The sequence below is a fragment of the Rhagoletis pomonella genome, unplaced genomic scaffold (assembly GCF_013731165.1).
Source record: "Rhagoletis pomonella isolate Grant_MI unplaced genomic scaffold, Rhpom_1.0 Rhpom_scaffold_00005, whole genome shotgun sequence".
Lineage (NCBI taxonomy): Eukaryota > Metazoa > Arthropoda > Insecta > Diptera > Tephritidae > Rhagoletis > Rhagoletis pomonella.
Window position 1 is genome coordinate 67,931,305 of NW_023458559.1, and position 62,269 is coordinate 67,993,573.

Below are 62,269 nucleotides of genomic sequence, written 5' to 3' on the forward strand. Positions count from 1 at the left end.
TGTGTATCTCGGTACATTTATCAACCTTGGCTCAAAAAAGCGATATGTGCAAAATTTTTGAAATCGTACTAAAACTCTCAAACTTATGCAGATCACACTCTAAAACTTTTAGGGTATTATAATTATACCTAAGGCTATATTTTGAAAAAAAAAAATTAAAAAAAGTTGGTCGAAATTTCTCAAATTTTGTTTTTAAAATTTCACTTCCGGTGTGGTATAACAAAACAAAAATTTTTTTGAAATTTGATTTCGCATTTCAAAAAGTGAGAAATTTTCTCACCAAATCGCGAAGTTTAAAAATTTTTAGAATTTTTCTTTTATACGAAAAATTAAAAAAACTAATTTTAATTTTTACTATTCTTTGGAAGCCCATAACTCGAAAAGTAACCATCATATAAAGAAAAAAAAATATCCACACAATTTTATATTTCACACAGGTACAATTACCCAAAATATGAAGGAATTCTAAAGCATCACCCTTATTTCCCTGTCCGCTTGACGCGAAAGTATTTAATAAATAAAACGAATACACAGATGTAGATTTCGTATATTTTAAAACCACACGTAAATATTACGAATGCCTTCGTACAATATACAAAATTATTGGTACAGAGATTTGTTCGGTAATTTACGCATGTGTTTTGTACTGTATGTTGTACTGAAAAAATTCCTTACGAAACTCTTTAGTTATATATACGAATGGTTCGTAAAATCTTCTTTAGTTGTGAAAAATGTGTTCGTATTATGAACGAAAGTTTCGTACGTTGTACAAAAACCCGAGACTACGAAAGTTTTCCGTAGCATTTTTACGAAATTTTATTTTCAGTGTAGTCAGCATACAAAAAATTCCATTGTCATTCGCATCAATCTAATGACCGGAATAAATTGCAATTCTATTAATATCGAATTGTATACAATTTCTCATTTATGACAGTGGGGACTTATGTATTACAGTTCGTGGGTTGTTTCTTTGACTAGATAAAAGTTAAACAACGGGGACGAACTGAAAAGTTATTAGCCCCGTTTTCATACGCAGTAAAGCTATTGAAAATCGGTTAGCCGAAATTAGTCCAGTGACAGGGTTTCACAATAAAATTATTGTTATTAGCGTGGTTGGGTTTTGTAAATAAGCATTAGTATTTAAAAAATATAAACAACCATGTTTACTGAAAGAAAACCTATAGTCAAAAATTAAAGGTTAGTCTACTAGTTGTTTCTGAGCGGTTAGTTGAAAAAGTCGAATAGAAACGATTGGTCGATTAAGTGAAGTCGAATTTTTTTTTTTAAATAACTTTGCTAAACCATTAGTCGACTAGTTTACTAACAAAATCTCTACCTCTGACCCTCATGTGAAATTCATAGAACGCTTGAAACAGCTAGGCACGAGTTTCTCTGAAGTGTAAGGCTACTTTGCTTTATAAAACATTCAATTCAGAGGTTTCCAGCTTTGTCGAGTTAGTCGTTTAAATCGTGGGATTTTAAAAGGCCTTCGGAATTCGTTGCCCAAGTATTCAATTGAGTAGTGTCCAGCACCATGTACGTTAGACCGTACCGGAAAAAAGTATTTTTGCAAGGCGACCCCTACGCTTTTTTACATTTTTCATCATATCTTCGGTATTTACAGTCGGATCTTAAAGTATAATATATCGATGTTCTTGCCTCGAGAAGACGAATTTTATATTTCAATTTTTCATTGACTTCAAATACCATTTTCTAGTACTTACTCACCATATCTCAGTTCTTATCACCCTGAGGTACCAATACCAGTTAAGGAAGTATTTTATCCCAGTAGAGCTATTTAAATTGTTTGTCACCGAAAAATGCCTCTAGGTTCGACAAGCAATTTTTTTTGTTTCCAAATTGCCTTACACAAATTTCTCAGACTCAACGCTGGTTGTTCAATGTCCGGTTAACACAAATCGGAAGTAGAAGCTCCGGTTAAACACAACGACTGTTTTATCGATCACATGTTGTATGCATGATCTCGAAGACGTCGATAATGAAGTTTAACTTGGAGGTAGTGATAACAAGCCATTGAACAACCGGCCCTCAGTGGTGTACGGCGAACGTTTTTTGTTTGCTTGTAAGGTGGGACGGTCTAGTGTACGTCAGTGGGAGCTTTTTTGAGATTTTTTATACCAATAGTTGGATGTTTTCTCCCGCAAAGATAAGCTTTGCTTGTTACTAATACTCGTATGTTAGCATTAGTTTTTTATCTAAGCAATTTTCTGGGAAAATATTGTTCTACAACTTTGGCTACCACTGATTAAAATGCACTGTGTTTGTCAGTAGCGCCCAGCTTGCTACTGCCAGAATGATTTATTTTAAGCGGTTTTTAGTGCATAATTAAAGATAGCGGCAGAGACAAGAATTGCTCTATAAATACATACATATTTATTATTATTATGATGGTGCTTGAGTTTGTTATTTTTATATTGTTGTTATGACGATTTGTTGTTGTTATGATGTTGTTTATTCTCTTTGTGTGGTAATTTCATTGCGCCTTATATTTATTTTTAAACACCCCCGACATTGACACTCATACACACTTGCCAACATATGTAGTATTACATACAAGTCACACATTAGCTGTTTTGTCTGTTCTCATTTATGTTTCTATGTTGTTTATTGACTTTCGCTTTCAGCCACATACTTTTGTCGCTCAACCCCTCATGCATTTTTTCGATGCCATTCATAAGCGACTACTTTTCAAGTGCATGCGTACTTGTATGCATATTCGCAATTATACTTATAAGCGCTCACGTGCTTTTGCACTTGATTTTGCATACGTTTTTGATTTTTCTATTTTTTCTTGTTAAATACTTAAGTATGGATTTTTCCTTTCACTTTTTACATATATATATATATAAATTTATTTTATTCGTTCTGCTAGAGAAATTAGTTAGATGGATAGATATTTATATGAGGTGTGCACTGCGACCTTTGGTTCTGTTCGGTCGAAGGCCATCAAGAAGATCGAAAGGGCTTTAGGGGCTAATGAATGAGTAAGCTCATTCTGAGATCACATCGGGAAATGGCATCACATTCGACTAGAAGGTGTCTCTATGGCCGACTTACAGAATCGGCATACAGTAGGCTGAAACGAGACCCTGTGGTAAAATTAAATATCTCCTCTTGGGATTAACCTTTTTGGGTGATTTGTTTTTTTTTTTACCCATCTTGTTTTCATACATACTTTTATACTGAATCTCTTTTCAAATAGTATTGTCCGTGGAATCTCGTCTCCGGGTAGAAGATCTAGCGGTATCTGACATCCTACTTGCCCCATTTTCCTAGAAGTTTTGCCCTTTCCACTGCTCAAACCCTCTCGAGCAAAATTAGATGAATTTCTTCACCGAACCAGCTCTAGTAAGTGCGTTAGCTTCGCTTTATTTGACATCGGTATACCCAGGCAGCAGTAGCCACATACATACATATATTGCGAACACTTCAGTCTGAAAGACGCATATATAGTAGTGTTACCACCAATTGGGATTGAAAGCTGATACGTTCCGTTCGCAAAGATACATCGTCCGCACCAAAACTAATGCCCCCTAACATTTGCTTCACAGCTTATGTATCAACACTAGCCTCTCTTTTCTCTTGCAGATTGATGATAAGAGCCTCGCCGCCATGTTGCTTATTTTTTAAAGTTTTTTTTTCAGCCAGTGTATGAAGAAGTTCAAAAACCTGCAACAACAAAAAAAATTGATAGAAATATTAAATTCATGTGTATCACAGAGTCGAATCAAAAGCGTTATGCTGGATTTCCACTTGGGATTAAATGGCAAAAATTGTAATGACAAAGTTGGGCATTTGAAAAAAATTCGTTTCATTACCTTAAAAAAAAAATAGTCATTAAATACATTTCCACATGGCATTTTTTAAATACCTCCAATTTTTTGTAATTTCAGTGCCGAATGGAAATTCGGAATTACTCTCTTAAAAGTGTTTAGTAGTAAGCAATCATCGGCCCGCATTAGCACTTCCATTTAACTTTTGATTCACATCGATTGAATTGGTGAATGTGACAATAGAATTTTGGGCAATCATTTTTATTACTTAGCGAGACTTATTTGATTTATGTATTTTAGAGTATGTAGCTTTTTTTTATTTTGCTTTATTTAGGTTATTTAAACGATTTCTAAAAGTACTCAAGCGAAGGCAAAGAAAATAAAACGAAAAAATGGTTTGAATAGTTGAATAGCAAAAATTATATTTACTTAGAAATTTGGTACCCTTTTCATTGTTGTCTCTGCAAGTGAACGACCAACCGGATCTATGGTATATTTCTTCTTATTCTGACTTTTCACAAAATACAAACTTTTCAACTTCTTTGTGGTGTTCATTATCGAGTTTCCTATATCGACTATGATTGTGACTGCGCTTCGATTACGAATACAGCCAAGTGCCGTTCAAATCATTGAAATTAATTAAAATAAACAAAAAATTGACTTGCTAATTTCATTAGTCAATCGCACAAGTTCATGCACATTAAAATTTAACGAACTTATTTATTAAAAGTATTTTCGACAAAAATGCAACCATGTGCTAGCAAAAATTTATCCAGCAAGAATTTGTTACTTCACCTCAAAATGAAATATAACTTTGCTTCCTCGATGTATCGTGCCTTGCGAATACTCTCATTGGGAGATTTCAGTCAAATTAAAAGTTTAGTAGACTTTCAACTGTGGTTTACATTTTTCCGTATTTCTTGTAGAAACGTTATCCATTATAATAAATTTCTGTTCTATTCTTAATTTTCATGTTGTCTAACGGCCCAATTCTGTGTTTTCTTGATAAATTTTTTGTAAAGAAATTTTATCAAGATTTTTATCAAGTAAAAGCTTCCCTCGTATTCTGTGTCAATATTTATAAAACAAAAAGCTCTACGATTTCCTCATAAGTGGAACTGATTTCCACATGTGTGGAACTGATTTCATTGTCACATATGAAAAATATGGATTTAAAAGCAACAAAGCTTTTGACTGTCGTAGCCGAGTAGCTAGAGATGTCGACTATAATTCCGTGTGTCGCAGGTTCAAATGCCGGCACATGGAGTATTTAATTGTTAGAAACAAATTTATTAATATACAAAATGTCTACATTTCACATGAAATTTCAATTTGTCAATAGCATTTTCAATCTTGATAATTTATCAAGAAAAAAGCTTTTGGTTTCTGTGCTAGAATACCAATTCTTGATAAATAATAAAAAAATGACAAATTATAAAGATTTTCAATTTATCAAGTGCACAGAATCGGGCTGTAAATCCGCATAATTTTCCCTCCAAAAAGCTATAAAATAAAATAGTAAAATTGTGCTTTTATCTGTTTGCATCATTAAAGTGAATAAACAACAAACTCAACGAGCCCCATAATTGTAAAAAAAAATGAACCAAATTGAGTTCAACTACGGAAAAATTGTTATTCTCTGACTATAATATAAAATACCGCAGCGAGACACGCGCATTAATTAATGACCAGCACATCAAAATTAAATTGATTCAGAAAAAAAAGACAAGTGTAACACGACTAGTGCTTAAACAAGTTTGTGACTAACATACAAAAGCACCTAATTGCATTCATATTTACTTACATAAATATGTGTGCTTATATGAATATCATGCATACCCTGCACGAAAAGCCAGTTGCAAAGAACAGCTAATCAAAAGCGAGCTCCACCAAAATTCCCATGGAATTTAAATAAGTACATTAAGTTTCGGCTGTCCAAATATAAGCATCATCCATTAAAAAGAATTTTTAAGTGACAGCCTCTAAGTAACGTTAAGTTGCCGTAATCGGACCTTAAGTCTTTAATGAAGACAAGCGTTTGGAAGAAAAACAAAACCAATAGAAATTATTAAGCTAACCGAAACTGCCCCTGTAAGAGCAGTATTAGGTCTGATACCGTTAGCTAATCCACGATAGCAGAATACATTGAGGATACCTCCCTCCCACAGGGACTCAAACGGTGTTTAGCAAATTATCTGAGTGGTTGACATTCGTCAGTAGTTTTCTGTAATAAAATGCCCAAACCAAGAAATATTAAACAGAGGGTTCCAGAGCCTCTATATTTCGACGCTGCCTCAACCCGAAGTATAAAGGTTCCCTTTGCAGCCGCAAGATGAATGAAAAACATAGTCATTCTACCTAAAAGGCACCCATGTCGCTAAACATTCGGTAAAAATTGGAGTTCTCTTGCAAATACTCCGAACAAATGGCGTTGCCTGCGTCGGTTGACGGTTCTGGGCCAATTGGACTTTGAAGCAACAAATAAAAAGGGGCCCATTCAGATGAGGCTACTACTTCTCGATTTCGGGAACACTTTAGAGACAAATTTCGCTGTTCAGCAGGATTTTAGCGAAATGCCCTAGATGAAATGTAGTTGCAATTGCTACCTAAGGCCGCTGTGTTCACGGGATAATATTAATCGAACAAGCAATGTATTTCATTTTATTTATTTAAGATTTCCCTGCAGGGTGCTAGATCTTTCACAAATATGTACTTAGTAAATGTATATACATTTATATGTATATTTACATGCGTGTATAACTACATACGTAGTGACACGCGAATTTGAAGCGTAAAAATAAAGCATAGGAAATTTCGTAATCAAACCGCATGTTAAGCTCACGACTCTACATATGTATGTATGTATAGGGGTATTCTCTGAGTCTTGCAAAGGCCTTGCATGGTGCACATATTGCACGGATTGCACGGTAAAAACCGGTTTTCGTATGGGACAGCTTTGCAAACCGTGCAATCCGTGCACCGCGCAAGGGCTTTGCAAGACTCAGAGAATACCCCTTATGTATATTTTTATTGCATTTGACTATTTGTTTCATCGTTACAATGTTGTGCAGATATTTTGACAAGTTCAAGGTTGTGAAAAGACTAATGAAACTAAGTTCCATATTGGGCAGCATGGCGAAATACATATATGTACATTCATACATATATACTACAATATAATTAATCTAAAAGATTTGCATTTTATATAAAAAGGTGGCTCTCTCGAATTCAAGTGCATTATTACTCAGCTAATTTCACTAAGTACCTAAGTACTTAACTAAACCTACATACGTATTTAGCAGAATATTGTCAGCAGCACAAACTTACTTTAAGTACATATGTATATACATATATATATTAATTGCGTTTGTGTTCTTGGAACAAAAATTATTGTTGCGCTTTATGGGGAAACTGTCGAACTAAAGTCACATGTTTTTTGATCATGACATCACTAGTATTTTCCAAACAGCTCACCTTTACACGTTCGCGTAATTAACGAATGCTGCATATAATATGTATGTACATAAATATAATACATACGTATGTATTTATGTACTTATGTACTTAGGTAATTAAGCATTTAAGCGCCGTGTGCATTCAGTTCAATTAGTCTCGTAAATCACAGCAACTTGATGGAGGCGAAACTATTTGTAGATATGTGCATACATATGGATCGGTATTTTTTTTCCAATGGAATTATCTATATACATATATAATACGCGAAGGGATTTTTTGTGCAGGATAAAAGATCTGCACCGTTCGTTCAATTTTGAAAAATGGAGTGTCAAATTAAAGCGCTTGGCCAGTAGATGTGCAAACTGGTTTTATTTTTTCGAACAGAGTTGCCACCTGTAGAACAATTGTATTCAAATTATTTAATAAGCAATGCCATAATAACCGCGCCGTTCATTCGATTTTCCTAAATGAGGTGTCAAATTAAAAGGCTTGGACCGCTGATATGCAGTAGGGTTTTACTTTTTTGAAAAAAACTTGCCACCTTTTAAAAAAATATATTCAAATTATATAAAAAAAGTAAATATTACAAAATGGGTATCAATGGAAATTGTTTTGAAAATCTTTCTTTCTTAACTTAACATTAGGAAGGTTGACACCTGTTTAAAAAATCGAATTGAATTTGAATTAAGGAAATTAAATAGGAAAGAAATGTCCCAAACAAAAATGGGCTCAGAAAGTAGCAGTTTGAAAATATTTTGAAGTGGGTTGCCACCTGCTTGAAATGTCGAATTTAACTTATCCAAAAGTTATATGAAATGTCAAAATTTGGTTGTCAAACAAAAGAGTGTTAAGAAGTCTTTAGTTTAAACATTAAGAATATTTTTGAGGTGTTGGAAGAGGGCTGCTACCTGTCTGAAAAATTATTTACAATTACCAAATGAATTATTAAAATATGGGTATCAATCGAATGGGTTTGAAAAATCTTTATTTCTGAACTATATTTAGCGGCGTTACCACATGTTCAAAAAATAAAATTCAACTTAATTCATCAGTTAATTAAAATATGTATCGCAACGTTAGAGGAAGAACATTTAAGAATATCTTAGCGCGAAACTACTTTGAAGAGGGGTGCCACCTGTTTAAAAAGTCAAATTTAATTAACTTTTACGAAAGTTATTTGAAATATGAAGCGAAAGGGCGTTGAAAAAGCTTGAGTTTGAACATTTATAGAATGTTTGAAGAGGGTTGCCACGTGTTTATAAAGTGACATTCAAATTGTTTAAGAAGTTGGATGAATTATTAAAAGATGGATATCATCGAAAAGATTTTGATAAGGTTTTATTTCTGAAATATATTTAGGAGAGCTGCCACCTGTTTAAAAAATTCAACTCACTTAAATTAGGGCATTTACCAAATTCAAATATGTATGTGTTTTAAAATTTGTTAAGAAATCTCTAGTTTGAACACTAGAAATATTTTTTGGGTGTTTGAAGAAGGTTGCCACCTGCTCAAATATTCAAATTATTTAACAAGTGAAATGAATTATTAAAATATGGGTGTCAATCGTAATGGGGTTGAAAAGGCTTTATTTCCGAAATATATTTAGGAGGGTTGCCACGTATTCTATAAGCTGCATTCAAAATATTTAATTGTAGATAATTGAATTTTAAGTTAATTGAATTTTTAAAGGATGGATATCAATCGAAAAGGGTTTGAAAAGGCTTTCAAGTAGGTTTTGCAACTCACTTCCGAGTGAATTTAAACCAAATTCACTTCGAACTCAAATTAAACATTCTAGAAGTTTACTCAAAAATAAACTGTATGACCTGAAAAATTGAGATCTTGCCTTTTTTTTTTTGAAATTATAAACTTTTTATCGGTAAAGGGTCATTTAAAATTTGGTAATATTAAAATCCTACTATTCAAAACGGCTGCACGGATTTAGAAGAAATATGACACTCAAATCGCTTATACCTTACTAATATTTGGAATAGTTTGTAGGTTTTTGAAATTCGATCTTGGGCGTCTTAACGCCGTGCGGGTTTACTAGTAAAATCTATTATATTTTTAAGACGTCCACCAAAATATTTCGGAAAAATATTAAGATTTAAGCGAGCTGCACCGATTTGAAAATACCTCCAAAAATGGAGTTTTTTATGAATAAAAATAGTTTCTTAAAGAGGTTTTTTAAAAAAATCCCCTCAAATGACAAAACGGTTTAACCTTAAAAAATTTACATAAAAAATTATTAAAAAAAAAAACATTTTGATTCGAATCGTAATAATTGTGATTTTTGATGCTGTTTTTTAACATTTTTTTCAAAGATTGGTATAAAAGTAACTTGAATAACTGAACCTAAACCCTTCCGATTTAGACTTGTGAGGTATCATTGGAAAGGTATTTTCTCAACCTTTCTATTTCTTTGCTAATAAGCTTATTCAAAGGATGAAAAGGAAAGGTAGGATGAACGAACATCATTTAAAGTTGAATTAAGATGTGTTGGTATTTAAAAAAAAAATATTTGGGACACGAATGACTTTTTTGCACATAAATAAAAGTAGTGGCAAAATACCTTTCTACCGAGATCCCATAAGTCTAAATCAGAATAGTTTTCGCCCAGTTATATATGTTTTTCGTAAATCAATCTTTGAAAAAAAGTAAAAAACAGCATCAAAAATCTCATTATTACGATTCAGTTGAAAAGATTTTTAATTAAGCCTAATCTGTTTTGTCATCTGAGGGGACTTTTTTCAAAAAGTTCTTTAAGAAACTATTTTTTATTCATAAAAAACTCCATTTTTGGAGGTACATATTTTCAAATCGGTCCAGCTCGCTTAAATCTTAATATTTTTCCGAAATATTGTGGTGGACGTCTTAAAATATAATACATTTTGTAATCCCGGCGGAAAAACCGCAACTTTTTACATATGCTTAGGATTAGGTTCTTTCGCACTCGTAATCAAGTTTGAGACCCTAAGCTTTGGGGATGTGTCCAGTTTGAGAAGAAGTTCCACATCCTATGAAATTTTACAACCGTTTACTGAACAGTTTACTGAAGCGACTATAAACAATGAAAACAATGCGAAAGTCACAAAAAGCGCCTTAAAAGAAAGAAAATATTAAAAATAGAGTGTGAAACGTAAGTGGAATGTATGTGGAACATAACAAAATATTCGTACATTTGTTGTTTTTTTTTGTCTGCAACTACAACAAGCTCTTGGTGGAATTCAATATTCTATAAAAATGCAGCACCTTCGATACCATAACCCATGAGAACGAATGAACAATTTCCAAAAAGCTATAAAATAAATAAAATATTAAAAATAAAGTGTGGATAATATGTGGATCGCATGCGTTGAAGATAGCAAATTAATTTACCTTTTCTCCTTCTTTCGTTTGCAGCTCGCTTTTCAAGGCTTTCGGCTTCATATTTATTTATTTATTTATTTGTTCTACAGAAAAGTGTTTTCTTACAGACATATGAGAATAGAACATTTAGATATTTAAATATGTGTGATATATTACAGAATAGACTAATTATACATATTAATTTGTAATAATAATAATAATAATAATAATAATAACATAAAACAGCAGGTTTGGTAGCTGGCGAGGCCTAGCCTTCAGTCTACTTTTGTGTGCGGGTTTCCGATCCATGTTCCCGAAGTCATTACTTTGAGTGTGTGGCAGGCGGAAAGCTCTAGTTTCGGCTCCGCGCTGTGGACATGCTGTTGATCATGGTCGGAAAGGCCGAGTTTCCGATCCATGCTCGTATTGTCTTACGCGACCGCGAAAATATACGAAGCCGATTACAATTGTACTAAGCAGTCATAGATATTGTGTAATTTATCGTTCCCGGTTAAAGATATTAATTTATTTAGTTACAAAAAAGCGATTCACGTTTACGTTTACCTCATAAACTGAACAGAAATACAGTTCACCAGCTGAACGATAAGGTGCAATGTAAGGGTTTACATGTCATTTATTCCAAATCTCAAGTAAGGTTTTCTTAATGGTAAAATGTGAGTCGGAGGTGTCAAAATAGTCGTAATGCTTATTAAAGTCCTGGCATAGGCAACGAAAAGCATCATGCATTTCAAAATTTGTTCTACAAATAGTTAGCTTAATGGGCTTGTAATGTCTAGAAGGCCTAGAAGGAATACAAAACGTGATCTGGTTCAGTAGAATGGGACTATTGACCATTCCGTTCAAGAACTTATCTCCTAGCACTACAGCAGAGCAAGGATTGAATTGAAGGGGGTAGAAAAGACGTGCGGCCGAACTTCTTGTATAGGATGTAGTTATTTATTCAAATCATCAGAACATTTTGTCTAAAATAATGATGGGCTTTTTGCGAGCTATAGTACTTAAGTACTACGCTGAGAGTTTCGTTCTTCTGTATCTGTGGTGAGATATTTAGATATAGGATCCCACTTTCCAATTAAAAGCACATACATACATACCTATGTGTGCATTTAGCGCGAACAATATATCAAAGTCCTGGCGCAAAGCTGTGAAGGTATGGACATGTGTACATACATATGTATGCGTGTACTAATGCCCCATGCTTAAAACAAAAACAAACGCCAAATATAGCTGAGCAAATAAAGAAAAGGTGATTTATGTCATTTCTACACTTGAAAAAAGATAACTATTCTTGAAATTTTCAATGCCGCATGTACACGTTGGAGCCACAAATCACAGTTATAATCCAAATTATCTGCTATGAAACTTATTATTGTAGATACACATGTTTGCTTAAGTATTACTTATAAAACATACAGTAGCTTTTATTTTGGGATGCTGTGAACGAATCTAAGACTTTCATATGAAGTTAGTTTTCTCGGTTGGAATCGGTCGGACGGAGCATCAACTTTTTCATTTAATACAAGTGGCGAAAATATTGAGTTTGATGAATTTCTGTAGTTTCTTAAAAAAAACAACAAATAAAAACTTGTTTTTAATCTCAACTTATTGCTGCAAATGTAAATGTGTTTAGAAGTTTTGAAAACAAATCAAAAATATTAAAAACCCAAAACATATTAAATACCTAAATAAATTGTTTTGGAATTTGCAAATCAGCCAGCCAAAATGTTGGATGTACGTAAAATATTGCCAATTATTAGACACAAAATTATAAAATTATGTTTAGCTTGCTCTGATGTGTCGGATTTGGCATATCGAATGGCGTGACTTAACTTAGTAAACTTTAAAAATTATACTAAGTCAAACGCGTAAGGTCATTAATATCAGCCAAGAATTACAAATTACGTATGGAACTTATGTGGATCGTATGCCGAACTTGTGATAATTTGTACTTAAAGGCATTTAAGTGGCTTAAAAATAAATTTTTCACGTAAAAAAATAAATAACAATAAAAAATATATACATATGTATGTAAAATAAGAAAATAGCTCTTACAAACACGTAATACCATATACATAAGCCAAATATTTAAAATTTGGTGTGGAACTTGTGTGGAACTTATGTGGAATGTATGTAAATTTTGTGACAATTTATCCATTCAAGCACTAAAGCGCCCTTAAACAGAGTGTTAACGTTATAAAATACATTTGTCGAATATAGAGGCCCTGAAAATTATGCCACATATAAAAAAATTAGTAACAGAGCGTAAAGTGCATTCAAATATGATGTCATTCATTGAAATAAATGCGTGGAATTTTGTGGATTTTATGTGGAACATGTTTTTTTCTTCAGTTTGCGTGCATTTCTATATCAATTTTATTACTATAATTAATTATTATTTTTTTACATTATGAAAAATGAATATGTTTTAGAATTTAATTCAACGAAAAATTGAGTTATTATAAACCAGTTATGTATAATCATTTGCCTTGCAATTCCTCTCTACAATTTGCGTCAAATGATAACTTTTTCGAAGATTTCTATGACGCACTTCCATTTCATTTATGGGTACTTTAATAAAAATATTTTTATACTCTTGTTTTGTTATCACTACAAGCCGCTGTAAGATTTATCGATCCCATAGTGTGCTTGTTTCAATTAGTTATGTTCTTGCATGTGAATGACTATACAAATGAATCTGTTGATAAATGAATTTTTCTAAATGAATTCTCCTACATATGTGTATATTAGGGTGGTCCAAAATGCATGTGAAAAAGTAAAGTCGGAATTTTTATGCTCTCACCCCCTAGGATTGTTCTATACCGAAAAAAATAAACCCCTATTTTTTTTTTATTTTGAAATTAAAAAATATTTAGAGATCGCTCAAAGCGCCCAAAGTTTTCCATGTACTATTTTATATGGGGGAAAAACAAATTTTCGTAGAAATGGTATAGAATTCTTAAAAATCAACATTTTTCTATCGGAAATGTCTGTTTATCTGCAGGAGATTCCCAGTAGTAATTCCCAATTGTTTATTCAACCATTTTTTCATCGCAACCATAAAAAATAAGGGCATACTTTTTTCGATATAACGGGTGATTTTTTAAGAGCTTGATAACTTTTTTTTTAAAAAAAAACGCATAAAATTTGCAAAATCTCATCGGTTCTTTATTTGAAACGTTAGATTGGTCCATGACATTTACTTTTTGAAGATAATTTCATTTAAATGTTGACCGCGGCTGCGTCTTAGGTGGTCCATTCGGAAAGTCCAATTTTGGGCAACTTTTTCGAGCATTTCGGCCGGAATAGCCCGAATTTCTTCGGAAATGTTGTCTTCCAAAGCTGGAATAGTTGCTGGCTTATTTCTGTAGACTTTAGACTTGACGTAGCCCCACAAAAAATAGTCTAAAGGCGTCAAATCGCATGATCTTGGTGGCCAACTTACCGGTCCATTTCTTGAGATGAATTGTTCTCCGAAGTTTTCCCTCAAAATGGCCATAGAATCGCGAGCTGTGTGGCATGTAGCGCCATCTTGTTGAAACCACATGTCAACCAAGTTCAGTTCTTCCATTTTTGGCAACAAAAAGTTTGTTAGCATCGAACGATAGCGATCGCCATTCACCGTAACGTTGCGTCCAACAGCATCTTTGAAAAAAATACGGTCCAATGATTCCACCAGCGTACAAACCACACCAAACAGTGCATTTTTCGGGATGCATGGGCAGTTCTTGAACGGCTTCTGGTTGCTCTTCACTCCAAATGCGGCAATTTTGCTTATTTACGAAGCCATTCAACCAGAAATGAGCCTCATCGCTGAACAAAATTTGTCGATAAAAAAGCGGATTTTCTGCCAACTTTTCTAGGGCCCATTCACTGAAAATTCGACGTTGTGGCAGATCGTTCGGCTTCAGTTCTTGCACGAGCTGTATTTTATACGGTTTTACACCAAGATCTTTGCGTAAAATCTTCCATGTGGTCGAATAACACAAACCCAATTGCTGCGAACGGCGACGAATCGACATTTCACGGTCTTCAGCAACACTCTCAGAAACAGACGCAATATTCTCTTCTGTACGCACTGTACGCATTCGTGTGGTTGGTTTAATGTCCAATAAAGTAAACTGAGTGCGAAACTTGGTCACAATCGCATTAATTGTTTGCTCACTTGGTCGATTATGTAGACCATAAATCGGACGTAAAGCGCGAAACACATTTCGAACCGAACACTGATTTTGGTAATAAAATTCAATGATTTGCAAGCGTTGCTCGTTAGTAAGTCTATTCATGATGAAATGTCAAAGCATACTGAGCATCTTTCTCTTTGACACCATGTCTGAAATCCCACGTGATCTGTCAAATACTAATGCATGAAAATCCTAACCTCAAAAAAATCACCCGTTAGAACAATCCTAGGGGGTGAGAGCATTACAATTCCGACTTTACTATTTTTGGACCACCCTAGTGTATATTCATACCTAGTATGTATGTATTGGATCATGTAACATTTTGATTACATTGCCGATTAACATACTTTTTATCAATTACTAAGACCCAGACAGTGTATGTGTAAAAAATGTTTGCTTACATTTTATTCTCGCAAAATACTTATCAGTAGCTTTGAAGTGTTGTCTAAAGTTCATTTTACTTATGTAGGTACTGTGGCAATGTGTCTGACGCGTGTTCACAGCGGCACTTGGGTTAATATACTGTAGAAACTTGCATAATTATACACTTGTTAATGCATGCCCGATAATGCATACATATGTACATACACACATACCGTCTTACAGTGGGCTAATTGATGTCGATATTGCGTATTAATTAAAAAAATGAATTTCAAAATACAAAGAAGGGTTTGGTACCAAATGAAAGTAGATAAAATTCTACATCACTATGTAATCAAATATTAGCCCAAAAATTTACCGTTTTCTTGCAAAATACTCTTAAAGTCGTCACTTTTTCCTTTGAGTGTGCGCAAAATGAAAAACGTGATTTAATATTTCAAATTTCCAAGCTATATCTGAGATTTCTTTAAAGATATATCAAAAACGGCAATGGAACCTTCTTGTTCAGGTATTTAGGCAATACAAGGTGATTTTAGTTTTCTTTTTTTACTATGGTTGTAAGTATTTTATTTTATTTTTTATCGTAAGCATAAAAATAAGGGGTTTTTGGCTATATACGTAGACATATAGTTGAGAAGTAGGTGCGATCAAGCAGCCTTATAGCGATGATGAAGATGTTGATAGTGATTACAATGACGCAAGCGAATATCATAATTATTTTTATTAAGGGTTATACCTAAATTACTTTCTAGGCTTAACAAAAACTTGTAGATAATTGTTGAAGAGAAAAATTGTACAATTCGTATTCATTGTCATATAAAAAATTACCTAAAAAAGTGATGATGTGGGTGATGTTGATGATGAAAATAGTAATGAAGATAATGATGAGGATAATTCTAACAATGATAGAAGATGTGTTTAGCTTGTAATTAATGATGATTAGGATTTTAACAAATTATTCACTTCATTTGGTGCTAGTTATACAAATACATCAAAATATTTTAAATTAAATGTACATACGTATGAATTGATCTCCAATTTCAAAGTCGATTACCCCCAGCGCAATTTGGACGATTTTTAGTTCTAGATGCAGTTACATAGTTAAAAAAAAGGTCTTTCGATTGGTGTTATCAGTTTTAAGATATCTCCTTTAGTTTCCGATACGTTGACTACAATTTTTTCGATAATTTAGTAAAAATTTAATTGGTGATGCCGTCATATTAATCTAATCTTAACTAATCAATATCTTAACAATGGCGATCTCCGTTTTTGGATATCTCCTTAAGTTTCCGAGATATTGAGTAAAAAGTGTCGTTAATTTAGTTGAAATTGTGATCACATTTTGTCGTATTTCATACAAAGTGGCTGCCAAATTGTGGACAAATGACGCTTACGACAAAATTTTACTAAAGAAAATCCTTCATAAACTCAAAACTAATTAAGAATAAACATTAAAAATTAAATAATTTAAGAACCTTGTGAACTAGTAACGTTTTCAGAGACTTTGGAGAAAATCTATCTTCGCGTTTTTGAGAAATTGCATTCCAAACTTCAATCGCGATTTCCCACAACCTGCCGAAATTAACATACGACAGTCTTTTATCCAGGCGACGATACATACATACATATATGATATACGTTAGTAAATATGTATGTACATTAGAAAGTCCAAAAAAATTGTTCCCCTTGCCGAAGAGGATGCTCATGATGCTCAGATTTTACTCTGGAAGTATTGTGTACATATATTAACCAAACAATTGGTTAAGCAACCGAAGAACATTTCAAATTTAAATTATCTAAAAAATATCACAAGCTCTGTTATCATGGCAACAGTAGTTTTTTATAAAAATCCACAATAGTTCTGCCAGTTTTACAGCAATGCAGTAGCGCATTTCAAGATCATTGAGCATCCTGTATTGGTTACAGTAGAAAATTGAAAGTTGGATATTACAAATATCAAAAGGAAAATACGGGGGTGCCCCGTTTTCTAGGATGATATTTTTTTCAATACAAAAATTGGACCACTCTAATGTACATATGTATATGTATGCATATTGCAATAGTTGTGTTCGATAACAAAATTACACAATACCAGCCAACAATCAAAATCAAGAGCGTAAGCGAAAATTCTCTCCCAAAGAAAAGAAAAAGCAAAAACAGGAAGAAGAAGACACCCACCAGCTGACTTTGTTTATGTTTTATTTGTAAACAAACTGAAATTCATGTTGCCTCCATGGAAGGAAAAAGGAAAGTGAACGGACCAGGAACATTTCTGGAAGTAAAAACTAGTTAGCACAATCATAAAGTCACATAGCATGTAGCCAAAAAGCATATACATAAACCAAAACTCGCCAAATTCAATTTTGTTTGTTTATAAAAATTGCTACGTTTGCTGTCTCAATTTTTAAGTGATGGATAATTTTTTGTCGTTATCGAACGCCAACTTGTAAAAATTAGGAAAAGCTATTACAACTTTTTGTGTTGTCGAACGCAACTAATATGTACATAGATACAAATTCCGTGTTGCTTCTCCCTTACTAAATATTTATTTCTACTTAGCGGTTAATCTTATCAACAGCGTATTTTACTGTCATCTTTCATTCATACATACATACATATATACACCCCGCTTCAGTTGAATAGGCACATTTTCTTATCTTTGAGATTTTTTTTTAAATATTCGTAATGTTGTTCGAGCAAACTTTTTTTGTTATTTTTCTATAAAAAAAAAAACATCCAAGCATATCTAGAACTTTGCAAATATTTTATTCAAAACGTAAAAGTTAGGCGGAAATGACAGAAAGTCCGTTGTTATTGTCGAAATAGCGGATCAAAAATTAAAGAAAAAAACGTTGGTGTTAATGACACCACTAGGTAGATTACGAAATTACTCTCTACACTTGAGTTCAGAAAATGTCAAAAAGGGGCATCAATTTTAATAAACAACCCTGCAACAGGAACTTTAAAAACGCAGATAAAGAAGTGAAGTCGTAATTTTTTCAACGTTTCCCCCTATTTACTAGCCTTACTATCCAATACTAAGAGTGTTAAATAGTAAAAGCTTCTTCGATGTCTACAAATCCAGAAATAAGCTCGGATCTTGAAGAAGAAAATGTGCCTATTCAAATGAATAGGTTTGTATGTTTACATATCTAGGTGGTGTACTTATAATTAGTCTAGCCGTTGCCATATTTCCTTCTTTGTTATGATTTTTCTCGACTGCTTAATTGTTTCCAGTTTTAATATCAGTGAAAATTACAGCACGAGCGTGAAAGTTCGTGCTTGAGTAATTTATTGAAATCGCATTAACATGTAATTGTGTGTATTTTTAGTATTTTTGAGGATCTTCCCGGGTAATAACCTACTTTTTACAAGCTTTTTTACTTCTTTGAAGTCTGATGTGTACATAAGCTCTCGATAACGCCTTTGAGACTTGCGCAATCTATTTAGATTAAAACATTTATTACTTAGTTCACTAGCGTTTTTTTGTTTAGGCAATTTTTTTTTTTATCAATTTTATAGTTGTGACACTTCGTAATAGATATAGAAATGTGGTTGGTGTTCAAGAGATTCTGAAGACTTAATGAATATAACTAATACGTAGGTCCGACTCGGAATGAAGTCAGACGAGGCATTTGCCTAAAATTTGGTGTAAAAAAGCTTTGCTTATTACTGCATCCGCAGAATATTGATAAGAACAAGTAATTTTTAAGCAAAAAATAAAACCGACTTCAATTCTCACATACAAATTTTAGATTATCGTTTATTTCTTCATGATCCAATGATCGGAATAAATAAAATAAATTAGTATGGGACCACCTGTGAGGTAACACCTTTCCTTTTAAAAAAATAATTATAGAAATCGGTTAACGTGGTCCAAAGTTATGCGGTAACTTACATTATAAGAAAGAAAAAATATTCCGACGAACTAATAACCTTCTCCTTTTTGTGAAGTCGGTTAAAAATAAGCGTTCAAAGTTCAAAAAACTGGCATATTAAAATTTTATTTACTTACTGATTCAATATTTCGCGCCGGCTATGATTAATAATAATCTCTTGCATAAATAAATCGTGCGGTCAGCATAAATTCTTCCATGCATGGTATTCAATAATAATAAAAAATTTTGTTTTTTTTTGCGATACGCATTACTCATTTTTCTATACTTTACTTTTCAGCTACTGATTTTTTAATGACCATGTCAATTTCAGTTTTGCGTTTTATAAATTTATTACATTTCATTCAAAGAAATCTGAATCGTTTATTTTAATTTGTATCGCCTTTATACGTATGATTTTATGTATGTATGTATGTGCATTAGGGTGTCTCACCGTTTTTCCAGCAAAATCATAAAAATTGTTATTCTTCATTCAGAAAAATATTAACCAATTCGAATACTTCCGAAATCTAGTTTTTTTTTTAATATTTGGTCAAAAATATCAGTTGATATGATAGAAGGCCTTAAGTTTTAAAGGTCTGAATGAAAATGTTTTAAAAAAATTGAGATTTTTGGTTCAGCTCCCGTAAATCTCAATATTTTTCGTAAATTTTTTAAATTTTTTAAATTTTATTAATCCGTTGGGAAAATTGTACCGATTTTTTTTTTGTATGAAAAGCGGTACACCTTAATGTACATATGTATGTATGTTTATACATCTACGTTCATATATATAATTGCCTTTGCGTGGATATTTTCTTGCCCACAGCTGACAATGTTTAAACAAAAGTGGCATATTAGATTTTTGGTACTACTTTATGGAAAAGAGTAAATAAATGAACTGAATGATTGATAGCTGCATTTATGTATAACCGTATCACCTGAACACACATTAGGCATAGTCATAGCTGGTAACACAAATAATGAATTTACATTAGACCGTACCAGAAAAAAAGTTCGCCGTGCACCCCTAAGTCTAAAGTATTTTAGCTGGGCAATTTCGAATTTTTTTAATATTTTTTTGCCAAACGAAAGGGTCGCTATTTTAAATTGTTGTCATATATTCGGCACTTATAGTTGGATCTTAAAGTATGGCATATGGATGTTCTTTTTTTTTGTTTTGTATGACCTCAATGTACATATGTGTGTATGTTAATACATAACGTCGATGTTTTGGAAAAACCGCCCATCGACCAGTTGCAAAACCGCCTGAACTCCGGGCATCCAGATTTATGCATAAGAATCGTAAACTCGTTATTAAAACAACAGATTTGTAAAATAATAGCTAGAGAAAATAGCGCCTCTCAAGGCAATGCCTTCAAAGAAAAGCCGTTTTTTGCTCTCCTGTAAAATTTGAGTGCCGTAAGATAGGCGGTTTTGCAATTGGTCGATGGGCGGTTTTGCAAAAACATCGACCATATGTATGTATAAATTGACCAGTAACTAATAGAATTTTTTAAATTTGTCAAGGAAGAGTTTACAAATAAAATTTGATGCTTTGTTTGTGGTGGAAGTTATGTGGAACGTATGTGAAGTTGCGGAACACATATGGAACATGTTGAAAATAAATCAAATACATACCAAAATTACATATTGGCAAATTTATGCTGAGTAGTAAAACTTTGAATATCGTTAAAAATTAAGTTTGATAAGCTAATTATTTCACTTATAGTTATTAGCAAAAGTTGCTGACCGCGATACTCAGACAATAAAAGTTGAACATAAGTTTTTTTTGTAGCGTTTTTTTTATACTTCGTTTTGTTCTCTGTGTTACCCATTCGCCTACTTTTTCAATAAACGAACGTCAGCAAGTTAAATTTGAGTTATTTCACTGTTAAATGATAAAATGTGAGCGAAGGTTAATAACTATACATAAAAAAAAAATATTCCGATAAAAAATTCTTTTTTTTTTTGTGAAAAGAGTTTCTAAAGAATATCGGACAACACTTTGTCAGAAAGTACTGTCAAGTCATTTATATCTTTTCAATATGCATATGGCCTTATTCATAAAAAATAAAGTACCTTTAAAAAAGATTTATAAACTGAAAAATGTATGAAAATGCCATTTTATAAAGCTCTTTAAATCTACTTTATTTTTTATGAATAATAGCCAATAGAATTCGGTTCAGATATGTACATATGCTCCAAGACTTTTAGTTTTTTGTCTCGGGAAGAGCTATTCTGGAACTAAAGTAGTGTGACCATTGAATTTTAATTAGTTATTTCTATACTGTAAAGCGCCGTTAGTTATTGCACGTGTATTAGTTATACTTACAAATTTTCACAAAAATTAGCTTCAATGCCTGAAAACTACATTTGTGGCACATATTTACATATGCGGGAGGTATTATTATACTGAATCTAATTAATGACTACTTTTAAAAGCATAGTTGTTTGATAAAATTCAGAATTAGAACACGTTCCACATGTGTACCACAAATGTTTCCACTCGAAAAATAATTTTTTAGATTAAACCTAATTTTAATAATGATCAACAAATGTTTCGTCATGAAAAACCGTTTTCTAAATTAGACTTATGTAGTTCAGAATACGTTCCACAATTCTTTACTCCAATTTTTTTCTAGATTAGACTTAATTCAAAATATGTTCCACGCACGTTCCAAATGCTTTTTTGTAACGAAAAGACTTTCGGACTTACAGGTCTATTCTGCACGTTAGCGAAGATTTTGTAACCGGAAAATTGTATTACCATTGTGTTTTTATTGCCTTAATTCGTGTAACCGAATGATGAAGTAAAAAATTATGTTCCACATGGGTTCCACGTTACACTTTTATCTTGAATTAAAAATTCTTTAATTACACGTTTTCAGTACTAGGTGCTAGAAAGCTTTCAACGCTACTTAGAGGTCTATAAGAGCGTTACAATAACCTATGTTCCTATTCTTAACAATTCGAAAGTCATTTGTGATGCAAGCTACACTTGACATCTCTAGCGAACAGCATAACTTTTTGCATATACTACTAATTGCTTGCTCAGTTTTATTTTTGCATTTTCTTCGTATATTTTGCTTCTTGTACACCTTCGGCTTAAATCTCAAGTTCATTGTTCACGTGCAAGGTGGGCAGCACGAAAAAAGCGATTAAAAATAGCTTCGCTTAGGTCCATTTCAAGAGAGTGTATTTGTGTGGGAAAAGCCATGTGCCAGAAAAGAAAATGAGAAAAGTACAATTTGTGCAAATAATAAATAATAAAACGATAATAATAAACTGCATAAATAGGCGTGGTATTTGTTGGCAAATAAATATCGCTTAACTAAATGCTAAGCCGATGTTTACACTCTATTCTACTTAGATTTATAGCAAGTCGAAAATTATTACATACATGTTTGGATAGTAAAATGTATATGGCATTTTCGTTACACGATTTATTTATAGTAAAAATCTAAAAATATTCTGGGCATCATCCATTCGTTTTCAGAATTGGCTTTGCGTCAGAATTGGCTGTGTCTACTTTGATTTCAGATGAATTTTTTCGCTAACCAATTTTGTGTAATCATTTGCACTTCTTTTGTCCACACCAATAAGTTCGTCTTAAATGCCACAAAACATTAATTAGAGCCTCGCTGTGCATGAACTAAATACTTAAATAAGTATTTACTTATATATATATATATATATGTATGTGGTGTATGTACTATGTATATTGTCGCTAAAATTTGGCAAACATACAATCACCTTTATTGACTCAGTTGCTATTAAACATCAGTTGTCCGCCTTGTTTAACTTGTTTTGCTCAAGTTTTGCGTTGTATCGGGATTTTTACAGATTTTTATACATACATATGTACATACATATATACGCAAAATGATCGATTACAGTGAAATTTAATTTGCTCTTCATTCATGAAATTTCCAATTTAAAATGCACGCATCAATATTATATTTTGATGTGAGCAAATATTTAAATTTTTTATTAACATAGAGAAGTAATTTAAAATTTTCGGTTTTTGGAGATTTCACCATCCAATTAATAAGCTTGGTATGGAGAATATGTTCAGTCTAACAGATGACTAAACTTCCCCAAAATTGCCAAGATATGTGTCTTTCCACCTGTCCTTCTGTATAGGGGCATTCCAAAGTGATGGATGGAACATTTTAACTCGTTTTTGCTAAAACTTTAAGTAATTTCTCTTTGACCATTAATTTGAAAAGTTTCAAAATGTTAAAACTTGAAGTCAGATATGAGTTTAATATGACCTAATAATGTATAAAACTTAATTATATAATTTATACAGAAAATTGATATTTTCTAAGAGTAACGATAACGTTGACACCCGCCTCCCTGAGTTGATGGATTCGTTAATAGCGCCTTACTCATATATAGGCAATATAATGTTAAGGTCGCTTTTATGTTTTGGTGGCATTATTATATTAGAAAATTAAAAAAAAAAACTCTTTTAGCTTGTGAGTATTTTTTGTGACGGGTGGGACGAGTTACTATTGAGGACACATAATTCGTGAGTAAATTGAGTACTACTGGTTTGAAAAGAATATCGTTACCTTAATTCACAAACAATTGGAAGCTTACATATTTGTAAATTTAGTAAAAAAAAAAACATACTCGTGGTACAAAGCTCAATAACAATATTAAAAAAATAATAATTTTTCTGTGACCGGTGAGACAGCCAATAAGCATAATAAACTTTAAATGCATCGTGTGGTTCAATGTTACTACAACTATAGAGATTAAAGTTTTGTAAGTTAAGGAAAAATAGTCAAAGATTCAAAGCACAAATTTTTCATATAATGAAACTAGTTCATAGTTTTTCTCTTTTTATTAGTAAAATAAGCACTACTAAAATATGTAAATATATTTTTTGATTATATTTCGGTTTTTGTTTTTTTAGTACCTTTTTTTGCCTTTTTTGCGATTTCTAGTGCCTTTTTCTGCCTATTTCGATATTTCATTGTGCCTTTTTATAGCTTTTTAGGTCCTACAAATCCGTTCCCTGCATATGAGTAACACAAACAAAAAAATTGACGCAAAATCTGTTATTTTTTTTTTAGTTTTTCCCTGCTAAAGTTTGAATTTTTTAATTTTAAAAATCAAAAGTCTGGAATGATTAACTAATTTCTCAGAAACTTGCAGGCCTATCGAAAAGTTATGTACATATATACGGTAATGGGAGATTTATTGGAAGTGGAGGGTAAAGCACGCGTATCAAGTATGAGAGTAAGAATACATATATTGTACATCAACGGCTGAGTGGCAGATCGACCTATCTCGGTCGAAAACGCCCTGTCTCAAGAAATGGCTATAAAACGCCTTATTTCAAAATTTGGTTGAAGAACGCCCTATCTCAGCAGCCAATATATTGAATTTACATTGCGATAGGGCGTTCTTCAACCATTTCCTGAGCTGGGACGATGTTCAACAAAATTCTTCTGAAATAGGGCGTCCTTGAAAAATTTGCTGAGATAGGGCCTTCCCAAACCGGCTGCCGTCATATATAGTAAAAATGTATACTTTATTTTTACTTACAAAATATGGTCACCGTATGCATGGTGAATACCTGGTCTATATTTGATATGTCAGGTATAAGAAATCAATCAAATTACTTTTTGGAACTTTTTAGTGAATTGAATTCATTTTCACTTATCCTTAAGTATTTAATATGTACACCATAACCAAAATATTCAAAATACATTCTTTATCTTATGTGCTTATGTATTCGTATCAGCAATATCGACTAAATATATGAATAATTCAACAAATCCCAACATTTTCTATACAAAAGCCAGCAATTGTTTTTAAGCATGGAGAAAACTTTGGACAATCCTGAGCTGTGGGTATGAAAATTATTACACACATTGGATTTGCACATACATGGCTTGTTGCGAAGAACATACAAAAAGGCCATAGTACTTGTAGAATCAGCTAATAAAATTGTTAAAATTTTTTTTTTTTCAGTACTAAGTATCAGAAAATAGAGGAAATTGCTTGAAACGTAAAGCTAAAAAAAAATCACCGAATTTCTTCATTTGCAAGCACATTTCACTTCTACTATCCATATCTACATAACTAAATATAACCGATAATGTCGTAATAGCGAAAGCGACAAAAATAATAAAAGAAATGCAACTTTATCCAAAAAAAAAACACTTGAAAATTTGCAAAAAAAAAAAAAAAAAAAACAACAAGTTATCAGCGGCGAGTTAAGCACCAATGAACTGAGTAATATGTATTGTAGTTCTTACTCAATTCTAGTGCTTACTCAATATACGAGTATGTATGTATGCAGTACGCCACACAATCTTTCCGACTTTTATTCAGCGTTGCCAGAGAAAATTTTCGTTTGAAGCTAAAACGGCCGAAAAAAGAGCTAAAAGGAGCCAAATAAAACTAATAGTAGCTAAAATGAAGAGCTACATATTTTTTTTTTAAGGTTGAGCATTTATTGACGTAATGTTGTTTTTACGTTTTCGGCAATTCTAATAAAACAACAAATTTTATAAGTTTAAGTGCTGAAAAAATAAGGTGCATATATTTCGAATTCGATGCTATGACACTTATAACAGTGAACTAAAATAATTTACAAACTGTAAAAGTCTGTAATTTCAGATATTTGAATTTAATAATTTTTTCGCAAAATTTTTCTGGAATGTAAGGTAAAACAAAATCCGCGCTATCAGAAAAAGGATTTTCTTCGTATTAATTTTTGAATTTTTTAACCTAGATCCAAGAGTTTATGGTGGATACACTGCATGTCGAAATTTTCCATTTTATCAACGCTTTAGTTTCGGCTTATATTTACCAAATACAACTAAAACTTTCTGGAGCTAAAAAAGTGCTAGATAAATTTGAAAATAGCTAAAAAAAGAGCTAGGAGCTAAAACCCAATTTTCGGAGCTAAATAGAAAAATAAAGAGCTAAATCTAGCTCCAAAAGCACCAAAATGGCAATACTGCTTTTATTGGTTGCATTTTGCTCACTTTAAACTCACTTAAACTCATTCTGTTGATAAGCTTCGAGTTTTTTAGTAAATTTTACACTTAAAACCGTGGTGTTGTCTCACCAATTTCACATTCAATATCGTCGGCTACTTCGGTGCTGACCCATGATGATTCGTTAGCGGCGTTGGTGCGGCAAAGTACAACACGGCGTATGCGTTATGTGCCCGTTTGAAGATTTTTTTAGCAGTGATAACGACGAAATAGGCGCACACACACACACACACACACACATATGCACATACATACAAACATAAATATGTAGTAACAATGCAGATGTTGTTATGAAAGTTTAAAATATATTCTAGTTGATTGGTAAAGTTAACAAAAAATCGAAAGCAAAGCATTTTTGCGTAGTAGGAGGAGTCGCTGGTTTGCTTTGTACAGCTTTAAAAGGCCATGCTAAGGTATCTTCAACAAGCAGTCGATAATTTCTGAAGCTTGTGCGTACATAAGAAAAGTTGGCAATAAGTGTGATACTTAATATTCGTAACTAACTACATAGAACGATTTGTTTTTTTTTTACTGTTGAAAGTATTAAAATAATTTTGATAAGCAATAAATATTATTCGTATCATTTAAAAGGAATAAAATATTTACAATAGTTAAATAAATGGTATTTTTAGACCACAAATTATAGTTATTTATTAATGGCAGCACGTTCTTGTAATTTGCATTTATTGCGGTTGTAGGTAGTTGTGAATTGTAAAATAAGATTCTAGTGGAATACAACTGATTTGGCGACTCTCCATGAACTAACGAGGACACGTTATTCGACTTAATTTTGTACTTATCTCATTTGCACATACATACATATATACATATATATATAGTAAGTAAAAGTGTTCTCAATCGTATTTCTAATGTCGTGGAATACATCGTATCTGTGTTACTGCAATAGTGTCATAATCAAAAAAAAAAAAAAATCAAAAACTCGAGAATAACGAGAATGATACTGTAGAAATTTGTGAGTTTTATTGCACATCATAATTTAGCAAAACAAATAAAAATGTAGAGACCTGCAACTGTTATCGGTTCTGGCGCTGCATGCATTTTATAAAATCAATAAAAATAGAATTCCTAGTAATTAGGACCAAATAATTTTGCCTTATTTTTAATTTTAACGCCTATTGCTAGAATTCCTAGTAATTAGGACCAAATAATTTTGCCTTATTTTTAATTTTAACGCCTACCGCTGATAATTTGATGATTTAACGCATTAAAAATTTGAAAAAGTACTTCGGAATTAGTGTCTGAACATAGACTGACGAAATTAATTTTGTTGCTCGAATTACAAATTTGTGGATTCTAATACATTAGTGTGGCTCACAAAAAAAAGTTGCAGGTTTTCCACCGAAACCGTAAAATTTATTATATTTTACATCTCACGACTATTTAAAAGCATCTCCAAAATAAAATTAGTTTTTTTTTGTTATTTATTGCCTTATAACAATTATGTTAAACAATTTTATTGCGCTTGAGGTCGTTTTTTTTAATGAAAAATATTACTTGGCGAACTTAGTTCAGTGGATAAGACCACTGGCTTTGAACGCCGAAGTTGCGAATTCAAATCTCAGTGAACTCGATGCAGAAGTTTGATGAGGAGATGTGGTGATATCCGAAAATAGAATCCAATTTTAACAGTTAAATAATTATAAAAATCATAAACTTTACGGTCCCTGGACTTTTTTTGAAAAAATATTTTTTATTTCCAAAAACTCGATTTTTGTAAGTAGATACATATTTTCAAATCGGTCCAGCTCGCATAAATTTTAATATTTTTCCGAAAGGTCTTAAAATATAATAAATGATTCCGATGAAAAAAAGGTACAAATATTTTATGGAGAGTGACAACGTATGTAGCTTAAAATAAAGTTGTTTGTGTGAGGCTATAAATGGGGAAGAAAATGTGTGGAGCGTATGTGGAAGATATTTGTAAATGGTAATTTTCGAGTAGAATTTGGTTTTAAAGATGTCTTACATTTTATGGTAAGCTTTTTATGCCAAACATTTGTGGATTGCAATGCAAATTTGCAAAAAATGGCCAGTATTTGTGGGAAAAGTCACTTAGATCAATAACCGAAAGAAGATATGTATATTCGTACGTAGGTTAATTTGTAGAAAAAATTTATGTGTAACGTATTTTTTAGTATTTTGAGCTGAAAGCGTTTTTACAGTTGCGAAAGGTGTCTGTGTGTATTGTATCATCATTGTGAAGTTTCGTCTTGCATTCGAGCAGCTCCATATGTATATGTTTTGTAGTATGCAGTACAATTATAGTTTTATGTTCCACAGATAATACCTGATTTATTTTTTATTTTTTTATTTAGACTATGCTTTTATCTCAGCTATAGCCCAAAAATCATAACTGCCTTCCCTCCAACACATTTTATAGGGTTTTATTATTTAGTTCCAACAATAGTTTCAGGGACTTGGAAAAAAATACTTATATTTAACAGCCTCCACAAAGTTGAATATCTTATCTCTGTCCTTGTCACTCTAATCCCTGTCGAACTAAACGTATAGACATATGTATGTACATTATAAAGATAGCAAGTGACCATAAATTTTTACGATCCCTTCACCTGCCAATTAATCTAAATATTTGAACTCACGTCTTGTAGACATTATTATCAGCTGTAAACACATACGTACATACATACATATGTACGTACACCATCTGATTAGTTTGCTATGTGCCGACATACTTATTTTAATATATACTCGTATACATACATACATACATACATACGTACATAATAAACCGCTTTAATCTTACTCCCACAAAGACAACACACAATCACAACTCCAGCTTAATCTGAATTAATGTTCCTTGTTTCTTCTTATTCCATCTTATCATCCACTAGAAACCGATTAATTTTAAAAACGTTCGCAAATTTGCACTCGAACGCTTCAAACGCAGACGTGATCCACACGGCAACGCAACCAGACCACATACATTGCAATTTGAAAGGGAAAGAGTTGTAGCTGGTAGCATTTATGGTGGCATCGGCGGCGGAGCAGGTACTTCGTCAGTTACGTCATTGAGCTCTGGCAGCTATAACGTTAAGCGTTCAGTGTCTGTGGAAACACTCGAATTACCAACGGTAGTAAAAGTTTCAAAGTCAACTGGCACAAAGCCAAAGCGTCCAAAGCGTTTGCGTACGCCACCACTATCATCGATCACACCACGCACGAGCTTACGTCACAATCAGTATAAACAACGACTGCAACATCATCAATACACCGATGTGGTTGTGGATGCGAGCGTATTAAACAGTATGATGGCACAACAGAATGGTGATAATGAGTAAGTTATAGAGCAAAAAAAAAAAGAAGAAAATAATAAAAAATACATTCACCTTACCAAAACCCACTCACCCTATTCCTCTCTCTCTCTCTCTCACCTCATCGATATCTTCTTTAGAACTAAACCTCTCACACAGGCCTACCTCACGGAAAAGCCAAAAGTACAACCAAAATATGATGTTCATCGCGATGTATTATCCCACGAGGTGGTCATCAAACAGACCGGTTATGGCGCACGCGACAAAAGTATCCCATCGGGTATGCGCCGTTCATGGGACAATTGGTCCTTTCTCTCGCTGTTCGCTGGCATAGTGCCTATCGTGCAATGGTTGCCGCGTTACTCATTGCGTCGTGACATGATGGGCGATCTTGTAGCTGGCGTCACAGTGGCCATTATGAATATACCACATGGCATGGCCTATGGTATACTTGCTGGTGTGACACCTGGTTGCGGGTTGGCGTTAGCCATATTCCCGGTATTAGTGTACATGATATTGGGTACCTCGAGACACATATCGATTGGAACTTTTGCTGTGATATCTATGATGACTTTGAAAGTGGTGCAAACATACGCAACGGAGGACCATATGATATTGGCACCAGAAATGGTGCGGAATGGCACAGCGGCGGAGGCGACGGAAGTTGTAAAGGTAGCGGAGATAATAACACCAATAGAGGTGGCAACAGCGCTGGCCTTTTGTACAGGACTTTTGCATGTAAGTGAATAGTGGATAGTATGTATTTAAGGGAACTTTCGATACTCTTAAGAATATTAGATCTGCTTAAAAAGTTGGAGGAAAAAGTAGGAGGGAATTTGTGCTTTTAAGCTGCCAGTTGAAATATTTTTTGCGCTCAGTAACTTACGTTCCACACAATAGTTTCTATCTACATATGTGAATAGGATACATAAGGAGGTAACTTAAGTGGTTAAGTTAAATAGATAAAAGCGTGGAGTGTATTTATAAGTTTACTGTTGCTTTAGCAAATAACTCACACGGGCACAAATGTGCGAAAAGTTAAATTGCCATAACAGCTGTTGTGGAAATGGAAAATACCACAGAAGTTTCAAAAAATGTAGTTATTTACTAAATAATTTTATTCGCCATATAAAATAAATACACATAAAATCATTGTTTAGAGTTGATTTGCTGATTCCGGGCACGAAATGTGGTTTTTCGCATTCCTCACGCTCTGGCACGTGTTGACACATTTTTGACAATTTTGAGAGCGTAACTTATTTTTACGCTCTAATTACCGAGACAGCCCGAAAAGCGCGTGGAACAAAGCTAATACATATGCAAAGGTTATTTTTTAGTTTTTTTTTGAAATTTCAAAATTTGTTTCATTTAATGACTTACGTTCCACAAAATATTTTCTTCTACATATGAAGTGGAAAGACAAAACCGCCGAAAGTGTTTCTAGTTAAATGGGTGAATAGTGTGTATCGTATGTGGAATGTATTTAAAATTAATTAAACTTAAGAAATTGTTAATGCAAAAGCTTTGTACGAAATGGCTACTCAAAACTTACGTTCCGTAAAACACTTTTCAAAGTAAACACACAGAACATATGAAAAAATCATAAACATGAAAAGTAGTTGAGTTAGTGAAATGCGAGGTAGTCTGAAACGTTTGTATGTATGTATATATATATTTAAAATCTGCTGTTTTGGGACAAAATGCATACGCGATAATTTTTCCAATCTCAAAAACTTCAGAGAACTTAAACTTCAAAAAATTCATCACCAAAAACTTTTTTTTAAATACAAGCACAATGTGAAGCAAAACACACATATACCTACATACATACAGCAGCGGTCAAAATAATAATAGTAGCGGTTTTGCAGCCCATTTTATTTTAATGTAAAAAAATGCCAGTTTTAAGTCATTAAGAATTACCGTTGATTTTTTAGAAATTTTTTTGCAGATTGCGTTGCGCATTTCCTTCCATATAAAAATAAATTCTGTTCAAACGTTACATGGAAGAAAATGCTGAACACCCTCAACAAAAAAAAATCTTAAAATTCAACGCTAATTTTTACTGACTTGCACTTCATTATTCTAAAATTGAATGGACTACAAAACTACATACTCGAGAATTTTCTAAAAATTCTGAAAAAAAAGTTTGAAATTTTGATGAAAATTTTTTGAAGTTTTATTAATTTTTGTTAACTTTGTGCAATTTTTGAAATATTTATTTCTGTAGTTTCTGTTATAGATCGAACTATATTTTAAATGAAAATTATTAAAAATCAATAAATAAACAGGAGTTGCAATTAATAGCATTTTCAATTTTGCTACTATTATTTTGACCGCTGCTGTATATGTACATACCGTTACACACAAAACCGTTAGATTACTCACTAAAGGCCAAATATAATTAAAAAAACGACCATATCAATAACTAAATTAGTAGCAGTGTTTATTAAAACTCAGTATTTTCACTCCACTATAAAATCTTAAAAAACCAATTCTCCAGTGTTGTAAACTAATAGTTTCCACCAGTTCCATTTTTACACAAAATCTGCCCATCTTATCTCATTTCAACTATAGTTAACTTCAATTTATCCCTCTCTTTCACACAGCTTGGCATGGGCTTCTTTCGCCTCGGCACATTGGCTGCGCTGCTTAGTGATCCACTGGTTAATGGCTTCACCACCGGCGCTGCTGTGCATGTCATTGTCAGTCAACTGAAGGATGTGCTCGGCGTGCACATACAACGCTACAAGGGTGCCTTCAAAATTGTCTACACCGTTTTCGATCTCTTCAAATCCATACCAAAAACGAATATTATAGCGCTTTCTATTTGCATATGCATTATAATCTTTATGACGATCTGCAATGAGTTCCTCAAACCTTGTCTACGCAAGCGTTGTCGCTTCCCCTTCCCCGGCGAACTGATTTCAGTCATTGGTGGCACTTTGGTGTCACGCCTACTCGATGTGCATGGCAATTATGGTGTGACATTAGTCGGTGATATCCCAAAGGGTTTACCAATGCCCGAACTGCCGCGCTTGGATTTAATACCCATGGTAGCGGTGGATTCAATAGCGATTGCAATTGTTAGTTTCTCGGTGGTTATGTCCATGGGATTGACATTCGCTAAGAAACATTCATATGAGGTGCGTGCCAATCAGGAGCTCTTCGCTTTGGGCATGGCCAATTGTATATCAAGTTGTTTCTCCTGCTATCCATTGGCATGTTCGCTGTCGCGTTCTGTTATACAAGAACAGACAGGTGGTGTGACGCAGCTGGCGTCACTCGTATCTGCGATATTGATTATAATGACATTGCTGTGGATGGGTCCATTCTTTAGCACACTGCCGCGGGTAAGTTATTAGTAAAATATGTAGGAAAATAATTTTTGTTGCATTGTCTGTTTTAGTGCGTGCTCGCTGGCGTGATTATTGTTGCCCTAAAACCGATGTTTATGCAAGCAAAAGAGCTGAAAAACTACTCCAAACAGGGTAAATTGGAGCTTCTTACATGGATTGCGACCTTTGTGTCGGTGGTGTTGATTGACATTGACTATGGGTGAGTATCGGAGAGTTCAATGTTAAAAAATGTCGTGAGATTTGAGAAACTCGATACTAAGTGCAATATTTAAAAGCAATTCAACAAACTTTCCTAAAAATTTTGAGCTTTTTCATTAAATTTATTAGAGATTTTGAGCATGCAGTTATGTAGCCCATAAAATGGAAGTTAAAACATTTTTTTTAAGAAAATTAAAAATTTTGAGTATAAAATTTAGACATTGAAGTAAAACGTAAAATTTTGTATCTATAAGTTCTAATTTATGGAAAAATCTTGAGATACTTTTTTAAATCTTTCAATTCCCTTCAAAAAATATATATCGCTCATTCCGATACGTTGACTGAAACCCAGTTAAAAATTTCAAAATCATATTTTTTTTGTGCTATTTATATAAAAAATAGAAACTCGCGATGAGCGACCTCTAAATCTTAATATAAAAGGCTGCGCTCTTTTCTGGTGCCCCCAATGGCTCCCCAGTACTTCCTGCATTCAGTAAGTATGGCTCTCGAATAAGACCAACTGAGACCATAAAATGATTCCGCTCCTATGAACACAGTTGAAAATCCTTTTCTTTCCTTATTGACTGCGATCCCACAATGATCTGGTACCCACAAAGCTCGGTGCTAGATTTATCATTTTGTAGATGTGTTATAATTTTTTGAGCTTTTCAAGCTTTTTTTGTGTTTTATATCAGTCGCGACCAAAACATATCCCCAGTGACGATCAGAGAGCGTTTTAACCTGTGCGCTATAAAGTCTATGGAAAGCGTTTTGGTATGAATTTATGTCATACCTTATGAATGGAAAGTTTTAAAAAGCTTCCCAGCAGGGTGTGTTTTATACAGATGGACACAGAGTAGAAGCGCCTGCTGGCCGACACTGATTTAAGGCGCTCTCAAAATTATCTCGTTTTAGACCAGAGGTAGCTTCTAAATTGCATACGTATAGATGGACAGTGTACAAAAGATCTCTTGGCAATTTTATTGCTCACATCAGTCGAAACTAAAATCTATTCCGCAACAAGAACCCTTCGAAGCTTTCAGAAAAAGCTCTCTGTGATCTTCACTTTTAGATATCTTAATAAATTATGACTATATCCACCACGTTCATATGCACACATACATACATAAACATAAATTCACTAATTTCTTTCATTATCTTAACAGCCTCCTTATCGGCGTTGTCATCTCACTGTTGGCGCTTTACATCAAAGGACTCAAACCCTACTGTTGCCTGTTGGGTGTAATACCCGAAGCAGCAGCCGTCTATGTCGATCTCAATCATCATCGCAATGCAGTCGAGGTGCCTGAAACGAAAATCTTCCGTTATGTTGGTTCACTAAATTTTGCCAGCAATATGTACTTCCGGCATTCGCTTTACAATGCCATTGGCATGGATACGAAGAAGCTGCAACGTAATAAAAAGGCTGTGAAAGCGAATGGCACAACCACCAACAACACCACCACTGAGAATAGTGAAGCGGGACAATTGAATAGCTTTCGATTTATTGTGCTGGATTTCTCTATGTTGGGGCATGTGGATGTGGCTGGTTGTAAGGCGATAACAGATATAATGAAAGAGCTGAAAGTGTTGGGTGTACGCATGTACATAGCCAGTCCGGCAGATCGTGTCTACGATACGCTAGTACATAGTATGGCGTTAGGTGAAGGGCCATTCGAAATCTTTCCAACACTACACGATGCAGTGGAATATGCCAACGCTTGTCGGGTGGCGTGAGGTAGGTTTAAGGGGGGCAGGGGGTGGTTATTTGAAAACAAAAAGCTTTTAAGCTGCGGCGATTAGTGAACGCACTGTGAAGAAAACTCCAACAAGCTATGTATATACATATTTTGTTGTTAGGTAAAGTTGCATAAAGAAAACTAAAAATTTAGTTATAGTTTATTTAGGAAGCTTTAACAATGAGGGAGTGTTCGAGTTACAAAAAAAAAAATTAAATAAGAACTATAAAACTAACGAGCTAAAGCGCGTGCTTATATTTAGTAAAAGTTTAAAAAATAATAATTTCATATTTTTGTTGGTTCTAACCGAAATCGGTACCACCTAATATATACATACATACATATGTATGTATGTACAACGACGTTAACTAAATATTAAAAAATAATTTGATATGTATGTATACGCAATGATATGAAAATTAGGTGCATATCAAGGGCTTATATTCAATGCCCTCTATCTGCATTTTTAACAAAAACTACTTTGTGATGTTAGAACTCATCTGATACTGATCTGTTATCACTGATGTTAGTTCTGACTTTGCAATTTAATAGTAAATTATTCTGTCAAGCGTTATACAATGTCAGTATTAATATCACCGATGACAGTTAAGTCTTGGGTGGATTTTTACATCAGAATCTAATTTTTGTAAACTTTGCAGATAGAGGGTATTGAATATAAATCCTCGATATATATGTATTTGCTAGTAACATAAGCCAAAGCGAAAGATAAAATAATTATGTACATATCGTCGCCTGAGTAAAAGATTGTCGTATGTTAATTTCGGGAGGTTGTGGGAAATCGCGATTGAAGTTTGGAATACAATTTCTCATAAACGCGAAGATAGATTTTCTCCGAAGTCTCTGAAAATGTTACTAGTTCACAAGATTCTTAAATTATTAATGTTTAAATTTCTAATGTTTACTGTTAATTAGTTTTGAGTTTATGGAAGGATTTTCTTTAGTAAAATTTTGTCGTAAGCGTCATTTGTCCACAATTTAACAGCCACTTTGTATGAAATACGACAAAATGTGATCAAAATTTCTACTAAATTAACGACACTTTTTACTCAATATCTCGGAAACTAAAGGAGATATCCAAAAATGGAGAACGCCATTTTACCGATATTTATTAGTTTAATATGACTGCACCACTAACTCAATTTTTACTAAATTATCGAAAAAATTTTAGTAAATATCTCGGAAACTAAAGGAGACATCTAAAAACTGATAACACCAATCGAAAGACCTTATTTCCAAATATATAACTGCATCTAGAACTAAAAATCGTCAAAATTGCGCGTACGACAATCTTTTACCCAGGCGACGAAATGCTTGTACAATAATATATACATATATGTACATACATATATAAATATTAATAATATTGTTGTATTGTAAATAATATAAAATTACTTGTATAGTAAGTACTTAACATAGCTTAGAATGGAACATATTTGTTAGATTTTTAGAAAACAATGGAGAAGTTGTTACCGAACATCAAGCAAAGTTTTACTGAAAATTAATTTTTTTTTGTTAAAATCCAAAAGTCATGATTAAATTAATTTTAGATACACACAAGTTGCTTATTACTGCATAAGGTACATACAGCACATTCACCCAAAGACTGTATCAACTACTTTGTGTATTTTCGCGTAAGAGAGTACATGTTCTGAAAATTCGCGTTTTTGACTTGTAAATAAGCGATATGTACATACATTAGGGCGGAGTAATTTAGTTTCGAAATATATGGCACATTCGAATTCTACGATCGATTCTAAGCATATGTGACCTGGTCTACGGAAAGGGGGCTTAGGTGTCAAAAAATCAATTTTCACTTTTTGGTTGATTCGGATGGAAGATGAGATGCTTTTTCACGTGGTGAAAAGCAGAAAATCCTAACTTGCTTAGAAGTGTACTAAAAATGTAGAGAAAGAAGAGTAAAAATACGACAAAATATAATTTATTGGTAATGAACAAAATACATTGAATTATAAGCTATAAAGACATGATTATACACTAGAAAAACGTATTATGGGCCAAAAATAATAATGCTGAGTAGTTTATGTATTTTTCTTTGTTGTCGTTTTCCTTGAGATCTTTTTACGTGTTGATCCTGAGGAAGATGGACCTGGTTCCTCGTCTGGTTTGAGAACATCTTCACTAGTTTTTGCCTTCCGTTTCTTCGATCGCAAATCTTTCGGCAATGGAGCCACAATATCTACTTTAGATATATCCGAAACTAAGCTGCGAAGATTGTGATAGATGTACCACTTACGTTCCAAAGATAAACCGGCTGGTTGTATAACTTTCGGCATTTCAGGATCGATAGGTTTTAACAGAAGCTTAAAGACTGCACTTCTTCACTGTCTGCGAATTTCTTTGTTTTTACACAATCTGTAGAGATTATGAAATGATGGAATTGCGTTATTCCAACAACTGACTTGTACAGTGGTTTAAAATAGCTGTCCCATTCATACCAGACGACTTTTTCAGCCGATACAGCTTTATTATAACCCCCAGGTGATGATGCCTCGACACACTGCAGTAAATCTGCATACGTGTCGATGTTACTGACGGCATACTTACTTTTGAAAATACCGAAGTAACGATCAGGCGCGAACTTAGTGTGCCCGGTAAGTAGAAAATTGAATAAAATAGTTTTGTTAAGACCCCGAGCCAAACACCATTGCAGATATGATAGTACAGTGATATTCTTATTCTGCCCAACACAATTGTCACAGAAAAGAACGAGTGTTTCAATGTCTTTATAGTAGGTTTGCAGGTGATAATGCAGGATGCTCACAACACAGTTAGGTCCTTTACCAACGTCATCTTTTTCGTCTATCATGTAATTGTACTGTAAAAAAAAAAATATAAGTAAGATACTGTAAAGGCGAGCAATTTGAGTTCCTATGATTCAGTTTGAAATTCTAACCTGAACTTTTTGTTTTTCGTCTGTAATTCCGAAGACTCCGCACTTCTTGGTTGCTTTGAAGTATGCTGTACCAGGTTGTTGTGGACTGACAGGGTAGTGAACGGTTTGGGTAAAATCAAATGACAGAACGACTGCTGTAGGGTCAGTATTTCTACACCAACTTTGATAATATTCTCGTTGATTTCGGGCTCAGTGGAGGTGATCAAGAAATTGATTAAGCTTCTGTGCGCGTTCAATGTCAGTAACACCTTTGGCTTGCGCAATCGATATTGTGTTTCCTATTAAAAGAAAAAATACTGAATTTAATCTCAACGTTTGATACAACTATAAAATGAGAAAATAATGAGCTACTTACCACGGCAGACATCGCAGAGATCATCCGCTGGTTTCATAACTGTAACATGGGGTATGTATTCGGAACATATCCGTCGAAAACTGCAATTACTCATCTTCAATTCGTCATCACTGAGTGAAGAAATGTATTTTCGATAAATTGAGGACTTCGTCTCGCTGGATGGCAGTTTCATTATCCGAAAATCCTTAAATTTTGGGAGTCGTCCGGGCAGTGGAAGAGCCATTAAATCGGCTATAGACTCGATGAATTTAACAGCTTTTTCGATGTCAGCCGGTTTAAATGACTTTGGATGTGTACTCGGTTTATTTGCCAGTCCGTGTTGGCGCACTGTTACACCCTGTGCGTGAAAATGACGTACTAAATTTTCGTATCGCTTCGTCGTACAGGCATGTACAAAAAGGAAAAACGAACGACAAACAGGTACTCTGTAGAAGGTAAATTGAATTCTATGCCTCATAACTTCTGTATCCTGTCTCTGTCCATATTTCTTCCGCCCAGCAAGCTTTGCGTATACACTTTCTAGCTTTTCGTTACTCATAATTCCAGCTTCGATGTGACTTAGTATCACTAAATCAAGTTCATTTTTCGACATCTCTAAACAATTGTTCCGCGTACTCTCGATCATTTCCCGTGGTATCAGTGTATGGCATTCATTATTACAACAATCTTTTGACAGAAATTTTGTTACCAGCTCCTCCTCCTTTACACCAACAACATACAGGTCCATCTTAACAAAAGTTTGTTCGGTATCATCTTCTGCCTGAGATACACATACTTCGTCTTCATCATCATCGCTCTCTTCATAGTTTTCATCATCGTTTTCATCATCCTTTTCATGGAAATATTGTCCGTATACGGCACTGAACTCCTCATCAACACTCATGTTTCATTTCATGCGAAATGCGAAGACGATAATCAACAGAAACAGTAAACGTCACTTCTTCAGTGTTACTTTTTTAAATGTTCCACACTAGCAACTTACACGATGAACTATAATAATATTCCGACCAACAACAACACTTACTGGACCAACAACAACACTTACTGGACCAGCAACAACACTTACTGGACGTCCGGCGCGGAGAACAATTAACGAGATAATGAGAAACTGACGAAACGAGTTGCTTACTTTTAACAGCTTTTTCACAGAAAACTAGTTTTCGCACGTAAGCTCCCTTTTCGTAGACCAGCTCACATATATGTATGGTGAACAAACTATATTCCAAAAATGACGTTTGACCTTCCCAATTTTTAAAAGAAAAATCAGTGTATTATAATTTTTTCTGAACGAAATTAATCTTTCATTTACTAAATTGTGTTTTCTTCATTCGATATACTGATTTCTCTTTTGAAAATTGGTAGGGTCAAAAGTCATTTTTGGTAACTAGCTTGTTCACCAGTTTTGCTTAGAATTAATCGTAAAATTGTAATTTGCTATACACTTTCGTCGAAAATTTTGCTCCGAACAAATTACTCCGCCATAATTTACATTAGACCGTACCAGAAAAAAAGTTCGCCGTATACCTTCGAATCTAAAATATTTTTGCAAGACAGTTTCGAAAAACAATTTATATATGCATGTATATCTTTTTTGCCGGACCTTTTCTACATATTTCGTCGTAAATTTGGCTTTTGCAGCCGGATCTTAAAATATGATATATCGATGTTTTTGTCTCGAGGAAATATTTTTTTCCGTACCAAAGTTCATTGAGCTCAAGGACCCCATTCTAGTACTTAGCTGCCAGATCTAAGTTCTTATCACTCTAACGTACCACCCTAATATCAGTATATTAAAGACCGGCAAACAAATTTAACTTTTGCTAAGAAAGTAAATCGATTATTCCAGTAGAACTATTTAAAAACAAAAATATGATTGCCGAATCTAGAAATAGCTTTTTCTTTGATTTCAGACCTTGTACTCAGTTTATTCAAATAAAGAAAGATAAAAGGTCTGGAATTCTAAGAAAAAGCAATTGCTTAGTTTTTTATTGATACTTTTGTTTGCACAAATCGAGTAAAATGTCTGAAATTTTAAGAAAAAGTAATTACTTATTTTTATTCATACAGCCCATTGCCTTGCAAAAATGCTTTAAGGCTCGAAAGTAAAGAAATTTTCAAAATGCTTATGAAATTTTTCGGGTTTTCGTAATTTTCAGAATTGAAGGCATCGCCATTTATTTTTCTTTTTTGCAGCAATTTTCATTCTTCTTAGTTTTATTTCCTAAAAAAGACATCATCAAAACAAGGGAATTTCTTTAAATTTGTAAAAGCCCTGAAAACCCAGAAATTGGAGAAACTTTCAAAATTCTTTTGAAATTTTTTCGAGTTTTGGGTTTTTACAATTTTTAGAATTGAAGGCATCGCCAAATCAGTTTTTGTTTTTGTTTTTTTATTATTTAGTAGCAATTTTTATTATTCTATGGTTTTTTCTACAAAAAGACATCTTTAAAAAAATATATATATATATAATAAATAAAACAGCGGAGCTGCTGCATAAACTGCTTCCATATGAAAACCCCCAAGTTTCAGCATCGCTAATTGTTTTACAAAAGAGCTAAATACACGTAAATACATACGATAAATATGTATATTTTGTACAAAGTACATGAACAAACAATGTTGTGCAATAAAACAAAAAAAAATATTAAGCAAATATTTATATACAACTTACATAAGTAGTTAGCCAGTTCAATGCGACTATACAAAATTCAAGTGCCTCTACGAAAGCCATCCATTTGATAAACTGAGGTTATGGAACAGAGGGCACAGAATCACAGAAAAAAAAGATATAAAACCAGATTGCGTAGCCAAAAGGTATCAGTAATAAAATAGTAATATAAGAACATTTTCACAATGAACTTACATAAAATAAAGACTAATAAATTGCAGGAATTGTAAAATTTTTATATAACGAAGATTTGCTAGGTTGGATGTGTTTTTTTTGTCAAAAGTCGCAAAAACTTATTTTAAGAAAAATTTTACAAATACCTAAAAAAATTCTAAATGCAATTAGCATTTTTTTTAATCTAAAGTTATGAAACATTTTTGATAATAGACAACATGATTTTTTTTGTAACTAAAATGGCGACATCTTAAAAAAGCTAAATTTTTTAGCAAAATGAGCAAAACAATTTGAAGATTTTCTTAAAAAGAAGAGTAAAAAAATAACTTGTATGGCATAAAATTACGCATGGCAAATCAAATAAATGTTAAAAATTTTCAATCACCAAATTACAAAAAAAAAAAATTTGTTTAAAAGTGTTTGATAATAAAAAGTGCATTGAAAACCCAGGAAATAAATTTGTACTCTTCATACCCGTACTTAATTTACATTTGTTTATCTTTTTATTAAACGATTTTGCCAACTTTAATACACCTATAACCTCAAAAACCAACACCGAAGGTTAACCCAAAAGCATACACTGTAAGCAGCCAGTGTTCAAAAAGAAGTTTATATAATTTATGTCACTGCATGTCAAGAGTTAAAAGTTAGTATACACCTTGTTATAATATTCCCAATTATTTTCATGAAAGTTGTTTTCCATTAATTTGTCATAAAAATATAGTTCTTTCTATAACATAAACAATATAAATCCTATTTTCACACTTTGTAGTATATAAAATTCACAAGAGTTAAACAACTTTTCAGAATTGTTAACGTCCTCCATAAAAAATCTAAAAAAGCAACGGTAACTTTTAGCGTTTGAGAATTGCACTCTGTTGTACTAAAATTGAATGGGTTATAAAACTGGGAATTCGAAAATTTTATAAAAATTCTGAATAAAAATTTTGAAATATGGATGAAAATATTTCGAATTTTTGTGAATTTTGTAAAAAGTGTGAGACTTTATGGTTTGTGTTATGGAATGAACTATATTTTCATACAAAATTTATGACAAAGTTTGTGCATGAAAATAATTGTGAATACATATTATATTGGAACAAGGTGTATACTAACTTTTGATTCTGACTGTATATATTAAAAATTTACAAAAATGTGTTTTTTTTTTTGTAAAAATAGTCAAGTAAAATTGTTGTACATTAAAATTAAAAATTTCCTTAGTCTTAAGTAGATTGTTATAAATATTGTGAAATAAGTAGACTTTATTATGAAAAATGCTTAATTTCAAAATTAAATTCAACAACGTTGGTTTAGAATATATCGAAGTGCATAATATATTTGTATAAGGAGACGAGCAAACGAAGAACAATTTGTTAATAAAATTTTTGAGCGTTTTTTTACAAAGAAAAGTGGTTTCTATTTAATATTTTCTGTAAAAAAAAGTTGTATTTAGAACAGAAATGATCAAAATGGCACTTAGCTGCTACTTGGGCGTAATAGTTTTCCCCCACCATTCTAACCTAGAACAGAAATGGGTATATTGGAAACATTTATTCCATGGTGTTAAGTTTTAAAAAATATATATTTTTTAAACAAAAAAGCTAATCACCTTAAAATATTAACGGGTATCATAAAAACTTGGCAAAATTAATATAGCATATACTACTACTTAATATAGAAAGACCCTAACTCATTTTCTTGTCAAAATATTTTAAAAATATTTACTAAATCATAAAATTAGTTACATTCCTAAATAAAAACAGCCTTTTAAAGAAACTCGCAGCAAAAGGACTTGATTTTGTAGGCAGTTTTTTCACCACTTCGTAAAGAAACAAACATTTTAGATAGGGCCTTTCTATATTAAGCTAACGATATGAAACTGCTGACTTCAAATACTAGTGGACTATGACTTTCCGATAAAAAAGAAAAAATTTGAATGCATAAAAAATTAGCTCCACGACAGTCGGTTCTACCTAATCGGAACGACCCAGACCTATGTATATCTGGCCAAGGACTGTCACTACAAAAACTTTTTGGAAAATTGTCTACATATGTATATGCATATTCTAACCGAGTAATATTTTGTATGTACATACATATGTGCATTTAGTTAATTACTAGCTTCAAATTAACGCGTCCTCAATAAAAATCCATATCATTTGACCTTAAACTAAATAAACTTTAAAAGCAAAAATGTTCACTAGTGACGACATACATACTAGCCAGTTAACGCCATCGAAACAATAAATTAACAAACAATAATACAAAAAATAAAATAAAACAAATACAAACGTACTTAACGAAACAGTGACATCGTAAAAATATTTGGTTTGGCTAAAACCTTAAGTGGAATGCAATGCGCTAATTGCTTTGTTTGTATGCCAGTGGAGGTGGCTCACAGGTAGCCGGTGTGTTGTTTGGGTTTTACAGATATATGTATGTACATACATATATGTATATATGTATACTATGTACTTTGTGCATATATAAATACAAGTTTTACTTAGTGAAACAAGTGAGAAGAAACCCTAACAATTACTCTACTGTTCTCCATCGATGTCGCATCAATTTTGATGCAATGACCTAAAACTTCTTCTTATAGTGAAGCCAACGATTTCTATTATATAATAGAGTTTCCTCAAGTGTCGCTCACTTTTAGGAAAGGACTTGTCTATATTTTACAGATTTAAAAAATACATTAGTAGGTACTTATCGTTACCTTAATATAAGAAGGCCCTATCTAATATCGTCGCTGAAATGCAAAAGAGCCGTAACTAAAATTTTGTGTTTCATAAAATGATGTGGAGATGATGCAATTCACTTCCGAGTAAATTTCAAGAAAGCTCAATTTGAATTCAAAGCGAATTTTGCTGAATTTCGCAACTTTACAAAATACTTGCTATCCTCCCAATTTTTTTTTTGCAGACAAATTTACTATACAAAAATTAAACTCGTCACTAAGGTCTTAAATCATTTTATTGGATTCCATTCATTTAAAAAACCATGTTATGAAAAACAAACCAATACAAAATAAATATTAACATTCATGGCAAATAATAAAGTAAGGAACTTCATTGGATTCCATTTAATATATTTAAAAATCCCTATTATGAAAGAAATCAATAAAAAAACAAATATGCATATTCATGGCAAATAATAAAGTGAAAACAAAAAGTAGATTATATATGTAAGTAAAAGTTGTAAATTGTTCATCCATTTTATTTCAGAGTTAACTTGTTTAGGTAACTTTCGCGTGCTTTTTTACCTTCGTCGTAATAGTCCCATTTTATTGAGTCGTTTGAGCATATTTCCTCAATAGTAGTCTCATCAGTCGACACGTCAACGTAATCATTTTTATAAATGCCACATTTTTGCAATACATTATGTAATATTGCGCACGCGTATACCAACTGTGCAGCATCCTTATGGTCGTACCAAAGAACACGCCCTGTAGATAAACAGCGAAAGTGTGACCTCAGTGTGGCAAAAGTTTTGCTAATAGTGTATATAGCCTCTAAGTGTAACGTATTGTAAACCTCTTCGTTCTCTGTTTTAGCGTCTAGTATAGGCGTTAGAAGCCATGGCTCTAATGGGTACTCAGAATCACCCAAAAGCCATTTAGTTTCACCAGAAGTATGTTCCTTAATGAGTTTTATTCTGGGTGGTGAAGATGTCCATACTTCGCAACCGAGGCAAGAGCCGGGAAATCGGGTATTTATGTGGCGTATGATGAGTTCATCGTCGCATATCTGAGGTTTAAATGAATTTTAATATGAAGTCTCAGCAATATGTTTTCTATTCTTACCGCTTCAACCACAATGCTATAGTTTCCGCTATCATCCTTGTATTGATGTGCAACTGACGATGCTGGTGTTTTTATGGCAACATGAGTGCAGGCAATGGCACCAATAACGCCTTCGATTCCGAATTTTGTATGGAACCTATAAATATAAGGTTGTTCTGCGTTAGGTAACAGTTTCAAATGTATATACAGCCGTGAAAAAATAAATAGGTACGCGACATTTAAATAAGTTTTGCCTATTTTTCTTTTGTTTATTTAATATTTATTGTTTTTGTTTTATATTCATTGCCGGCTAAAGTATTGGCGCAGTGAATTTTTCGCGTTGATTTTAGGCAAAATTTTTAGTGGAAGATGTTGCTCGATTTCTCCAAACAAAAAATAATTGTTGAAAATATCGTACACCATCTTCAAAAGTAACACAACTCAAAATTTGGCATTTTTGAAATTATGCACTAAAAATTTACACAGAGCTTGTATTTACCTTTTAGCTAAGCTGGAGCAAATTTTTGTTATAATTTGTTGAAAAAAACTAAGGTAAAGTCTTACTTGCCCATATTATTAGCATGTGCTAAGAAAAAGTTTTTCGCATTTTCTGACGAACGAAAAATTTTGAGTTGTATCACTTTTGAAGATTATGTGCGATATGTATGAACTTTGTATGGAAGAAACTGCGTGAAAAAAATTGCCAAAAATCAACTTCTTCAAAGTTGCACTTTACTACAATTGACAGGCTATAAAACTGCATACTTAGAATTTTTCTAAAATAAGCTGCAAATTAGCATGCCTTCATTGAATTTTCCTGAGTTTTGCACGAAGTTTCGAGATTATATTTTTATATTTTTTGGTGCAGAATAAAATAAATATTGATAAAATATTATCGAAAATAAATTAGAATAAAAAACTTTGCTTATATTGCGAAAACTTCACTGTACCAATACTTTTGTCCGGCACTGTAAGTATGGATCAGTATCTAACAAAAACCATATAAATTAATATTTCAAACTTTGTGCAAAAACGCAATGATTTTTTGTGACTTTTTCAAGGATTTTCTTCCAGGCAAAGTACATATCGCTCATTTACTTTAATAGTGTCATAATCCAAAAAATGGAAATATTGAGCTAAGTAGGCAGAAATTACCGGTACATCTTCCTCTATGTTTTCTCAGTTTTGTATGTATTTATTTTTACTATGGGAGTATGTGCAAATTCAAAACTTTAAACCCGTTTTTCTCGAGTGTTGTTTTTTTGAGTTTTGACACTGTTGAAGTAAATGAGCGATATTATCCAAAATTTGTTTGTATTGAAAAAATGCGTTAGCATTCAGAAAAAAAAAAATCAAAAATCATTGAGATTTTATATCAACTTCAAACTTGCATTCCATTATATTAGAATTTAATGAGCTACAAAACTGCATAATCAACATAATTTTGAAAAATCTGATTAAAGCTTAAAATTTAGAAACAACTTTGCAGAAATTTTATAATTTTTGCACAAAGTTTGTTATATGAATTTATATGGTTTTGGTTGCATAATGAGCTATGCCTTTATAAAAAAAAAAATATGAAATAAACGAAAGAAAATAGGCAAAGTTTGTTAAGTTAAGTTTTTTGTCCTATTTATTTTTTCGCAGTTGTACATACATATGTAAGTAGATTTAATCATAGTGAAATAAAAAATGGCAGCTTTTTCTGATTTTAGTCACGTATGTTCGAAAATTTTTATTTTTTTTTCGATAGAAAAAAATGCGTATCTATCAGAAAAAATATCAAAAAGTAAAGCGATTTTTTAGCAACTTCAAACTTGCATTTTATTAATATTGCAGAATTTATGTATGTTAGTGTAATCATAGTGAAATAAAAAATCGCAATTTTTTGGCGATTTTTGTCACGTATGTAAGACAATTTTTGATGGAAAAAATGCGTATCAATCAGAAAAAATGTCAAAAATCAACACGATTTTTTGGCAACTTCAAACTTGCATTTTATTATACCAGAATTTAATAGGCCATAAAACTGTATAATCAAAAAAATATATTAAAATTTAAAATATAGATGCAATTTTGCAGAAACTTTATAATTTTAAATTAAGTTTGAAATATGAATTTATGTACATAGGTATATGGTTTATGCTGGATAATGAGCTATGCCTTTATAAAAAATAATAAATATTACATAACCAAAAGAAAAATAGGCAGTTTGTTAAAATATTACGTTCCTATTTTTTTTTTGCCCCACTGTATGTATGGAAAGGTAGGTCCAAGCTTACCCTTTCTTAATGCTGTCGTACTCATCGGTACTTTTGGGAAAGCTTATCTCCTCCCGTTTGTGATTAACTACAAGTCTGCATATGTAGTTTATATCACGTAGAACGCCAAGGCGATTTGTGGCTGAAAAAGGACTATTTCCTACCCATCTCCTATATGACGCATTAACAAGGTAATGTAATGCTGAAAGGAACTAAATTATAATGCATATTTAGTGCCGGGCATATCTTTTTTCATAAACATTTCCATAACTTACTAAAAGTTCGAATGGAATTCCATATTTACTTGTGCGTTTATCATACGGCTTCAACTCCTGGACAATGTCCCAACATAATGTCTTTGGAAGCCGAAAGTACCGCCGGAATGTACTTTCTTCCATTTGAAACGGGTCTTCTCGGATGCGCAAACATGCTAGCCTTTGCCTGCGGGCATTTCTGCAAGGTGGGAAAATTAATTAATTTATTCGCATTCTTTAAAAGCAGTAATTACCTCGCCCTGCGGGTTCTCCTTTCCCTTTTTTCATTTTCTTCATCCAATAATAATAGCGCATATAACGCAATAATTCCCAACATGCTTACCAAAATTACTTCCCTCATCAGCCTGCGAATCAATGAATTTGCTTGACATAAAATATGTATAAACGAGAATTATTTTACTGAATTCCAAAAAGTCACGGTAAAATTTTATTAAATTTGAAAAGGTTCAATGGCGCAACTCTTTTAAAAATTCCTGCCGCTTCGTTTGATATTGTTATCGTTGCGCTAGCGGTGATAGGCCCGATAGCTTTTCGTTTCGATAAATTTATTGGTAATGAATCGAGAACCGCCCATGATGCAAAGAACGTAAATTTACGATTTTACTATCCACATCGCAAGCAATTTAATCGACGTCAACAGGGCGTCCAGGACATCAAAAAATTTTGCTTTTTACTCAAATTTCCCTCAATCGGTTTGTCAAAACCCCCATAGACAACACAAATGGGGATTGCGGTCGAGGAAATAGCCACTAAAACTTCTTCCATATATATGAATTATTGTTGTTTTCCCCCACTAATTTTTCATTAAAAAAACGGCCTCAAGCTCAATAAAATTATTGAATATAGTCCATGAATAACGATTAATAACAACTAAAGAATTTAAAAATTCCCATCCTTATTTTGACAGCAAACACCTGAGAGTTGCCATATTTTATAACAGTTGCGAATTTTAAAAATTGTAGGCTTTTCAAAATCCGTAAATTTATTTGTAAAAAAACCCAATGAAAATAACACATTCGCAGCTATTTTTGCAGTTTTTAGCTACATATTTATTTGATTTCATACATATTTCAGAAGTTTGCAAAGTACCACACAGCAATTGCCGCCTTGCCTTCGCAACTGTTGAGCAGCTGCTAGTTGTTAACACAGGCATGCTTTTGTTCATTGCTTTTTTCACTATTAAACACGCTGGCAGCACAGACGTGGCATATGTAGGGACACGATATCAAACCGAAAGTATTGATATGGTACTAATTTCAAGTGACGCTGTAAAAATATCGGGCACCTATTAATATCGGAATAAAAAGACTCGATATTCCATACCGAAGGTATTTCTGCCATGAAAAACAGCTGATAAAAAATAATCAATCGCCGTTCAGAGTTAGCGTAAAACAGTAGGGACGCCCTTTGTGGCACAACATCAAGGCGCACGCAACAAATCGGTGGAGAAGCTCGGCCAAACACTAACATCTTGTGTAAGCGCCAATTTATTATTTTAACACGTAGAGATTGAGGTGTTGGCTTAAAATACCGCGACCGCTTGTTCAAATCCCGCCACATGCAATCCTAACGATAGTAAAAAATTTCTGTTCTTTAAAGCCGAATTTATATCGGGAAGAATTGTTAACGCGAAAGTACACAGCGTCCATTGCGTCGCCGGCACCGTCACCGTTAATGTGAGTGTCAACGGTGCTTATGCGGCAAGTTACACACCATTGCGTCCGTAAAATTAAAAACTCGCTGCTACTCTTTGCAAAATTGCGTTGCATTTTTCTTTCATCATATTTTACATTTCTTATTTCAATAAATCCAAAAATTTTCACAAACTGAAAAAATTTAAATTCGGATATGTAAACAAAACACAAAATAGTTGTCACGCATAAGCGAAGTTTAAAGTTGAGCTAATTTGTGCTTCACAGTCACCGTCAGCTTGTTCATGTAACTTACTTCATACGAATACACCAATTTAACTTTTTTGACAACTGACGGTGACGTTGGCGGTGACGCAATGGACGTTATGTACTTTCACTTTTAATTATATTGGTCGATACGATACTAGGTACTCGATTCCAAAAAATATCGCTTTAATACTATCGAGTAAAAAATATCGGTATCGAATTCCAAAGGTATCGATATGGTATCGTATCATATCGAAATTCGTGTCCCTAGACATATGTTTGTAAGCATCTGTCATTAACTATTTGTTTACTTGTCGATAATTTACCTAAAATTATTTGAAAATAATGGGAAAAGTAAAATTTTCAATTTAGTAACACAACCTACTAGTATACAATAAAAGCAATTTAATTTTTTAGGTCGAATGGACCAGTACAATGATCGCGCGACTGATAAAGGAAGCAAAGGAGCGGCCATGCCTTTGGAATAAGACCGATAGCCAGTTCGCAAACAAGATTTATAAAACAATCGCTTACGAGGAGATCGGTGATATACTTGGTGTTCCAGGTGAAAATGTGCGCATGAAGTTGCGAAATTTGCGCATTAATTTCATGCAAGTACACAAGAAACAATTGAAGGCGTCGTTAAATGCTAAACGCGTTTATCCACCCAAGTGGGAGTACTATGACGCCTTGCTCTTTATGGCGGAATCATGTGTTCCTGTCGAAGGAACTCCTTCAAAAAGAATCAGGCGCGCGGTAGAGTACGAGGAATCATCGACATCCTTTGACCCCTTAATGGATGAGGTTAGTAGAACAGATGAGATCTATAAAACAGAAGAGCTGAACGAAGAAGATGAGTGCTATAATTCAGAAGAGTTAAACAGAACAGAAAAGTACAAAAATTCAGAGGACTTTAACAATTCGGCGGATTGCAATAGAAGAAACGAGTCTAATAGAATAAACGAACCCATCATATCACAAGAAAAAGCCCGCGTCAACAATGGTTCGAACGAAATATTTGGCGAATATGTGACGGCTAGCCTTAATTGTCTCGATGATGCTAAATTCGTTAAGCGAATGAAAGCTAAAATACAACTTTCAATATCTGAGGTGATGACTGAAAGTGCGATGCTGAAATTGTCCGAATGCGACTCTTCCGCAGAACTTTAGGCTTTATGTGTAAGCCTCGTTTAGATTAGAACTCGTCCTTTTTTTACCCAAAAATGTTCGTTAAATTGTGAACAATATTATGTTAGATTCCTATATAAAAATGCCTTTATGTGTTTGAACCAATTCGTTAGTGAAACAATTGTTAAGTGTGTACTGAACATAAATGAAATCCATTAAGAATTCAAATTATTTGATAGAATATAAGTACATTTAATCTATGTATGTATGTACGTTAGGAATCCGAATTATTTAATATAATAAAATTCACTCAAGTATATCCAAAGACAGATTACGAATCTTGAGGCTCTAGGGATAATAGTTGGTGGGGCTCTCAAACCCTTTTAAATTGTTAAAATCTTGGAAAGAAGATTCATCCCAGGAGATCATTTCGGGAGTTAAAAACCCTTCCGAAAGGCCTTCCTGAGAGTCTAGAGGCCTTCCACTCCACATTCCTTTCTCCTTTCTTTTTTGTATGGAGTGGCACAAATTGAAGGGTTTCTTCTTTTGCTACCCATGGAAGGCCTTCCAGAAGGTCTTTTATAGCCCGTGCTTCAGAAGGCCTTTTGGAGGAGCTCTTTTAAAGTTACTCTTTAATTTATAAAAATCATATATCTTTTAAGTATTTGCTTAAGGTTTATATCAAATATGTGTTATTTCAACTTAAAATATTTATTGAAATTCATTTGTAATGCTAAATAATATAAATTTATGCATTCACCTAAATTGTAAATGGATAAGCCCTTCTCGAAGGCATGCAAGGAAACACTTTTCAGCCCTTAGAAGGGCTTGAGAAGGCCTACCTAAATTATCTTCTGGGATGTAATAATTGTTTTAATAATGGTATTCATATAACGTGGTAAACTGCCGATAAGCGTGATAAAATGACAGATTCCACACAAATTAATAATTTGATCACGTTTATCGGCAGTTTGTGATGTTAGATGAAGACCCCTAATATGTTTCTTACTTACATGTACTTTTAACTGTCTAACTTGGATAAATTTTATGTATTTATGAGATCATCGACATCACTTTCCAAAATAAGGAGCATTAAATAAGCCAAGCGGTTTTGTGTCATACTCGTTCGGAATTTGTTTTTAATGATTTTTTATCAGACATTTGAATTCTGCCAATACTATAATTAAAAACAAATAAACAGTAAATCGATTACATAAAATTAATGCAGAATAAATTCGCCACTCAACATCTAAAAATGTCGTTATAACGAGATGATGCCCGCATATCATCTCGTTATAACGACATCATGGTACATTAATGAAAGGTTTTGTAAGGAAGACTTTCTCTCACTCTAATTTTATCAATTACACTCCCACCCTACTCCTAAAAACAAAGACAGTGATATTTCTTTTCCAAATTTCTTTGCAATTTTTTAGAACATTTTTAAATTTTTGGTAGCTTTGAAATTTTAAGAAATTTTTGTTTCTTCATTCGCTGGCGACAACAAGAAAAAATGGTTATAATCGTTGGACTGCAGAAATTCAATGTAGGCTAAAGAGGCGAAATTCCCTTAAATGCCGAAATGTTTTTTTCGACATTCGTGGAGACCTATTGATTCTGCCTAGTCGCTGTAAAGTAATGCGCGCAATCGTGTTGGTAAATGAGTCAACGAAGGTATTTAGGTGGTATCTCCGAATGAGACATTGACGCAAAATAATATTGGCAAACCTTAACCATGGGCTCGGTTTAGTCACGGGACATTTGACGTTGTAGATCGCGTTCCTGTCGCAATCGTTCAATAGCTTCGTGCCCTTTTCATTCTTCCTGAGTTCGACCAGCACGAATCGCCAATCGCGGCTGTGTTCACCAATGTTTGATATTCTGATCGGCGGCATAATGTCTTCCCAACACTAAGGGCCAGTTTTTTAGTGCACGCCTGTGGTTTAAACTTAGTTCAACCGCTCGAGCTGGCCAAGACAAACGCAACGCAACAATCAGAGGTTATATTCGGTGTAACTGAGCTGGTTTCAATTAAATAATTAAAGCAAATACTACCATGCACTATTATGAACACCTTTTTTGTGGAACTTCCCCCTTTTCTCCTGATTTCAAAAATATTCCTGTGTGTGGGAGTGTCAAATTTTAGAAAATAGCTACTTAAAAAACCTTTAATAAATGAATAATGATGCGGGCATTAAAAACCAGGATCGTTCCGGTTACGTAGACCCGACTATCGTGGGTCTTTAACGTGCATGGACATATTTATGTGTAATACTAATTGAGAATATATATGTACATACATAAATGTATACGTGAATTATTTGTTTATTATATTATAACAAAATGCAATATGTATGACCATATGTATATTGTAAAATAATATAATAAAATATGACATAATCAGGGCTATCACAGAATCCATCGTAGTCCGCATTTTCGTTACGAAAAGGCTATCACTGAATCCTAATAGCCACGAACGTGACGTATACGTCAAATACACACGTTCTTAGCAATTCGGATTCAGTGATCCCCAATATAATTTCGCAGGTTTTAATAATAAAATTTTATAAAAAAAAAATTAAGTGAAATACATGTACTGTACCTGATTGAAAAAGTCACCCTAAATGAATTTTCTCGATTTCCGTATTTTTGCGATTTTTTTTTGTAATATTTAAAGTCCAAAACAACAATACTAGAGCAATACGAAAATGGCTGAAATAATGGCCACCAAAAGGGTAATTGCGTGGGGTTTTCAAAGAGAAAATGCAGGCGTTTTTGTTTTCATTATCTATAAATAAGACTGTGAAATGCACTGAACAGTATTTATTCTTTTATATAAAATTAATAGATAGTGTTGGCCATATCTATTTATAGCATCCCCATTTCAAAATGATATTGTTTGCCACTTATGTTTAATTATTCATTTTCAAGAATTTGCAATTAAAACACAGTTCATTCTTTAACAAAACCCATATAAACCCACGTTTTAAATTTTGTAAAAGACTTAAAAAAATTTCAAAAAATTTTCACCCAAATTGAAAACTTTTTTCTCAGAAGTGCTAGCATTTTTTTGAGTACGCCGTTTTATAGCCCATTCAATTTTAATAATAATAATGGGTAATGATTTTTTAGAATTTTCATGATTACGATTACATTTTGATTACTTAGGATTACGATTACTGTAATACTCATATTTGTTTGAAATTGTTGTAATATTCTACACAGACTCTTGGTCGCAGTATTTCCAATAAAATTTGATTTTGATTAACCGTCCACCTAATGTTGTCACACAAATGGGAGGGACATACAGTTTTACGACGGCCCGAAAGGCGATTGTATTTTTGGGAGAAGCTGTTTTTCATGACAGAAATACACTCAGAGTTTTGCCATTACCTGCCGAGGGGCGACCGCTGTTAGAAAAAAAATATTTTTGTTTTTTATTTTTTGATGTTGGGTTAAACCGGGCTTGAATTCAGGGCTCTAATCGTAACATCCGTTCACGGATCGAAAACCATACGAAAGATAATTACGTGATACCGTCAGTCGTATAAGCTGAATGGGATAAAGAGTACGCTCACGTATGTCATAATCCGAAAACGGTGTTTTTACGTGACGAGTAATATGTACAATATCGTATGTGACTATTCGGGCCCAGGCCTTGCGGAATGGTAGTGTGCGCACTGCTAACCACTACACCATAGCCGCCGCTGTGTAACTGTGTTACTTCAATTTCAAATAAATTTTACATACTACTAAACCTCTACAGAATATCAGAAAATCGTCAACATTAGTTGTAATCATAATAGGGGAATTCGCTCTTCTGTGTATTCGTTGTATGAGCGTGTGATTTGTTGTTGCTAGCGGTACATCAATTACACATGCAACAACAACCACACGCTCGTCCATTTACACTTACGCAGGATACTGCGAATAAACAGAAGCGCGAATTCCACTAATATTTTTAGGATTACAATTGAAGTGTTCATAATGGTAATTTTTAATGATTAAAATTACTGTAATTGTAATCTGAAAAATTTAGGACTACAATTACGGTATCCGTAATCATGTACTTCAAGATTACGATTACAGTAGCTGCATTCTTTTTGTAAGCTGCTATAGCTTGGTGGCAAACATTTCTTTTGTTTTGTTTCGATTTCACACATTGCTAGGCAAACAGCAGATTTCGAAGATGTTTTCGCTCTTCCTCTTCTTCTTTCGGTTCGATCGTAACTCAGGGAAAGTTTTTCAGTGCACGGTTTTGGCTTAAACTTAGTTTAAACGCTCGAACTGATTGGTTTAAACTGAGATTATTTAGCCAATCAAATGTCAATCAGCTGCACAATTTAAACTTAGTTTACGTAATCTAAGTTTAAACTGGCACTGAAAAACTAGCCTTCAGAATATCAAATTACGACTGTTGCGGAGCGGAATGCGGGAACGTAATCGAAATGCAGAATAGAGCTGATTGTAATGAAGAGTACGACACCAGTAAAATTTCAATACGTGCTTTCAGGCTCATTGGTTTGAAAGGTGTTAAAATTAGATTTTGAACAAATATTTACGTATAGTGAAGGTAGATCCGGCCTCGAGTATATCATGTAAAAATAATCTTTATTACTAATTATTTTCTTTTTTTTTTAAGGACTTTGTAGGCTTTGTTGTTTTTGCAGTGAGTTCTCGCTTTAACCACACACTTTTCCCACATACATATGTATGTATTTAAGGTTTCCATTGCTTATGCATATGGACTTAGATACGTTTTTTAAGCAGTTCAAGACGCCCACCTACCTTCAAAATTACCACAGAATTTTCCGCTTTGAGTATTTTTTCACACATGCTAAAATTACGAGTACCTAATTATAGTTGATACTTTTTATGACAAATTGTTATTGCTTTTATAAAAATTGTTTGTTTGTTGTTTTTGGATGGGTTTTGCTTGTAATTCTTACCACATACTACAACTTCGAGCCCGACATCCAAGTCTAATAAAGCTGTGGTAATTTGAACACAATTACTTCATTTCTTTAAGCGGCAGCAATCAAATACATGTATACTTGGGATGCAAAAAAAATGTGGAAAATTGTGATCCCGGGATTTCGGGATATTTTTTAAGTAATCCTTGGAACCCGGGTTTCATCCCGGCATTCACATAGAGACATGACTTTTATGAATATGAGTAAATTCAATAACTGAATGCGGTTTAACATGCCATGAAATAAAACTATTAAAAATTTACGATAAACTGATTGTAAAACTCCCATATTTATTAATACAGACAAATCTTAAAGTTATATTTTTTTTAAATTAAAAAAAAAACGCATACACTGGCGATCAAAAGTGAGTGAGTGTCAAATATTTGCAATATTTTTCAAGTTAAAATTTGTTTGTTATTTTTTTTTTATAAAAATATAGTTTTTGCGTTAATCATAAACACTTAGGGCAAACTTTAAACTTCATACAGAATTTAGAAAAACAAAAATTCTTATCTAAATTTTTAACTTTCTAATCTGAATTTTTAGAAAACTTTTGGTTTGGGTATGCAGGTACATCGGCTATGTAATAAAAAAATAAAAGAAAATAAAAAAAGTAAAGAAATTTAAAAATTAATACATAAATTAATAATTTTACTAAAATTACAATTATATCTGAAAGTATTAGTCCTACATATATAATTTGGTATCAATTTTTTTTTGTAGAGCATTAAATTTAGATCGAAGTAAGCTAAGAATATTTTTTTGAACACATTTAACTTTAATGGACTTGGGCGAGCCTAAGATAAGATCTTTCGCACAGATTTTTTGAAGAGCATAATGAACCATATTTTTGTTATTAGAAATAGAAGCAAAAACAAGTGTATTTTCGGCCCATGCTACTGCATATTCACAATTTTTCTAAAACTTCAGATAAAAAATTTCTAAATTTAAATACAAATGGTAATGATTAATACAAAAAATTAAACAAAAAAATACAAAAACATGTTTATTTTACTCCATAAAGAAATTGCGATTTTTTTTGAGTCTTCTAATCTTTACCTGAAGTTATTATATACAAAAAACTTCCTGATGAAAAACATCTTTCGACCTCAACACTTTTAGGCTGAACTGTCAGAAGTTAGTCATAAGCCATTTGATGATAATGACCCCTATCTCGGCCATTAAAAAATATTTAAACTTCTTTTACCAGCACGTCGGATAAATTATAAGTTCTTCGATTTGAGAAAGTTGGAATAGATTGATTTAAAAAATTATGTAACTTTCCCTTAAATCTTTCTGTTTCGTTTACATTAGCGACGCTCTGAGTACATTCATTTAAATCTTCTTCAAAAACGGCTCAGGCTGCAATTTCAAAAGCACAGCTTCAAGCTTTTTGTTAATTGTAGTCAAAACGGCATTTTACTCAAACCATAATTCAAATTCTTAAACAAGTTCTTACTATCAATTCGATATTTAAAATTTTTCGGGCAAATCCCGGGATTTTCGGGACGTCATAAACAACGGGATCCCGGGATTGGCAGCCCTAATGTATACGTATGTATGTATGTGGATGAGTACAACAACAACACACGCTACTATTGTAAATAACATTTACAATAAAGTGCATTTGTTATTTTTAGCCATATTTAACTTTTAATTTTCACGTATGTAAGTAAAGCATTAACCCAATACAAATGGCATGTGATCTTGAGGGTTGTGTGACATCAACAAAGTGATGTTACGGATATGGGAAATTTATAAAGGTAAACAATTTGAAGAAACCTTATACATACATATTTAATTACATTCATGCATATATACATACATACATACAAATATACGTATGCATGTATTTAACATCAACTTTTTTAATGTTGACTAATTGAAAAAACTTTTAATGAATAAATAAACAATTTGGAAAATTTAATGCATGACAGGGAATAATGTGGAATAAGATCTAAAAAGGGAAATCTTTTTAAGGTAGCAATCGGCATATGGGTTGCATACCAGTAAATGCGTAGATAATTTATTTAGTTTTCTTTTAATTTATTTTCTACACATTTTTCATTCTAATATATTTTGGATTTAATTTTTTTTAAATTAAATTAAATGTTATATTTTTATTTTAATAATAATAATAATAATAATGATAATAATAATAATAATAATAATAATAATGATAATAATAATGATAATAATAATGAAAGGGCTAAGCTCAGGACCTTACCGGGGTCACACAGGGCGGATCGTGAACGGCCTACTCCGATAGGTTAGCTGCGAATAACCAATAAGCAGTCCCAGACCAAGAGCGGCAGGAGACGAGGGCCTGATTTAAAAGATCAGAAATGCTTGATGAATTTCCTGTGTCCGGGCGAACAGATGCCGCCCCCCAAAAAGCATCCCAGGATTGAGACCAGTTAGATCCTGTTCATGGCATACTGGAGCATGTATACGATTAGTCTGACATTGGGCTGGCGAGAGCAGTATTCCGCCACTTTAGTATGTGAGGGTGACACCTCACAGAAATGGCTGGTGGGCTAATGCTGCGATCGCCTCCGTCTCGTTAAAACCCTGGCAGGTCTTCAAGTACGTTCAATACACGTCGCCATTTAGTTGGCCGCACAGGTCCAGTTGAGATTTACTCCTGGTTTTGCGCTGTCTTGGCTCTGAACACAATATCCCATAAGGACTTGTGTCAACCCTCGCGATGGCCTGCTCCTTTGAGAGAAGGGAACTTCGGGACACTTAAAAGCGACTGTGCTACGTGTGGAGATAGCGGCTTGAAGCGGAGACCCAATTGACTGAAAATGATTAAAACAAAACCAATAAACGAAACGAACGTCGATGATACGGAGGAAGAATGCAGCGCATTCAGGAAGAGTAGTAGAGTCGTGCGCTCCCCGCCACAAACTCCTCTGCAGGCAAATTCCGGCACCACGAGCACGGAGAAAGCCGCCGGCGTGGCGCAGAAGGCTACACCTTGCCAAACGGCAACTCCCGGCAGCCGGGATAGTCGTCTTCAAACGCCGGCTGCTGCAAACAGCGACAAGCATGTCACCGCAAGCTTGGGAACTTGCGAAGGCAATGAAGATGAGCAATTGGCCCAGATTCGGCTTGTCCTGAAGAAGATGCAGAGCGCTGTGTCTAAGCAAAAGAATGTGTCCATGGACATAAAAACAGGTATGGCCCAAATCGAGGAGAGCTTAAATATATTAAGCTACCTCCGAGAGCAGCGCCGGAAGGGGCCTACCCTTTCCGAGCTGCGGAAGGCTGGCCCTGGCTCGCAAAAGAGAGGTCGAACTCGATCCGACTCCCCTACAGGCGAGCCGGAAAAGAAGAAAAATACTACTGCTAATAATAATAATAGTAGTAAAAACATTATTATTAATAATCCTAATAATAATGGCAATAATAACAAGAATGCACAGAAAACCGTACCAGACAATCAATGGAAAACGGTTGGAAAAAGCAGAAAGCCCAAGCCAGGGCCAGCGCCAGGTGAACCCTTGGTCAATAAGGGCGAGGCGACCAGCCGCAAAAAAAAAGAAGAGGGTGAGAAAAAAGAAGAGTCTCGCCAAATTAATAATTAAGCCAGCTGAAGGCAAAACCTATGCAGAGGTGCTGGGAACGATACGCGGTAAGCTCCAACCCGAGAAGACGGAGACCGTAATTCGATCTGTTCGGAAAACCCGCGAAGGCGGCGTGCTCATCGAAATGGAGCGCTGTGGCAACCACACAGCATTTAAGGAAAATGTGTGCACTGCCATTGGCCAGCTTGGAGACGCCCGTATTCTCACTAGACGTTTACGTCTAGAAGTTCTGGGCATGGACTGCCTAACCACGGCCCCAGAAGTGGAGAACGCTATACGCGGGGAGTTAGGAGACAAGATGAATGGCCAACTTCGCGTCTCTCTCCTCGCTGTAAACTCGCGAGAACAAAGAATGGCCGTGGTGGAAATCGATGAACTGCCAGGCCGGACTCTTATTGAAAAGGGGAAGCTGCGAGTAGGTTGGATTATCTGCCGCGTCCGAGAGCGCGCGGATGTCCAAAGGTGTTTCCGCTGTCTGGGGTATGGCCACAAAAAGGCGGCATGCAAAGGCCCAGACAGAAGCAGTTCATGCTGGAAATGTGGTCAGCAGGGCCACATAGCCTCTGCGTGTAAAGAAAGCCCAAGCTGCTACCTGTGCTCGGCAGGAGATGGACAGAAAAATTCCCATCACCTGCCCGGGTCGGGAGCTTGCAAGGCCTTCAGGGATGCCCTTGCTGAGGCTAAGACAAAGCTTGGGAGAATATGATTAAATTTATACAAGGCAATATGAACAGGAGTAGGGTAGCTGATGACCTGCTGGACCAATTGGTTCTTGAACAAAGAGCAGACGCTGTCATCATCAGTGAACCCTATAGAACAAAAGAAACCTGGCATGTTGACCAATCAGGCTCGGCCGCGATATGGATTGCTAACCCCAACCATCGCGCAGAGAGCAGCGGGGTAGGACGCTGCTACGTCTGGGTTAAAATGGCGCAAATCACTGTGGTGAGCTGCTACCTGTCTCCAAACGACACAGTCCCTGTCTTCAGGGGACAGCTCGAAGACCTTGAAGACGAATTGCGCGATATAACCGGCCACATAATTGTTGCTGGAGATTTCAACGCAAGAGGCGTGGAATGGGGTATGCCCCAAACAAACACCAGGGGAAGACTGGTCCTTGAAATGGCAGCCCGCATTGGCCTGACCATCCTCAACACCGGAACGACCCCTACATATCGAAGGCCGGGTTTTGGATACTCTATCCCCGACATAACCCTGGTCTCAGAAAGCCTTCTCCGAAGGGCTGACGGATGGAGAGTGATGGAAGACCTGAGTGGTAGCGACCACAACTACATCACCTTCCAAGTCACTGACATCACGCGAGGGCAAACACGTAGTATCCCTCGCAGGAAACCAGGATGGAACCCGTCTAGGGTCGATGTTCGCAAGTTCGATACGTCACTCCTAGCAGATTCCCAAGGCATTTCACCCACAACGGGAGAGATCCACAACAGGGAGTCTTGTACTAAGCTGGTCGAAGAAACTATGCGCTGCATTCACCGGGCATGCAAAGCCTCAATGCCACAGAGGAGAGCATGGTCAGGTAAAAAGCAGGTATACTGGTGGAATGACCGAATTGCTGAGCTGCGAAGGGCCTGCCATAGAATGCGGAGACTCGCAACGCGCGCTCGTGGTAGACCCGAGGCGCTGACCAGAGCAGCAGCCTACAAAAGCGCAAAGAAAGCACTTGGGGCCGAGATACAGAAGAGCAAACGGAACTGCTGGAAAGCGCTATGCGACGAAGTGGATCGCGATCCCTGGGGCCAGGGATACAAAATAGTGATGAAAAAGTTCCATACATCATCACAGGCGATGGATGAGGCCCGAGTTAAGAATATAGTGGATGCGCTATTTCCCACACACCCACTAAGAGCCGACACAGTGTTCGTCGAGGAGCAAGCCGAGGCACCACTGTTTTCGACAGACGAGCTGAAGCTAGCCCTGCGAAGCATGAAAGCCGGCAAGGCTCCAGGCCCAGATGGCATACCAGCGGAGGCAATCAGGTTAGCAGCGGAAACGAGCCCTGATCTTCTGCTTAACATGTACAACAGCTGCCTTAGGGCCCGGGTTTTCCCAAGCCAATGGAAGAAGGCGAGACTGGTGCTTATACCCAAGGGCAAAGGGGACCCAAACTCTCCTTCATCCTTCCGGCCACTCTGCATGCTAGACACAGCAGGCAAAATGATGGAGAGTCTGCTCAAAATACGCTTGACGTCAGCCATAGAAAGCGAGGGAGGCCTTTCACCCCGACAACATGGCTTCAGGAAGGGACACTCAACTATAGGAGCAATTGGCGAAGTAGTCGAGGCGGTACATAAGGCCGAAGAAGCCTGCCACCAGGCGCGGCCAATAGTGCTGCTAGTCACACTGGACGTCAAGAACGCCTTCAACTCGGCAAGATGGGACGATATGCTGGAGGCCTTGGAACGGTCATTCAAGGTTCCAACATACTTGCTAGATATGATCCGGGACTACCTCAGAGACCGTTGGCTTTTGTACGACACAACACAAGGTCAGAGAAAGAGACGTATAACCGGCGGAGCGGCACAGGGGTCTGTACTTGGCCCGGACCTCTGGAACGCCACGTATGACAGTCTGTTGCGCACGGAAATGCCGGAGAGCGCCTTCCTTGTCGCCTTCGCGGACGACGTGGCAGCCGTCATAACAGCAAGAAATGTCCAGCTAGCACAGCTCAAGCTAAACCAGGTCATGCGCAACGTCAGTGGATGGATGAGCGATCACGGTCTGCAATTGGCTACAGCCAAAACGGAGATCGTGCTCCTCACCAGGAAACGGATCCCAACAATTATAAATATAATGGTCGGACCTCAACCCGTGACGACTTCTAGGTCTACAAAATACCTAGGGGTGAAGCTTGACAGCAAACTCACATTCTGGGAACACATCCATGGAGTATGTGAAAAAGCTGCGCAGAGCACGGCGGCTCTAAGCCGGCTGATGGCAAACGTGGGCGGCCCGAAGCCATGCCGCAGGAAGCTTCTGATGACAGCGGTCCAATCGGTGCTCCTGTACGGGGCAGAAATATGGGCTGACGCATTGAAAGTCAAAAAATACCGGGTTCAAATGTCTTCGGTACAGCGCAGAGGGGCACTACGCATTGCTTCTGCATACCGTACAGTGTCCGCGGACGCGGTTCTAGTTATTTCTGGCGTCATGCCAATTGAGCTACTTGCTTACTAGCGAAAAGAGATTTACAATCTCAGTGCCGAGATAGGTCGAGCAGCTGCCGCGGCAAGGGCGCGCGAGCAACTGATCCAGCAGTGGCAACAAAACTGGAACGCGAGCACAAAAGGTCGATGGACACACTCCCTGATAGCCGACCTTCAAACATGGCTGAACAGACCACATGGGGAAGTCGATTTCTACCTGACGCAATTCCTCACCGGTCATGGTTACTTCCGAGAATATCTTCATAGAATGGGAAGGGTGGACTCACCGTTCTGTCACTACTGTGGAAACGTCGAAGATAACGTGTACCACACATTCTTCACCTGCGAACACTTCTTGATTTCGCGCAGAATGTTGGAAGAAAGACACGGA

At 34.4% G+C, this 62,269-nt stretch overlaps 4 protein-coding genes across 6 annotated transcripts; 2 read left to right on the top strand and 2 right to left on the bottom strand.

Annotated features, from left to right (window-relative positions):
* The first annotated feature begins 24,258 nt into the window (after positions 1-24,258).
* Positions 24,259-34,887, top strand: LOC118740195 (solute carrier family 26 member 6-like). Its single transcript, XM_036471692.1, has 6 exons — positions 24,259-24,309; positions 28,955-29,397; positions 29,515-30,112; positions 31,981-32,724; positions 32,781-32,929; positions 34,095-34,887. The coding sequence occupies exons 1-6, from the start codon at positions 24,259-24,261 to the stop codon at positions 34,663-34,665; spliced, it is 2,556 nt and encodes an 851-aa protein (XP_036327585.1). The 3' UTR covers positions 34,666-34,887.
* A 2,358-nt stretch (positions 34,888-37,245) lies between these two features.
* On the bottom strand, positions 37,246-38,678 carry LOC118739438. Of its 2 annotated transcripts, none has more exons than XR_004993014.1 (3): positions 37,958-38,678; positions 37,603-37,898; positions 37,246-37,524 (listed from the first exon to the last, which is right to left on the bottom strand). XR_004993014.1 is itself a non-coding variant. In XM_036470753.1 (3 exons), exons 1-3 carry the CDS (start codon positions 37,979-37,981, stop codon positions 37,512-37,514), a joined length of 315 nt encoding a protein of 104 aa, XP_036326646.1. In that variant the 5' UTR covers positions 37,982-38,678; the 3' UTR covers positions 37,246-37,511. The 2 variants fall into 2 exon arrangements, 1 of the variants encoding a protein (XP_036326646.1); XM_036470753.1 differs by having other exon boundaries at positions 37,603-37,880.
* A 5,142-nt stretch (positions 38,679-43,820) lies between these two features.
* On the bottom strand, positions 43,821-47,604 carry LOC118739953 (putative nuclease HARBI1). The gene is made up of 5 exons (XM_036471453.1): positions 47,353-47,604; positions 47,120-47,297; positions 46,866-47,056; positions 44,605-44,740; positions 43,821-44,548 (listed from the first exon to the last, which is right to left on the bottom strand). The coding sequence occupies exons 1-5, from the start codon at positions 47,457-47,459 to the stop codon at positions 44,018-44,020; spliced, it is 1,143 nt and encodes a 380-aa protein (XP_036327346.1). The 5' UTR covers positions 47,460-47,604; the 3' UTR covers positions 43,821-44,017.
* A 1,672-nt stretch (positions 47,605-49,276) lies between these two features.
* LOC118739954 lies at positions 49,277-50,471 on the top strand. 2 transcript variants are annotated; one of them, XM_036471455.1, is made up of 2 exons: positions 49,277-49,298; positions 49,435-50,471. In XM_036471455.1, exons 1-2 carry the CDS (start codon positions 49,293-49,295, stop codon positions 50,185-50,187), a joined length of 759 nt encoding a protein of 252 aa, XP_036327348.1. In that variant the 5' UTR covers positions 49,277-49,292; the 3' UTR covers positions 50,188-50,471. The 2 variants fall into 2 exon arrangements, with proteins under 2 accessions (XP_036327348.1, XP_036327347.1); XM_036471454.1 differs by having other exon boundaries at positions 49,284-49,371.
* The last annotated feature ends 11,798 nt before the right edge of the window (positions 50,472-62,269 follow it).

What these genes read in the sequence shown, in the direction of transcription:
- LOC118739438 (XM_036470753.1), bottom strand. Translation starts at nt 37,981, where the DNA reads ATGATCTCTGCGATGTCTGCCGTG. An exon ending in TCTCTGCGATGTCTGCCGTG is followed by an intron (nt 37,881 to 37,957) that starts GTAAGTAGCTCA and finishes TTCTTTTAATAG; the next exon opens with GAAACACAATATCGATTGCG.
- LOC118739953 (XM_036471453.1), bottom strand. Translation starts at nt 47,459, where the DNA reads ATGAGGGAAGTAATTTTGGTAAGCATGTTGGGAATTATTGCGTTATAT. An exon ending in AGGAGAACCCGCAGGGCGAG is followed by an intron (nt 47,298 to 47,352) that starts GTAATTACTGCT and finishes CCCACCTTGCAG; the next exon opens with AAATGCCCGCAGGCAAAGGC. An exon ending in TACGACAGCATTAAGAAAGG is followed by an intron (nt 44,741 to 46,865) that starts GTAAGCTTGGAC and finishes TTATATTTATAG; the next exon opens with GTTCCATACAAAATTCGGAA.
- LOC118740195 (XM_036471692.1), top strand. Translation starts at nt 24,259, where the DNA reads ATGGGAGATTTATTGGAAGTGGAGGGTAAAGCACGCGTATCAAGTATG. An exon ending in CACGCGTATCAAGTATGAGA is followed by an intron (nt 24,310 to 28,954) that starts GTAAGAATACAT and finishes ATCATCCACTAG; the next exon opens with AAACCGATTAATTTTAAAAA. An exon ending in TTGATTGACATTGACTATGG is followed by an intron (nt 32,930 to 34,094) that starts GTGAGTATCGGA and finishes TTATCTTAACAG; the next exon opens with CCTCCTTATCGGCGTTGTCA.